The following is a 61019-nucleotide window of genomic DNA, read 5'->3' on the forward strand; positions in this document are numbered from 1 at the left end:
ACAACCTCACACTTACCTGGGTTGAACTCCATCTGCCACTTCTCAGCCCAGTTTTGCATCCTATCAATGTCCCATTGTAACCTCTGACAGCCCTCCACACTATCCACAACACCCCAAACCTTTGTGTCATCAGCAAATTTACTAACCCATCCCTCCACTTCCTCATCCAGGTCATTTATAAAAATCACGAAGAGTAGGGGTCCCAGAACAGATCCCTGAGGCACACCACTGGTCACCGGCCTCCATGCAGAATATGACCCGTCTACAACCACTCTTTGCCTTCTGTGGGCAAGCCAGTTCTGGATCCACAAAGCAATGTCCCCTTGGATCCCATGCTTCCTGTCCATGTTATCTGTACAAAAGTCTTTTACATTTTATTATTGTCACTGCCTCAACCACATCTTCTAGCAGTTCGCTCCATTCACATAACACCCGAATTTTACACACCTCTAAGGTCAACTCCTCAGTCTCCTATGCTCCCAGAAATAAAGTCCTAGCCTGCCCAATATTTCCCTGTAATTCAGGATCTTGAGCCTTGTTAACACTCTTGCACTCTTTCCAGTCTTCCTTGCACTCTTTCCAGTCTAAAATGATGCCTTTGTACCCGCCCCAACCACTTCAACTGGCAGCTCATTTCATATACTCATCATCCTCTGTGTGGAAAAAGTTGCTGTTAGGTACCCTTTTAAATTTTGCCCTCTCACCCTAAACCTATGCCCCCTAATTTTGGATGTTCCTACGCTGGGGAAAACACTTATCATCCATCTTATCTATGCCTCTGTCCTGTGAGGGACGTACCTTATTCTGCTTCTGTTGTGATTGGTTAGTTTAGAAACTGCAGCTGCTTTTCCCATTGGTTAACTGCCTGGTGTTCAGTTTCAAATATCCTGGGTATAGAGAGAGCACGTGTGGGTGGTTCTGTCTCTCTCCCTTTGTTTTAGCCAAGTGGTGGACATGACCATTGGGAAGTTATGCTCTGTGCGCACATTTAGCCAAGTAAATTTGTTGAATATTCAGCTTTGTAGTCTCTGTAACTTAGGGAACATGAAAGTTTGGTCACATTTTTACTGTTTGTAAATAAGTAATGAAAATACCTATTCGCAGAGACTGCTTTCTGTCTCACTAGATCTGTGAACCTGATTCAACATTATAGCCTCTCATAATTTCAAAGGAATAAAGACTTAGGCTGGCCAATCCCTCCTTGTAAGTCAGGCCTTCCAGCCCTGGCAACATTCTTGTAAATCTTTTCTGCACTCTTTCCAGTTTAACCACATCCTTCCCATAACAGACTATACTCAGTATGCCAAATGGTCTAATTCTGCATCTATGTCTTATGGTCTAATAGGGTGACCAAAACTGTGGATAGTACTCCAAGTGTGGCCTCCCCAAAGACTTACTCAACCACATGATCCCAGCATATGAATACAATCATAAGGAAAACAAACAGGAGGTTAAGGAGATTATCAGAGTATGCAGTGACAAACTACAGATGCACTGTTGAAAGTATCCTTACTGGTTGCATCATAGTCTGAAAAGCAACTCCATCTCAATACACAGTAAGGCTGCAAATACCTCCACTCAGATAATATGAACGTTCTTCAAAATATCTCCACTTGCTTTACCTTATCTCCTGAGCAAACATTATTTTCTCCTCAGTAAACACCTAAGAGAATTTAATAACATTCCCCTATCTCCTATGGCTCAAAACATGGGTACCCTGTTGATCCAAGGGTACTTATTCTCTCTCTAGGCACCGTTTTACTCTTAATATATCTAAAGATAGGGACTTTTCTTAATTTTACCTGCTAGAGCCATTTGATACACTCTCTTTGCCCTCCTGATTTCCCTCACAAGTGTATTCTTAACTTTTTATAGTCATCAAGGGATTCATTTATCATAGACCTCATAAACCCAATATATGCTTCTTTCTTTTTCTTGACTGGAGCCTCAATATCTGATTAATATTCTGTATTCAAAAGTATCTGACTACTCCCATGGAGCTTCAGATAGAATAAGAACGTTGCTTCTCCATAATACAGTGTTGTTGACTGCAAGTATGTTGTTTGGTGGAGGGTAGCTCTGAAAGGTCCAAATGAAAATGCTTCATATGATCTTTCACACATCTCAATAAACTTATTTGAGCTAAGAGATACAATTATGGATTCAAACATACATACTTTACTTCTGACAGAACAGATCGTTCACCATCGGAACACTGAGAGCGACGATACTGTCGAAAACTTCGAGGTGAGTGTGAATGCCTGATTCGTATCGGGTTACCTTGAGTCCTGGAGACAGAAAATTTTGAAATTATTTGAGAAATAGAAAACCAACACAAATGGAAAAAAATGTCTTAGGGTTTCTTTCTGGTAAATTATGATTGCATTGGGTGACATTTAACCTTGCATATTTGTCAGACTAAGTTAAAGTGTTACACTTCTCTTCCTAATTTTTTGTTTCCTTCTCGTAGTGCTTCACGCAGGAATAGTTCCAGAGGAGTTTCTTGGCTCTCCAGTGCATCCCCTTTGGGACAAATTTGCAAGTGCAAGTCTATTCTTAGCTAGTCACTCAATTGCAAAAGTTCCACGGCATGATCTATTGATCAACAAAGATATTACACCCATGTTCGTTGCAAAGATTGGATTAACAGTACAGGTAACATCTGATCCTGGAACATAGCTGAGGATTGCTGAATGTGTAATTCAAGATTCTGGAAAGAATACATCAGACATTGAATAAAGCACCAATTACCTACCAAATTCAAGACAACTTTAGATTATTATTGCAGTATCCCAGCTACTTCCAACGGATGGACTATAAACACATTTAATGTTTTTGATTACATCTTCCTATATAGACCAGTGCAAAAAACAGTTCAAAATTTTTATGAAGCATGTGGCTTGAAAATGAGCTTTAATTAACTCCATCTGGACAAACACAGCCACTAAAATGAGGACAGAATTTCCATAATTAGGACATCTTGGGAACAAGTAATTTTTGTTCGTTGGAATATCTACCAATTGCAAGTAAATGAAGCCAACGTTTGCTTTCAATAATTGAATGATTTATTTAGTTTTGCCCACCTCTATAGCAACCAGCACACTTCATTTTGCATCTTAATTTCCCAAAGCACAATGCTTTTTGATTTTTCTTTATAATTCATTTGATATCTAATTTCAGGTGTGTTTTATCAGAAAGATCAAATCTCAATTACTAATCAGAAAAGACCTTGAGGTTTAGTAAACATAATGACTTCAATGAAATAAAATGTTACAAATCCAATATTAAACACATTGTAAAATCATCTTCTGATCAAAATTGTTTGGACAACATAATTATGCCTGTTTGTAACGATCCATAACATAAAATAAAGCACAGAAAAAGAAAAGCAAGCACATCAGGGTATAATAGCTGAATGAACCTACTCTACTTTGGTGTATGGTATCTCTTTCAGCTCTTCCTCTGTTAAACCAATTGGATCCACCAATTCCCACCTAGGAAATGGAATTCAAAGAAAATGTGATGTATTATAATAACAATGCAAATGAAATTTCACTTCAGCATCAGGATTTGTGTAGGAAAAAATGGGTGACGCTATGTTCTACTTTTCCTGTATCTTTTTCCATCACATCCCCGAACAGCTTCTCCTGGACATTTCAGAGGCTAACACAAAATAATACAGACTTTGGAGTCTGGAGCAAAAAGCAAGCTGCTGGATAAACTCAAAAAGTCAGGCAGTGGAGGGGCAATCGACATTTTGAGAGAAGACCTTTGTATGGACTTTAGATTCTGCTCCTTTTTCCTAGTCTCAACTGAATCTGTTTGAATGTGGCGGTCCTGAGCTTTCTGTTGTCTGCCACTTTAATATCACATCTCACTCCCACTCTGATGCATTGCTTTGTGGCCTTCTGTATTGTCACAGTGAAGTTCATTGCAAGCGTGAGGATTTGTACCTGACCAGGCACATCACAGCCTCTGAACTCAATACTGATTTTTACAGTGGCAGGCAAGTTGATCTCTCAGTGTGTATTAGTCATCCATGTGCAACATTTTACATGCACAAATTCTCACAATGCCAGGTGTTACTCATTTTGAGATATTCTCACCCTGAGCACAGACGAGATGGGTCAAAGAGCCTGTTTCTGTGAAGTATTTTTGTATGACTCTGAGTTGGAAAATGGTATACCAGTTCAACTAATTGAGCTCAAAAATCCAGGTTGATAATCCAGCTTGATATTGAGGGATAGAGAAACATAGAAACTTAGAGAATAGGGATAGACCATTTATCCTCTGAGCTTGATCCACTGCACAATTCAATCATGTCTGATTGTCCAGCTAGCGTTTAGAAATGGAAGACAAAAGAGACAAATCATGGATGAAAGATGCAGCTTTATCTGTGGAAAGATGGGAGAAGAAAGCAGTTGGTCATCTGAAATTAACTTTAACATCGAATCCTAAGGGCTGTTACAGTCCCTCAGGTTTACATTGGGCACCATGAAATTTAAGAGGCTGAACAAAGGTCAAAGCAGGAGTAGGATGGAGAATTAAAGTGATAGGCAATTGAAAGCTCAGGGTAGCTTTTGTGGAAATGCTCTACAAAATGGTCATCCAACCTGTGTTGGGATTCTTCAACTTAGAGGAAATCATAGTGTGGGCACTGAATCCAATACGTAACTTGCAATGTAAATGCATTCACGTATACTGTACATTTAGAGTGTGTTGAGTCTGTATGGAGACTCAGTGAATTTCTCAGCAAAATAGAACACAAATGGACTATAATCAATTCCATTGCTGTCTGTAAAGAGTTTGTACATTATCCCTGCGGCTGTGTATGTTTCCTCCGGGTGCTCAGGTTTCTTCCTGCATTCCAAAGATGTACGGGTTAGTAGATTAATTGGTCACATGGGTGTAATTGTAATTGGCTTTAGGCTAGAAGGGCCTGTTAACATGCTGTATATCTTTAAAAAAACAAAATAAACAAACTGTGGATTATTAAGAAGATTTATGCAGTAATTTAACATCTCAAAGTTCCAAAAATGCCATAAGTGCTTGCACATATTCATAGCTGACGGACAATAATGTTTGTTGATTAACTTGATTGGTCTTAATGTTTGAATAATGGATGATGGAATTTGACCAAACTTCTTCTTCTGCACAATTTGCCTTAAGACAACAAAAAACATTTTCTAGCTGAAACCACTGAATGGAATGTCAATCCAGATAAGAAAATTTGTGATTTAATATATGAATATTATAGCTGTTGGCAATATACTCACAGTTACTAAACCTTTATTGCTTCAAAGGATTTATCTCGTATTAGTTTATGCATATAATTCGTCCTTATAATTTTCAAATCAATAGTGTCAATCTTCTGTCTTGTAACCTCAGATAGGCTTGAATTAAGATTTGTATCATTAATATCATCAGATTAACATGCATGGATTATACAATGGAGTTGACAAGCATTTTATTTCTTACAGTAAAACTCAGTAGTTATTCATTCACAATCTAAGGCTCCTTTGTAGCTGAGCATGGTGTACAAAGATACAAGTGTATGTTCTGTTGCTGTGGTATGAACATGAGTAGATGATTTCTGTGTGGCAAAGGCTATCCCCTATTCCCTAAAATGATGACCCCAGTAAAAGCAGCACAGAAATAATTCTAGGCTGATAACCTAAGAGCTGGCAGTTGATATTTTATATTTTTATAGGATTTGAAAACATTTGGAGGATCTTTGCTGTATGCTCCACACGCAAGACAAAGTAACTACAGCTTTTGCCACCATGCAGTAAAGACTGAAATTATTAGCAAAAAATATATTTGCTTATTTTCCTGTAAATGCTGGCAAGAAAATGGGTGACATAAACATACTTAGATAATAAATTTACTTTGACTTTGGCTTCATTGAGGTTGGAAGTAAATGACAGGTTTGTCATTAGTGATCTATAGACAATGAGTCTTCAGTGATTGCTGCTCATTGCCCAGTCTTATCAAATGACGAACCTTCTTACAATGTGGAATAGTCAATCCTATTTCTGAATTCTCAAGGCAGATTAACAAATTATTTTTAACTTACTTCATATTTGCAACATTGAGTTTTTTTCTTCTTTTGAGTTTCTATTTGTTCCTATTTCACATTCCACGTAAGAAAAAGAGGGAATAAAATTTGTTTCAACAAGAATTAGCCTAGAGTCAATCGGACTTTCTGCAAGGAATTCTCATGTTATCCAAAACAACTGAACTATAGAGGATCCATTTTGATAATCATTTCCCTGTTAAAATCTGTCACATTCAATATGAATTTCTTCGCAATTATTAAATATTGGCTTTCATTAGATAGTGATAGATTGTCAATTAATGCAAGTACTAGACTCGCTGTCATCTATTGCTTGTGTTTTAGTGTAACTTCAAAGTGGTTTGGAGTTTATAGACTTGGGTAACTCATCTGAATATTATCATTAGTATTAGTTATGTAACTGGCAACTAAGGAAATATATATTTTACAAAAAGGTATGTAGATCAGAATGAAGCTGTAGCTGAGAAAGGGGAGAATATGGCATATTCCATAATTCTGTTTGATTCTAAGAATTAAAGAATGGTGTCAGTTTCAACCTATATGATATTATCTTGATAGATTTTGAAATCAGCATGATGCCTTTCATATTTATTTCTTTTGCCCTGAGTTGGTCCCCAGCTTGGTGATTCTTCCCATCCTCAGAATTCTAGTTCCACTTGCACGTATCCCTTTGATCTCTATAACCTATTAAGACATTTGAACAGAACTGATTGGCAAGTTGCCATCCACCCTGATAGCCTTCAGTGTACTAGACCCACAGTCACCATTGCAGGTGCAAACTCAGTCTTTCAAAGAGTGAACTCATAGAAAGCATCTGTCCTGGATGGTGTCCCTGGCAGTGTCCTTAGATCCTGTGTACATAAACTGGCAGGGGTCTTTGCAAGCATTTTTAACTTCTTCCTACATAAATCTGAATGTTTCCACCTGCTTTAAGAAGACAGCTCTCATACCAATACCTAAGAAAAGCAAAGCAACATGCTTTAATGGCCCTAACATTCAACATCATGACATTCTTTGAGAGGCTGGTCATAGCACACATTACCTCCAGCTTCTCAGACAACACTACAGTTCACCTACTGCTGAAACAGATCTATAGTGGATGCATTTTCCACGTCTACCCTATCTCTGGAGCAGCTGGAGAATAAAGCCACCTACGTTCAACTATTGTTTACTGGCTGCAGCTCCACCTACAAAACTAAAATTCCAAGCAATCTCATCACCAGACTCCTAGAACCGGGAAATCAACACCTTCCTCTTCAACTGCCCCTTTGACTTCCTAACTGACAGACGTCAATCACTAAGGATAAGCAGTAATTATTCTCAAAACTGCTGCTCCGCAAGGTTGTCTACTCAGCACCCTGCTCTACTCCCTGTATACTCTGCATGACCAGATTCTGCTTCAACTCCATTTACAAGTTTGCAGATAATATCACCATTGTGGACCTACAGGTTGGAGTACTGGAAGGAGATAGAGAGCTCAGCCATATGGTACTGGTCAGCACAGTAACATAGTGATTAGCACATTGCCAGCTGAAAGATCCACGCTCAATTCCTGCCGCGTGAGTAAACTCATCGAAGGAGTTTGCGTGTTTTGCCTGGGACTGTGTGTAGAACCTGAAATCAGCTCTCTGACATCAGTTTCTAAGATGCCACCATTGAACATTAAATTTATTTTACCAAACTATAAATGACCTCATCTCCTCTGAATCTTTCCTCCATAGTCTCAACTTTGTAGACATCATCCAATTTCTTTGTCATTCTCAAGATTTACAAACAGAATTGCCCAGGGACATTCACTCTCAGCCTGTTCTGGCCCAATGGATCCAATTCTTAACATTTTCATTCTCCAGTACTTGTAAAATAAACATTTTTATTCATAACTCTTCAAATACTTTAACCACTTTTAACATTTTCTACTTTAAAATCAAGAGCTGTGAGGTAATGTTGCAATTCTATAAAAGTCTGGTTAGACCACACTTGGAATATTGTGTTCAGTTCCAGTCGTCTCATCATAGGAATGATGTAGACGCTTTCGAGAGGGTGCAGGGAAGATTTGCCAGGATTCTGCCTGGATTAGAAAACATGTCTTATGAAGATAGCTTAAGCGAGCTAGATCTTTTCTCTTTGGAGCGAGGGAGATTGAGAAGTGACTTGATAGAGGTGTACAAAATGATAAGAGGCATAAATCCAGTGGGTAGCCAGAGACTCTTCCCCAGGGTAGAAATGGCTATTGACAGGGGCATAATTTTAAAATGGGTGGAGGAAAGTATGGGGGGGGTGTCACAGGTAAGTTCCATACACAGAGAGTGGGTGGTGAGTGGACCGTCCTGCCAAGAGTGGTGGTAGAATCAGATATATTAGGGGCATTTAAGGAACTCTTAGACAGACACATGGTTGATAGAAAATGGAGGACTATGCAGGAGGGAAGGGTTAGAGTAGTAACTCAGAGTAGGTTAAACAACATTATGGGCTGAACATTCTGTACCACACTATAATCTCTGTTCTAAAATGTTGGTTTCACCATAGATATGCAATCCTCCTTCACTTGTTTCCAAATGAAAGCTGTTGGGAAGCATCCTAGCTACACCTACCTTTGTGTGCGTGTAGAGCTCTATCTTTCCCAGTAATTTATTAACTGCATCTGTGCTTCAAAGTTTGCTTTCAATCTTCACAATGTACCATTTTCTTCCAACAATCCATTGCAAGTACTAGTCAGCCATTGCCTAGTGGATAGTGTTGTCAGAGCTAGAAAGTTAAAAGGTTCTAGTCTTATTAATTGAGCCAAAACAATCAAACCTGCTGCTTTAATGGAATTCTGCATTGCTGCAGATGCAGACATTTAGATGAGATGTTAAGACCCCCTTTGCCCTACCAACTGGACATGAAAAGGCCCAAGACTCTAAAAATGAGAGTAGAAGGTTTAGCCTGGTGCCCTGTGCAATATTTGACCTTCACTTGACAAACACTGAAACTAGGCAGCCTCATCATTATCACCATTAGTATGAAACTGCTGAAGTTGGAAGCCTGAAATCTCACCCCTGCTTCTCCCTTGACAGACATTGTTTGACCTACTAGGTGCATTCAGGATTTTGTTTTTCATATATTTGTGTTTGCGATGTACAGACTGGTTATTTGTTTTCCTACAACTTCATTATCACTGAGGCATCTTGGTACGGTTTCCTTCCATCCAGCTTCCCATTCAGATTTTATCCCAATCTCTTCATTTTACCTGCTACTCATACAGTGCAAGTGGTGATGATGGTTTCCTATATCCTAAGGCAAGGAACTCATCATCTTGGTTTAACCAGTAGAGCAAATGTGCTTCCACTCTCCTAGCCTTCCAGAACCACAATAGGTTCCATTTTGTTGGCACCTTCCATTTCAAGACATCATCCTTCATCGATTTCTATTTACCTCTCTCAACTTTGACCAGGGACAATGAGAAGGTTGGGGTGGGGAGGGAGGGAAATTTAAGGGGCAGCTGAGAGGCATGTTTGTTTCTCCCCCCACACAGGCAGAGAGTAGTTGTGATGCTGCTAGAAGAAATGGTGGAGATGCTATAATTAACATGTTTAAATGACATTTAGCCAGTCCAAGGAAAGGAAGGGTTTAGAATATGGGCTCAATGCAGATAAGCGTCAGGTAGGCACCTTAATTGGCATGAACAAGTTGGGCTAAGTAGTTCATTTCTATCCTAATTCTGTCTCTAAAAATCAAAGATAGCACCCCTATCGGACATACTGGTTAGTTGGCAGTACTAACCAGAAAGAGCCTTAGGTGTTTAGCTGTATATCTAGTTGTATATTTCCTCCCCGCGTCTTCTTTGGCGCAGCAGGTGGCAACCTCGCCATTTCTTTGGCGCTTGCCTGTTTTACGAGGTCAAGTTGCTAGCTCGACGCTACACCCAGCACGGATGGAAAGTGTGCAAGGAACCAGTCGGATTTGAACCCAGAACCTCTTGTTCCAAAGTCTAGGTGTGGAAACCACTACAACACCTGCACAGACATCTGGATGCACAGCACATATAAGCCCCAAGGATTGTGGAACTAATTAGTGCAAGTCAGTTGATCTTACTTGGTCCACAAGGCACATTATTTGTAAATATAAAGAAATAATTATACTTTTCACTAAAATAAACACAATTGTGATGAATATTTATTGAATTCTACTAAAGTAAGCACAAAATAGTGATACACTGGGTATATGTGATATTACAGTAAAACATTTGAAGAGCACATTTTCAGCAAAACATGTACTTTTATCATAAAGCCTAACCTTTATACATATGCAAAATGCTAGTAAAGACCTACTTTGCTAGTTACACAACCTCTAATCAAATAATGTTTAAACACAGTAAATAATGATTACATGCATCAGCATTTAACAGTCAGAAACTGGAATAGTCTAGAACAAGCAGGAAGGCTTGAATGGAAGGAACAGCTAAAGAGACATCAAAATATTTCTTAAGGTGGGCTTTCAGACCATATCTAACACAGCAGCATCTCATATTTGGTGGTACTATATGGTTTAGTTTAAAAGGGAGCAAACACAAAATAGCAAACATCCTTTTCATTCTACTTTTTCCCCTGTTCATAATAAATATTTCACTTTTTTTTGTTCTTGATCAAAAATTAAGTCTAGCTTCTTTAATGGAAAATAAAATCAGAAGAACACTGTATCATTTGTTCCATGGTAAGATACTCAATTAATTAGATTCATGTTAAATTAAACTGACTGCTTAATCCTTTGAGTTTACAAATATTACAAGGTCAAAAGATTTCTATAAATTAATTTTTACATGTCCTTTGAAACTATAATTGTTTACCCGCAGAAGTGTAAGAGCATCAGAGATTAATGCGGCCTTGTTTACTCTTAGACAAGGTTGACTTGGTGCTTAGTGATAACTGTGAAAAATATTGTCTCCAATTTATTAAATTGTTCCAACAGGGAAACGACCTTCCAAAAATAAAGTGATTAGGTTCTCTGTCTCCTACTTTGGCAATCTTTTCCACCACCCATTTGATGTCAAAAGACCTTCCAAAAGCAAGTAGTCAGAGAAAATATTATATTCCATGGATGTGCGCTAGTTTTTGACTCAATCACTTTACTATTTTCAATTACCCAATTTTGATGTTACTGTGATACTACAACTTATTTTATCATGTTTAGCAGACTTCCTCTATTAATGGCATTGTTCAAAACATCAAAGTGCCTATCTCAACTCACAGTTGAGTATTTTAAAAAAAGATTTAAGATTTCTTAGAGCTATTAAAGAAGTGCTTAAAGGGAGAAAGCAATTTAAAAAAGGTAAGATTGCAATGCTGTAATTGTCCCCTTTTTCTCTCAGGCACTGTCATGCGTCAAGTATGCTGCAATTCAACTCTCCATTCAACAGGTACTGCTCCTATCCTAATAAATCCAAAATGAAAGCCACCAAACATTCAGAAGCAAGTCACTCGAGTCCAAAAATGAAAGCAATCAGAAAAGCATCAATATGCTCTCAGAACAGAAAATAAAAATTAAAAAAAAACAAAATCCATCAGAGCTACCTTGCCAAGGAGCATGTTTAAAATCCAAAATAGCACCATTCATCAGTGTCTCATATCCCGTGGCAGCACCTCTATCAGTTACCACAAGGAAACAATGCATTACGTACTATTACAGTATTTCTATACATAAAATTTACAGAGCTAAAATATGAGGTTACATAGGCAATTGAAGATTTCAGACATGTTATGAACTAACAAGCTTAATACATAGAAATAAAATGTAAGGGACTCTCAGCCTTTGTATGCTATTTATTAATGATGAGAAAGTGACATGTAGAAGTTGAAATTCTTTGGTTATGCACTTCCAATGTAATAATGGAAGACAATATGTTGCATGGTACGACAAGGCCTGAAGGCCCACCTGTATTGGTTGCTTTGTTGTTCACAGTTTGTACATATTAGTGTTCCAGTTTGGTAAAACTGCTGTTTGTTGTAATATTATCCATGATATATCAGTCAGGTTCAGAGTCCCCTCAATTTGTTTAATCTAAAAGTTAAAAAAATAAACAAAACCAAACTTATAAGCTGTGCCACCTCATCAAGACCCATACACCAAGTCAAAGCACATGGAAGGAAAATGATTGAAAGAAAAGAGGGACTCCATCTTCTTTCAGCAAAATATAAATCTGCATCCATTGGAGGAGTCACAAGCAAGACTTCAGTTTTATTGTTCCCCATCTTGAAACCATTTCTTTTCCTGGTGGATGGTAGGAAGTATCTCCTGTAATGAAAATATAACACTACATAATGAACAGCATAACTTCTTAAAAGATTTTTATACTAAAATATTAAAAACAGGACTCAAAAACACAGTATTTCTTGAAGATTAAATTTTACTTTCAGAGTCACCACAACATAGAAAATGCACAAATTATCCAATAGGGAAAGATAGAATAGGCTAGGACTTTTATTCCCCTGGTGCATAGGAGAATGAGAGATTTGATAACAGGAATTAGAAATCATGAGAGGAAACAAATAGGGTAGATGCAAGCAGACCCTAATAAGGCGTCTCAGCCTGATAGAATCTTTTATTCCTTTCCATTGATGCTGTCTGACCCAGGTTCCTCCAGTATTTTATGTGGGTTACTCTGGATTTCCAGCATCCACAGACTTTTTCTAATGAGGTTGGGTGAGGTGAGAATTAGAAGTCATAGGTTAAAGGTGAAATAATTCAGGGAAACTTCGGGGGACCTTTCTCCACGCAGAGGGTGACGTGAATATGGAATGAGCTGACAGTGGAAGTGATAGATGTGGGTTCAATTGCAATATTTAAATTAAGTCTGGACAAGTACATGGGTGGGAGGGGGAAGGGATGGCTAAGGTCCAAGTGCAGGTCAATGGGACTAGGCAGAACAACAGTTTGGCACAGACTAAATCGGCTGAAGGGCCTGTTCTGGTGCTACAGTCTAATTTGTCAGTGCCAGTAACTTCATTATTTCTTAAGATCTTTAATTCAGAACTAATTAAAAAATCTGCTTTCATAAGCCAAAGTAACCAAGAAATAAGAGATAAAATGAGCCGTTGAAACCCTTGTACCTGCTCCACTATTCAATGAAATCATTGCTGACTTTTGTTTTAACCTCCATGCCACTTTTCTACATCGACCTCGTGTCTGTTGACTTCCTTCATTTCTAACATTCTATCAGCCTCTCAGCCTTCATCTCAATCTCTGTGTAAATCAGTGATTCATATTTCTTTTTGTTTCCTCATACAGAACGTCGTACCCCTTTGAGTTTTATTGTTCATCCAGTAACCTGTCAATGGTACCAAACAAATTCTTGTTATTTCTGAGCACCAAGTGTTCCTCCATTTAGGAATTAGTTAGTGCTGTTATTTTTATCCTAAAATGTCTCACATCACATAACTACTTTATTAATTGCATGTCCCTTTTTTAAAAAAAAACTTGAGAGTTCGCCTTTCATTGGTTGAGCTAATTTATCTGTCATAATTTTGCTTATTCCCTCTGAACTGTTTTAGGAATCCTCTATATAAACATAAGAGATTCTGCAGATGCTGGAAATCCAGAGTAACACACACAAAATGCTGGAGGAATTCAGCAGGTCAGGCAGCATCTATCATCAGACCCTGATGAAGGGTCTTGGCTCGAAACATTGAACTTTTATTCCTCTCCATAGATGCTGCCTGACCTGAGGAGTTCCTCCAGCGTTTTGTGAGCGCTAGGAATCCTCTGTTCTCCTTTGTTCATATCTCAGCACTTAATGGCAGGAAGAGATTTGTAAATGGCAGCCCTTGCATTTACTGTCCATTTCTAATTGTCTTTAACAAGCCAGTCTTAAGGATATTCCATCTTGGTAGTGAGCAAGTTGAAGGTCCTGCCACTGCCCTGTTAGATACTGGTTTCCATCCTGACCCAGCCAGTCATCAGAAAGGAATGGTGTTCTGCCTTCCAGTCAGGAAGGTGTGTGACTTGTCAAGAAACTGGATTTCCAATATGCATGCTGCCCTTGTCCTTAGGCAACAAGCTGGAAGGTAAGGTGGTGATGAACAACACAGGTAGTGATTTTTTTGTTTGTTTTATTTAGAGATACAGCACAGCCACAGGCACTTCTGGCCCAATGAGCCCACCTTGACAAATTTTATCCATGAAATTCATTAACCTACTGACCCATACGTCTCTGAAATGTGGGAGGAAACTGGAGCACGCAAAGGAAACCCACATGATCACGGAGAGAACGTACAAACTCCTTATAGACAGGGACAGAGTTAAACCTGGGTTGCTGGTGTTTTAACACAAGAAAGTCTGTAGATGCTGGAAATCCAAATCAACACACAAAACTGCTAAAGGAACTCAGCAGGTCAAGCAACATCTATGGAAATGAACAGATACAGTAGTCAGTATTTTGGACCAAGATCCCTTTTCAGGACTGAGAAGGAAGTGGAAGAGGCCAGAATTTAAAAATTGGGTGGGGGCGGAGGGGAGAAGGAAAGAGACTATCTAGAATGTGATAGGTGAAGCTAGGTAGATGGGGAAGGTCAAGGGTTGGAGAAGGAATATTGTTACACTAACTGCTATGCTAAATGCTGCCTGAAATGAAATACTGTACAGGTAAGGAACGGTGTGCTAGACAGCTGACTGGTTCGTCCTGGCTGTGTATAATGGTTGGGCTCTGTCTGTTTCCGTGTTGGTCCAGTCAAAATACTCCAGAATGTTGATTACAGGGAAACTTTCCCAATGATTATAAAAATATCTTGTGTGAGAGCATGTTAGATTTCTTTTGGTGAAACAACATCCCTCAGGAAGACTCAGTGACTCATGCTAAAACACTAATGCTGAGGCACTATTTGACAACATTTCCCAAACTTCTTGTCAATGCTTTCCTAGTACCTGCTATTCCAGAATATTGACTATCTTTTAATAACAAGTTGAAAAGAAATCTTCAAGTTTAGAAAAGTAATCCATGCTAAAGTTAACACAGTATGCTACATTCTCTGTGGTTTAGCTCGGTGATCTTTTGTGATGAAATAACTTGGCCTGTTGCAAATCTTTACCTACAATAGGTAAAAAAAGCAGCTGTGCCAAGAAAAAAATTACAATTGTATCCCAATCAATCTCCCAGCTTGTATCCTGGCACAGCACCATAATTTTTTGCAATAGCTCCCATTAGCAAAACCCTGTGGAGCCGAGCCAGCTTCCTTCTGAAACTTTACAATCCTTTTTGTTAAAATAACAGCAGGAGCTGCACTTTGAATCACTGAGCTCTCTTGGACTGAAAGACTTCTGGATGTGTAGAATGATAGATGTCACGTTAAATCACTTCAAAGATTTAAGGACAGACCACACCAATTATAGTTGGCTGTGTACTGGATGGTTCGAATGTCAGAAAATAGAGAATTAAAGTTCAGTTGTCATTCAACCGTACATGAATACAGCCAAATAAAATGGCATTACTCTGGGGCCAAGGTGCAATACAGTCATACACAGCACGAGGCACATAAGGTATCAGTAAACTACACAGTCACAAAAATATATTTTAAGTTAATCTCATATATTCATTAATCTGAGAAATTTGTAATGCTTCCAAGCTGTAAATGGAGGCAGGATTCTCAAAATTTCCTGACAATTTTGCTTCCATTTTCCAACAAAGGAAAGCTTCATTCTTAATCTATGTAAATATATATGGTGATTAAAGTTGATCTTTCATATAAATTGGTAGACAGTGGTCAAAGTCAGAGGCTTCAGACCTCTGCTTTCCAACCTTCCCCATCCTCACCATACTCTTTAATCGAGCCACATTTCAGCTCTCAACCATCCTGAAATCGGACCCTGGCTTCATTTCCAGTGTGGACGGTTTTTATGTAGAGGCTCCTCAGCATTCAATACAAGGAACAAATATCCATTTCGTACTGGAGTTGCGAAGTAAGGGAGTGAGTCAGTGAAATAATGGTTCAAGAGTAAGGGAGGTACTTGCATGCATCTTGCACACAGTAGTTACAAGACACTGAAGTTCTCCTGGTGTGGCCTTCTGTCACAGCAAGAAGTATTTTTTTATTTTAATCATTAAAATCAGAACAAATTCTTCCCTTTCAAACGTTTAGGACAATGTACTGGATGCTAACTGTCCCTGCTCGCTATGCTGAATTCAGTGTAGGAAGCTGTGCACTGCCCGGCCTTTGGAAAACAGTAACAGTGTCTATCCCATCGTAGCAGAGTGTATCCACCTCCCTCAGCCAATGAAAAATAACTTCATGTATGGTGCTGCGCTGGGGGAGGGGACTAGAGAAAGGAAAACTCAAAAGAGTAACTTACTGAGTTTATGGGAAATTCAAAAACTGCTCGAATTTTCTTTAGTTTCAAGCTATCTTAATGGATTTATTGTCCTTTTCTCCCCCCCCCCCCAAAAAAAGGATTAGGGAAATGTACAAAAACACCATTGTTTGGTTATTTCTTTACTGAAGAGCTTTCAGGAGTGACTTTAAACCAGCCAAAATGGGTTTCACTATTTACACTGTTGAGTAAAGGCGGTGATACTGAGATACATCTTAGGATGTGTTGGGGCACGTCGTCAGTGATGTAACCTGGAGTCACTGGGTGTTTCGGGTCTTTCAACATCAGACACTGTCGCCCAGGCGACCCCAACCGGCATTGATCAGGCCCTGGATTGTGTCCCAGCAGTACTGATCCATGGGTCACACCTCTTGATCGGTAGCCATTTTGAGGCTCGCTCAGCAGCCTCTGTGACGGTCCTGATGCCTCTTTTCTTTGTAGCCCCTGTCATGCCAAGGGGAGAGGAGGTTCTGCAAAGCAAGCAGCCAGTAAAGTCTCTACACCCCACCTCTGTAGGTGCCACGTGAGGGTTAGCTTACTTGTCGGTCGAAAGCCGCTTCTATCATGCTGGTCATCGATTGGCCTGTTTGAAGCAAACTGCAGCTCTTTCGCCATTGGTTGCCCTGTGTGCCATGGCACCAGGGTCGTTTCAGACCCCTCGGGGTATAATAATAGTATGTGGAGTTCTCCTTTTTTGGGGATCCAGATTCCCTCTGCACACTCCGCTGGCCCCTTTCCCCTACGCCAGATTACCTTAACCAAAGCAGCTGGAGGAGCTTAGGGCAGTGTTTGTACCCCTTGTAGGGTACTCCACCGGGACCAGGGGCAGACCTAGCTCTGGCTGCTCTCACTACTTCCAGGATCTCCTTGCCATTGAACTCAACTGCAGGAGGGGGGAGAATTTACTAGGGGCACTGTGGTCTCTTAGCTCTCACTCCCTCCGAGTCACTGAGGGAGTTCTGAAGGTAGAGATCCATCTCTTGTTTGGAGCACGCACGGTACCCACTATGCTTCTGTCCTAGCAGCTACTTGGTGAATCGATGGGGGCTCGCGATAAAGGCAGCTTATTTTTTGTCTCCCACCACCCCTCCCCCCTCCCCCCTCCCCCAAGTCTTCTATGCCTTTCTGCCTTACTCAGTATCATAAGCATACTTCTAGGAATGTTACTGAACTCAATCAGTGGCAGTTTCTCTTCTTCACTTGTGACCCCCTCCCCAGTACTGCTTAGGCAGGGACTAGAGCACTTGACACAGACTGTGTATTTAGGCTGCCCTACAGTTCATCATGTAGGGGGCTTTCATGGCTTTCTTCTCCACTAAGCTAAATCTCTCAGTAATGCAATGATAGTTGACATGATCTAGAGTCATCTGTCAACATTCCCCTTGGCTATTGCCTTAGTGATATGCATTATGTCTTCCTCAAACTGCAGTCAGCCCCTCCCCCCTCCCCCGATGGCTTGCTGGAGGCCATTTAACCTGCTGGTGTTCTGCTACTCTGGGAGTTTTTGGCACTTGGAGGTGCTGGGCACTATGGGGTGACTCAGGGCTGGTATCCTCCTGCATCTCACCAGGAATGAATCCTCTACATTGTGTTGCCCTCTCCTGCTCCAGGTGCTTCATTTTGGTCTGATGCATTTTTAGACCACGCATGTTCTTACTGACCCTGCCACAAATGCATCTCACACTCTTAATCGGTTATTTGTTCACACAGGTCGACATTCTTGGGTCCATCCCGGTGGGGTGCTCTCCTCCTCACCCTTCTCCGGCTCCCCAGGGGGTATACATCGGTAAGCCTGTCTTCTCGGAAAATGCAGGTTGGGTTGCCGTCTTTCTGAGCTGTCAACCGTCTCTCCAGTGATCACCAACCCGTTCTTGGTTGTTACCCAGACTATTCCTGGATGTCACTAGCTGTGCTACAGCTTATAATGCTGAGATACATCCTAGGATGTTGTGGGACACAACATCATCGATATAACCTGGGGTCATCTTGAAGGGAATGAGTGTAAATTGGGAAACAATTTCATTGAATGATTTCCAAATGTTTGACGTTTTTCTGAATTAACAGAATTATTCTATTCTCTTATAATAACTGACCATCTAATGATAATCTCTGCAGGAAAAGTACAAACTGTAGTGAAAATGTGCCTACTTCAATAATCACGGGCGTCACAGTGGAGTGGTTAGTGAAATGCTGTGTTTAGCAGTATTTAGTGGTGCATCGCTAAATAAATAATAAAACAAAGTTTTGGGGTTGTAGCTAATATATAACAATCCAATCTGGGCTAACATCTAAAAGAAATTGTGCAGTCTCTTCCAGCTGCAAAAACATGTTCAGTTTAAAAGGATCCCCCTCTGGTTTGTATTTATCCTTATTCTTTTAAATCAATTAAAAAAAAATTGAAAAAAAAAGGATTTTAAATCCCATATGCTTCCATTTCATATTTGATTCCTCAAATGGAAAGTATAACTTTTTACACTGGTATAGTACTAGGTTTTAATACCAGAAAGATAAACATGAGCTTGTTTAGGGAATTGTAGCTGAGGAAATCTTGTCCTCAATAGCACCCATTGTAATAGTCAGATTTCAATGGATAACACACAGAATAAAAATCTGCACACGTGTACAGATTTCAATGATTTGTGGAAACAAAATGTTTTTGGGAAGTCAATTAAAGACGCACATAATAAAACTCTCTTCCCCGAAACAAATTGTGGTCATATAAAGTTAAAATAAATCATACAGATTTTTAAAAAATGGTTGTTTTTGATCACCCATCCTGAGACATTCTGGTCTGGTTTAGCAGTAACATTTTCCTTTGTACTGCTGCAAGTGCTGGGCAAGCCCCTGGCAATGAACTTCCAGGGTATATCACCAACTCAAATGTCACTCAGTGCACAGCAGAAAATGGAATAGGTTTATTTATTTTATTGGGACAATGAAATTGCGTCAATTACTGATCCACTTCGGTTTATGTCCAAATACCTTCATGAGTTAGGCATGTTAGTCTCGTGAGACCATGGATTTGTGCCTTGGAAGGTTTCCAGGGCACAGGCCTGGGCAAGGTTGTATGGAAGACCGGCAGTTGCCCATGCTGCAAGTCTCCCCTCTCCACGCCACCAATGTTGTCCAAGGGAAGGGCACTAGGGCTGATACAGCTTGGCACTGGTGTCATCACAGAGCAATGTGTGGTTAAGTGCCTTGCTCAAGGACACAACACACTGCCTCAGCTGAGGCTCGAACTAGCGACCTTCGGATCACTAGACCGACGCCTTAACCACTTGGCCACGCGCCAACACCTTCATGAATGATGTTATCAGAAAGCTCTCAAAATGACTTGTTAGTCTTTGAGAGATATATGGTATATTGAACTCCTCTTTTGATTAACAAAAATAATAAATGAAAAAAGATACCACTGGCAACTGATGTTTTTACACAATCACCCAAAATTAGTCTTGTAAATGAAGAGAACTGCTGAATTTCTGACCTACCACAAGAATACATGGAAGTATACAAGAAAGCATCTTACTACAATGTTCATTTGTGCAAATGAATTTAAGCACAACTAACTTAATTCAGTTAACTGATGTGTCAACTAAACTTATAAGTTTTGCCAAATGAAATTGATATCAATTATTTTAGCAAAAAAAACCTATGGAAGGAAACAGACCCAAAATGTCACTATCCATTTCCCTCCACAAATGCTGCCTGCCTCGTAGAATTCCTCCAGTAATTTGTCTTTTTGCTTCAGATTCCAGCATTAATTGTCTCTTGTCTCAGATTTTTTTTTAAAATTGCATTTATCTGCAGCCTGTAATTACTCAGATCTCTAGGTCATAGCTCTTTTACACTGGGGACTGCCTTGTTTGGCAATATCCGAACAAAACACAGCTAATTAAATGGCACATCCAAAAAAACGACAACTACAATTGTTTACACTTAGATTTCTTACCAAGAGAACACTTCCATCCTCGTGGCTGCTCTTCAGCAGTCTCCAGATGTGATGGGTGACACCAGGTCAAAACATTGCCAGTCCTGAGAAAAGGGCAAGTGTATTATTGAAGGAACAAAATAATAGCAAAAAGCAAAAAAACTGACATGTTCCACAACTGGAAAGAACAGCTAATACACATAATGATAAAATTTAATAATATACACATTTTAGCACAATATACAAATTTTGGAACACTGAGAAGTAATAAACATCTCATGTTCAGATTTTATCAGATTTAAACATTCATTTTTAGAGAGAGGATAACATGAAGCAACAATATTTTTAAAAATAATCCAGGAATACTGAAAACGTCAATATAGGCAAATTAAAACAATTCATGTTTGGAAGAGATAAGAATCCTTTCTTTCAAGTAAATAATTCCATTAAACATCGCACACTTCATTTTATACGGCGTCTGAGACACCATTATCGCAGCATCTCCAACCTCATCTTGTGCATCTACCAGTAGTTCTGATTTTCTATTTAGGTCTTTTCCATAAAACTGGCAAAAAAAAAAAAACAAATTCACAAGTGGAGAAGATACTAATCTAAACAATAATAATTTTCACCAAGTGGCACCCGACACCTTAAAACATTGTTATGCTTGAAGAAATAATAAAAGTCATAAAGTACATCTCCTCATTAATTTGGAAATATAGTACTTTGTATGCATTGTCTTTTCATGTGTAGTCAAAATTAACTCATGAAACAATCTTAATGGATCCAAAATATAGAAATGCTAAGAAAAATTCCATTAGGAAATGCCCCATTACCTCATTTAGCAAGAAAGGCATTCAGCAAGTGTTTTGATACAAGTGCAAACAGCGATAAAGACAATTGTTTAGCTCACTGGAGTGGTACAAACTTAGCATATGGAAAATATGCCGCACCTGCAAAGAGTATGCCTGATAGACTTGAACAAAGATGCAAATTTGAATCTCACCACAGCAGTTAGAGATTACAAATTCAAGTCCGAATAAAGTGCGTGGTGACCATTAAACTCTTAATCGGTGTAAAAATCCACCTGTTCATTAGCGTGCATCAGGGAAGGAACTCTGCTGTCTTCTCCCATCGGGCCTAAATACATATCCACGGGCTTACTTGTAACTGGCTTTTGAAATGCTTACGTATCAAGTTTCTTAGTTCAGGGTCAGCTAAGGATTGACAGAAAACTTTGGACCAACCAGGAACATTCACATCCCTGAGAATAAATTTAAACACAATATGGATAACTTCCTGTTTAAATTACATATCAAGCTGGTTTATCAGCATTTGCACAGAAAATTTAAACAAGCAAAACTCTATCAATACAAGTCATTCTTGAGAAAAATAAACTATTATTGTTATATTAGAAGTTCATTCCAGAAAATTGCTGCAGCCATTCCACCACTTATCTCCAAGCCTGAATAAGTAAAAATACGAAGGGCAGTATTTTGCTTGACGAAGCATAGGGACAGTGTAGTAAAGGTGAGGACTGCAGTTGCTAGTGAGTGCTATAGCAGTAAAACTTTGGTTGAAATAATATCACTAGTGTCGTGCATTGTTGCCTAATCTGAAATTGAGATACAAATGCACAAAGAATTGAAGTCAGAGAGGATCTGCTGTAGTAATAGTTCTCTACACAGTTACGTTGGCATATAAACAGGTAGCTTGAGGTCATGTTTCCAGGGATTTTTCCCTGGAGGGGCCGCTGCTTTGAGTCACTTCCCTCGGATGGGGCTACTGGGCCCCGATTCTCTCAGAGATGCTATTGAACTTCTGAGATTTATGGATCGGATTGTAGTTCATCTTGGCCTCTTTCAGTTCTGTGTTCTTTCTTCATGCTCTCGCCCACTCTTTCTTGTTAGCAACTGGCAGGCTGGGGCTTTGGGGTTTGATGTTCTTGTTGTTTCTCCACGTGGGTTGATCTGTTAGTTTTGTGTGAGGGAACGGTTGGGGTGCTTAAGGTTTGTGAGCTTTTGTTTTACTTTCCTGTTCGTGCGGTGGGAGACCGATGTCTTTCTTTCAACGACTTTATGGTTTTTCTGTACTTTTGGCTATCCTGGAGAAGACATCTCAGTTTTATTCTGCATACATACTTCGATAATAAAATGATCCATTGAAACTTTTGATTCTTTGAACCATCTTCTCCAAATCTCTCATTCATTATGGGGAACAGTGTCAACATTTAAGGTTGCAGAGTCAGACTCCTAACCTGGGGTTTATACTGTGCCAGGTTTGTGCATAATGCAATTCAGCCTGGGATGGTTGACAGGTCCATGAGAAAATGGAGTAACTAGAAATGTAGAGTTAACGATGAAACTTCAGCTTCAACTTTATCAGTGCTTACCGGGGGGAAATTAAATTTCAGCCTAGAACAGTGAGGGGTTCCCACCCCGAGACCCACAGACCGCTTGGTTAATGGTAGAGGTCCACGCATTTAAAAAAAAAGTTTGGGAACCCTGCCCTAGGATGACGATCAGACAAGGAGCCCAGCAGTGGAGGGTTTTAGAAGGAGGCTAAAGAGAATCAGGTTGGTCTAAGCAGTTTACATGCACAAGCTTATTTTGTGTGCAGTTAGGTCAGGAAGGTGGAGGTAAGAATGTAGGTGGCACTAGTTCAAAGTAAATTTATCTAAGTACGTAAATGTCACCATACACTATCTTGAGATTGTTTCTTGCAGGCATTCACAGTTTAACAAAGAAATGCAATAGAATCAATTAAAAACTACACACAAAGACTGAAACGGACAATGTGCAGATTAAAAAAAAGTAAAATAATACTGAGAACACAAGTTGTGGAGTCCTTGAAAGTGAGTCCGTAGGTTATGGAATCAGTTCAGTGTCGATGTGAGTGAGGTTATCCACGCTGGTTCAGGAGCCTAATGGTTGAAGTGTAATAACCATTCCTGAACCTGGTGACGTGGGATCCAAGCCTCCTGAACTAACTTCCCAATGGCAGCAGTGAGAAGAGAGCCTGGCCTGGATGGTGGGGGTCCTAGACAATGAATGCTGCTTTCTTGTGGCAGCACTCCTTGTAGTTGTGCTCAGTGATGGAGAAGGTTTTGCCATTGATGGAGTGGGCTGTGTCCACCAGTTATTGTAAGCTTTTTGGTTCATGGGCATTGGTGCTTCCATAATAAGCCATGATGCAACCAGTCAGGATATTCTCCACTGGGCAACTATACAACTTTGTCAGAGTTTTATATGACATACTGCATCAATGCAAACTTCTAAGACAGTAGAGGTGTTGTTGTGCTTTCTTTGTGATGGCACTGATGTGTGGTTCCAGCAAGTAATCAAAGGCAAACTATCACAAGTTGTACTGTGGGTCCAGTCTCATAAGGCGGAAAGTAATTCAAAAGTAGGTGGTTATGCTTCAGATACAAAGAGTATTTGTGAGACCACATACAGACTAACATAGAGTTTTGACAGTTGTAAGCCTTGAGGAGGTTACAGAGCCAGGTGCAAGGCAGATCTTAAAATTGTATTACCGGATGTTTCACAGGCACATTTTGCCTTGTGGGCTACTGAATTGTGAGCACCCCTCAAATTAACCTTCATGGGGATTGTGCACAGCAGGCCAACAAAGTGCTACTTTTCAGATGTAGCTAAGCTTCTGCACCATTTTAGTTTATCCAAAATATATTTGGCAGCTTGGCATTTAGGCAGATTTACAGAATTAAATATTTCAATGAGTGTCAACGGCATTGCTTTAAAAAAATCTGCCAAAACCTTGATAGGCAGTAAAAACAAGCTTCTCAAATATTAAAAAACCCAATACCTTCACATCTTCCTCAGATAATCTAAACCTATAAAAATATTGTTTTCAGTTCATATGTTATATAAAATATTGTGCAAGAAACCATGATGTATTACACTTGGCCTATCCTCATTTCTTTTAGAGGCAAAATATTTTTTCCTTGCAAAACACTCCTTTCAAATGACGGTATCAGTTTCAGAGGTCAAACAAGGACAAGTACAAGAACAGACGCGATTCCATCCAATATAACTAAGCATCCTGGGAAATGGTTTCAGGCTGTAGGTGGAAGGGAACGTTTATATGCAGGTCTTCAATCTGGTTTAGAGCCAAAAATGTAAATGCTCTGTTCGGTTTACCTAAATCTTGAGTTAGATTAGAAATGAGCTTCTCACATTCAGAAAAGAATTAGTGGAATATTCTCACATTTATTGTACTCCAAGTCTACACAATGATATTATTTTAAGTACCATTTGTTCTGGCGCCTTTCATATGAGGTGGTTTTAAAATTTACATCCATTATAGTTTAGTGAGTGAAGTAACATTAAAGTTAGTCACATTTTCAGTGCAGATCAGATCATAAAAAGGCATGTGTCCTTCAAGAGAACACATTCTCAGTGGAAAATCTGACCAAGTATTCAGTTTTGTGGCATTTATATTAGGCATTTATCTGAGGAAAACAGGATAGATTATAAATTTGGATGCTCAGCATCCATTTTTCAGAAGTTAACTGGCCTTCTGAATCCCAGCTTTGGCAGACAGTTAATTCACATCTCTGTTGAAACAGATGTTCTTGCAATGACCAATTTCCCTGAACTGATATTAGGCCACTTGCATCATATTTTAATATGGGAGGTTCCTACTGATAGGCCGATTTGCTTTCGAACAGCAATCTAACCCAAGGAAAACTATACAGTTAATCTGCAGGTTACCAACAACTTATTGAAATATTGCCCAAATACAAGTCACATTTCAAAAACGACATCTCTTCCCTAATCACTAGCATTCACTTGCACCCCTGCAGACAAAGCATCCCACTGTCTTTTCAGTGCCCTCTTATATCTGGTTCCCATCTTTCATCCATACTCACAGTGGTCAGGTGGATCTTTTGCTGGCTGTCTCACCACAATGGCCCCACCAAAGTAATCTCAAGACCCAATCTTGGGGACTGTTCACCTGTTCACCCAAATTTCCAGAACAAAAGGAGAATGTCCATAATTTTCCATGATAGATACCCAAATGGAAGCATCTTTTAGGATCACAAAAAAAAACTTTCCCCTATTAGTTTTGTCCTAAGATATGATCAGCAATGCCAAATGGCACAGAGCTGCAAAGCAGCTTAAGCCTTATTTTTCCCCATAGAATTAACAAACGCTAGTTGACATCAAAGCGAGAGGACTGTCCAACTACTGGACAACACAGGCAGAATGGATGAGATAGGCCAAAGGGCCTGATACCATGTATAATACAAATAGGTGAAAGGAAGCAATTTGACCTTCACAGTTATGGTGAATGCCCCAAGTTGTGCTTGCCAATGTAATAGAAAGCTTGATTAAATTAGCTCACATTTAATAAATTGAAATACTGAATTAAACTGTACAGCAAGCACACAGAAGAACAAATGATCACAATCTGGATTTTTCATTGGAACATTTAGTACAAGCCTTTATCATACAAAGACCTAACAATTGATCAAAGCCTAGCTCTTTCAAAGTGAACTTAAGAAATACATATTCTTCTAGCAAAGGAATATAAAAATCTGGAACAGTTTCTGTCAAAAAGCAGTAAATCCTCACTCAGTTAATCATTTTAAATTGAGAGAGAAATTTTAACTAGCCAAGAATACTGGGCAATATAGAACCAAAGCTGATGGACGTAGTCAATGTGGATCATTCATGATTTTGCTAAATAGTGGAATACACTTGACAGTCTGAACTGCTTCATCCTTCGCTTTCTGGTAATAAATGCTATTGGGATAGGGAATGTTGTTATGCACCTTGATGGTGAGCTAATTAATGTAGATGAGATTCTGTTGGATTGCTTTTGAGGACTGGAAAACAATATTTAAACTACAGGTTTAAAATGAACAAGTTCCTTTCATCTTGAGTAATTTTCCAAAATTTCATGTCTTTGAACCCAAAATATTTCAGCATGTTAAAAAATACTTAATGCATCAACCAACTCCATTTGCTACAGCATGCTTACGCTGGCTTCTGTAGATGCAACTAAGATGAAGACCTTGAGCACTGTTGAATATTCAAGGTGAGGTCTCAAAAACAAGCATTCGTGCTTTCAATTGTTCCAGATGTCACACAGCTTTTTCTGTTTTAATTTCCCTCAAGGTCAATGGCATATTTTCTATTAGAAATTCCTTAGAATCCCTAATAGAATGCAAGGAAAAAAAAAGTTAGATACAAAGGATTCTGTAGTCTTATGAGGAGAAGGAAATTAGCCCAGTGTCTTAGCGCCACTTACATTATTAAAAAAACACTTCATAATCTACTAGACAGGCAACTCGTTTCTACATTTCTACACATCAAAAATGGTTCATCAATGATAGAAAGCTATACAGCATCAAGGGATCTTCATTACCATTTTCATTTTTGCATGAGGAATGTTGGAACCATTATACTTAAGCTTTCAACCTGAAAGTTCAAGTTGGATCAGTCGCCGGGACCAGATGAGATGTACCCCAGGCTACTGTGGGAGGCGAGGGAGGAGAATGCTGAGGCTCTGGTGATGATCTTTGCATTATTAATGGGAACGGGAGAGGTTCCGGAGGATTGGAGGGTTGTGGATGTTGTCCCCTTATTCAAGGAAGGGTGTAGAGATAGCCCAGGAAATTATAGGCCAGTGAGTCTTACTTCAGTGGTTGGTAAGTTGATGGAGAAGATCCGGAGAGGCAGGATTTATGAACATTTGGAGAGGTATAATATGATTAGGAATAGTCAGCATGGCTTTGTCAAGGGCAGGTTGTGCCTTACAAGCCTGATTGAATTATTATTTTTTTAATTAATTTATTTATTTGAGGATGTGACTAAATACATTGATGAAGGTAGAGCAGTAGATGTAGTGTATATGGATTTCAGCAAGGCATTTGATAAGGTACCCCATGCAAGGCTTATTGAGAAAGTAAGGAGGGATGGGATCCAAGGGGACATTGCTTTGTGGATCCAGAACTGGCTTGCCCACAGAAGGCAAAGAGTGGTTGTAGACGGGTCATATTCTGCATGAAGGTCTGTGACCAGTGGTGTGCCTCAGAGATTTGTCTGGGATCCTTACTCTTCATGATTTTTATAAATGACCTGGATGAGGAAGTGGAGGGATGAGTTAGTAAGTTTGCTGATGACACAAAGGTTGGGGGTGTTGTGGATAGTGTGGAGGGCTGTCAGAGGTTACAGCGGGACATCGATAGGATGCAAAACTGGGCTGAGAAGCGGCAGATGGAGTTCAACCCAGGCAAGTGTGAAGTGGTTCATTTTGGTAGGTCAACTATGATGGCAGAATATAGTATTAATGGTAAGATTCTTGGCAGTGTGGAGGATCAGAGGGATCTTGGGGTCCGAATCCATAGGACGCTCAAAGCTGCTGCGCAGGTTGACTCTGTGGTTAAGAAGGCATACGGTACATTGGCCTTCATCAATCGTCGAATTGAGTTTAGGAGCCGAGAGGTAATGTTGCAGCTACATAGGACCCTGGTCAGACCCCACTTGGAGTACTGTGCTCAGTTCTGGTCGCCTCACTACAGGAAGGATGTGGAAACCATAGAAAGGGTGCAGAGGAGATTTACAAGGGTGTTGCCTGGATTGGGGAGCATGCCTTATGAAAACAGGTTGAGTGAACTCGTCCTTTTCTTCTTGGAGCGACGGAGGATGAGAGGTGACCTGATAGAGGTGTATAAGATGTTGAGATGATTGATCGTGTGGATAGTCAGAGGCTTTTTCCCTAGGGCTGTAATGGTTGCCACAAGAAGACACAGATTTAAGGTGCTGAGGAGTAGGTACAGAGATTCTAAGGTAGGGACATGTTTGGCACAACTTTGTGGGCCAAAGGGCCTGTATTGTGCTGTAGGTTTTTCTATGTTTCTATAATCATGAAAAATCATTAATCCTGAACAGAATACAAATTAATTTTACAAAACATCAAAACCATTTTTATTGCAACTTCATTGCACACTTGGAAGTATAATAACAATGGTAAAATAGAGTTTGGCAAACCTCGGTCTTGTTTGCTAATAACATCCATCTATGCCACCAGAATAAAATCCTGCTGACTTGTATTTCTCTCGTGGAGGCAGGAAGGAGGTACACCAGCCTAATTTATTCTATCCTCCAGATTTTCCAAAAGAACTTGCATGACTCATGAATACAAAGAGAAGTCAACTAATTGTATTACAGCAGCTATATTACTGGTCTTTTAATGTATAATCATGGACTAAAGCAATTCTAATTTTTATTTGCCATAAACATCCAATTGGTTTAATCTTGTTCAGAGAAGAAAACCACATGTCCTTCTAAACTAGCATGAAATGTATTTGCAGATATGTAGGTGTGTTTTACATAACGTAGAAGCATGGAAAAATAATTTGCTTGTTGATGGCTAGTTAATATTTTAACTTCATACAAGTGAGAAGAGTGGTAAAGGATAGTCTACCATGCAGGATTTATAGGCATCCGTTAGTCTCGTGAGACCATGAATTTGCGCCTTGGAAGGTTTCCAGGACGCTGGCCTGGGCAAGGTTGTATGGAAGATCGGCAGTTGCCCATGCTGCAAGTCTCCCCTCTCCATGCCACTGATGTTGTCCAAGGGAAGGGCATTAGGGCCCACACAGCTTGGCATGCGGGATTTAAGTACATTCAAATCATAATAGAGAAACAACATCCATTTCAAACTCTTAAACTTACATTTTACCAACTGTTGCTATACAATGCAACAAATACCGTGGATTCTGGTTAATTAGGCTATTGGTTAACCGGGACTCCCGTTTATTTGGGACACTATGCCACTTAATTAGGACAGGAAACTGTTGCTGAGCAGTTTCTAACATGCATCTGTCACGTGGACTTGCATGACCCTTACAGAATACACTGTTTAAGAGACATCAGTCTTTTTTTTTTAAAATAGCGTCTGTTGTGTATGGTTCTGTTCAAAAAGCAGTGATTTTTCCTCACTGATAGTTGGTGAGAAATAGGCAGCAAGACAAGTCGGAACTGTTTTGCTCGCTGCGGTTTCAAGCACTCAGGCTTGATGATGCCAGAAATGAAAATGAACCAGTCTTCACTACTCAACAAATTAGGAATTATGAAGGTATTGACAATCATCTTGAATGTTACAATGAAAATGAAGACTTGGAGGATGCAATCATCTAAAACATTGTATGAAGGCCGTCAATTATCTGCAATAAATGTCTGTGCTTGTTTTGTTCATTTACAATCAAAAGAAACAGCAGTGAGTTCCTCCACTCAATTATTAGGAACTAACACAGTTTTATAGTATTGTAGGGGTATTGGTGGCATTCTAACTTGCTCTGTATTTCATTTAAATACATAAACTGTTACTCAGTTAAATGGCAGTTTATCTTTTTTTTTAAATACCTTTTAACTATTTCCATGAAACTCCAGCTAATTGGGGCAGCTGCATAATTAGGCCAAAATGTGCTGGTCCTGATATGTCCCAATTAACTGGAAAACACTGCATAATTTTAAGCACAACAGTAAACAAACACCTAAAAGGAGATTTTAATCTGTTATCATTGTTTACTTTGCAAAAACAGCACAGTACAGGTCCTTTAGCTCATGATGTTGTGCTGACATTTTAACCTACTCTAAAATGAATCTAAATTTTCCTAAATAATTTACACAATGTGCCTTTTTCCAAAGATGTTACACGTTGAGGGGGGAAAAGGCTCTATATACCATCTAAAATTACTTACGATAAAGTTCAGGCCATAAGTATATCAGCTGCATAGCTAATTTATGATCCATGATTAGACAGGATTAATTTAAATACGATCAGGCCTCAGTTCTCCCAAAATTACTCATCACTCTAGAATCAACCTGGAGATGAAAGCCAAGTGCCAGTTTCTTTGTTCCACAGCCAAATGCATCTTTGTATCAATTTCCCCATTCCATCTTATTCCCATTCACATGTTTGAGGTGCTGCTGAACAGGCTTTTTTTTACTTAACATCTGTTCAGCAGCCTGTTGGTTTATCCTTACCATTCCCACTGTGCCAAATTACATTCCAGAGTTACCACATTCAAAAACTTTGCTTTTACTCTCCCAATTCCCCGCCTATGCGACGAGTCATGAGTCATTAGCCATGAGTCCTATCTGCTGCTCCCTCTACTGGCATGAATGTTGATCCTGTCCTCTCTCATCCTGGTCCACCCTGCCTCTTTCCCCTTCTTCACCCTTTCCACCTGCCCATCCTCCCACTGGCTCCCATCTGACCCTCCCACCTCCCTCCCGATTCCAAGCTCCACCTTACTCTCCCATCAGATTCCATCATCTTCAACCCTTTCTCGATTCTATCCATCACCTCCCAGCTTTTGAAACCATTTTCACTCCCCACCTGCCCAACACCCTATCTGACCTAGATCAAACTGTGGCCTACAACTCTTGCTCCACTTTTTTTTTTTAAATTCTGGATATCTCCCCTCTATCTTTCAGTTCAGATGAATGGCAGTGACCTGAAACTTTGGCTGTGCATTCCCTCCATAGATGCTGCTCGACTTGAGTTTCTCCTATACTCTGTATGTTGCTCTAGATATCAGTATCTGCAGTCTCCACAAAAGTACAACCTCTCTGCTTCTGAAAAAAAATTGCAAGCACATCTTCAACACCACCTCTCTCTTCAAGATACTTGGATGCAGTGCCACCTACCAAATCTGGGTTACTTTTACAACTGCCAAATAAATTTTCTTGACCAATTTAAGTCTAAAATAACCATTTTAAGTTTCAACCTCTAAAATCTTGCTCACCCACGGTGGTGGATACAAATATCACCAGATTGAACTTGACTTCTTGCAACCTTGGTGTTCAATTGACTCTAACGCCTCTGTAACAGACAACGCATGTCCTCTGTAACATTGTCCATCAGCAACCTATGTTGCAGAGTTATTCTGGGATACAGTGTCACTGTGAACCTCATTACAGTCTACACAAATGGTGTTGATATTGAGAGGGTTGAGAGCTTCAGGTTCCTAGGTGTGAACATCACTAATATCCTGCCTTGGTCTAATCATGTTGATGTCATGGCTAAGAAAGCTGAGAAAGCTTACCAATACCTCTACTTTCTCAGGAGGCTAAAGAAATCTGGCATGTCCCCATTGTATCTTACCTATTTTTTTAAAATCAATGATTTTTCATACAGTCTGGATGCACAACAGCTTGGTATGGCAACAGCTCTGTACATGAACACAACAACCCACAGGAAATTATGGATACAGCTCAAAACATTACAGGAACCAGTCTTCCCTTTATGGATTCTATCTACACTTTCACTGCCTCATTAAGGCAGCTGCATAAACAAAGACCCCTCCCACCATGGATATTCTCTCCTCTCCCCTTTCCCTTCAGGCAGAAGGTACAAACCCCTAAAAGTGCATATACCAGGCTCAAGGACAATTCTATCCCACTTATCAGACTCTTCAGCGGACTTCTTGTATAATCAGATAGATTCTTGGCCTCACAATCTACCTTGTTGAGATCTTGCACTTCGTCATTTACCTACACTACACATTTTTGGTAGCTTTTTACACTTTATTCTGCATTGTTATTATTTTACCTTATTTGAGCTCAAAGCACTGTGCAATGATTTAATCTGCAAGAACTGTATACACGACAAGTGTTTCACTGCATCTTGGTACATGTGGCAATAATAGACCAATACCAATCAGAAGAGATTTAATTATGTTCTGAGACTGTATCTTTGCAAATCCCACTCCCCAAAACAACTTAATCTTTCCACATTACTCTATATTCCAACTTCCTTTGCGAGAACAGATCTCCACCTCTAGGGAATTCCTCAATATTGTCAACAACAATCACTCACCTCATTCCCATCTTTATAAAATAGCAGCTCTTCTTCATGTTTGCAGTCCATGAATGTTTCCTATTCATTCAACAGCTTCTTACATCCTACATTCGAATGGATTAAAAAAACACACTGGCTAGCTGTAAGGATCCAAAGATGGTCATTCAGGCAGTTAACAACTAACACAGGGAGAAGGCGGTTCCAAACAGACATTGGCCACTCACAGAACTGTTCTCAACATTTGTCTTCACAAGGATCCAGTACCTCTTGCAACCTCAAATACAGATTTACTAATGTACCTAGACTACTATGCTTGGGCAGGTTCACATCACTGTCACTCAGCCTCATTCCTAGCTGCCACTACTAATCTCTACCCCAACACATGATCTCCTGCTCACTGCTATATTAAGAAGGTTGCCAAAGTTCCATATTTGAGCAGAGAAAACTTCATCTATTTTCCTTCAGCCCAAAGGAATAGGCCTGGGGATTTTTCCCCCCAGAGTGCAGATTTTATGGATTGCACTTCATACTTTAGAGAAGCATCCCAAATAAACTTGTCATGAAATGTTGGAGATTCTTCATAGTTCACTTACACACAATAAAACTTCCCTGGGGCCTTTTCTTCACTGGGCTAAGTAGTAATATTCCCAGCATTACAATATTGTCCTATAACAGAAAAGGCATTACCGCATTAGTCCTGTAAAGAGTTAGCTTCTGAGGTTGCAGCTACTAAGCTAAATGCTTCTGGCTGTAAGAATTATAATGGACAAGAGTGTAGCACCATTTACACTATGGTTACATGGAGAAAGCCTCAATGGAATTCTACAAGTCTCATAATTGAAGATGTAATCTCAACAGTAGATGTTTCCAACTTTTTTTCCAAGTAACATTAGGATGATACATAGTGCTGTTAATGCAATTAAAATCTGGTGATTGTGGTTTCTAGGCCAGGAGTTCCGAACAATCAGAGAAAGAATCTACTACAAGCTATCTATCAATCCCCGCAGCAAAACTACTGTTAGCATTCCTGAATGGAGTACAGTAAAAATCTGTAATCATACTGTAGTATTTGCAGAGATGGTTTATGCAATAAGTTAGTTTTACTTCTTTGGGCTTGCACAAAATACATGCAAACATTTTGATTTGGCAGAGATTGTAGAGTTTTTTTTAATTGAATGAAGAGGCAGTGAAAGGTATGCAAATTAGGCACAGCAGTTTGAGTAGGTGATAGTGGTGACAATCCGGACATCCCAGCATCAACAAGTTCTACCGTCTGGTTCAAAGGTTAAATTTAATATCAGTGAAATGTATACAATATACATCCTGAAATGCCTTTTCTTCGCGAACATTCACAAAAACAGAGAAGTGCCCCAAAGAATAAATGACAGCTAAACGCAAGAACCCCAAAGTCCCCCCACCAGCAAAACAAAAAGCGCACCCGCTACCGAGCACAAGCATGAGCCAAGTGATAGCAAAGACGCAGACCAAATTTACCCCAAAGGCTTTGCATTTCATCTGACATTCGACAAACCACAGGTTCTCTCTCCCCCTGGCAAGGGAGAGGGAGGTGACCCCCATTTTCACAGCAAGCGGGAGACATAACCACAACCCGCTGGGTTACGATGTTAAAAGTCCCTTTCGTCACTTTTTTTGAGCTCTGTGTCCAAAGATCATAAAGACCTCGGGTCTTCGGGCCCACAGCATAAGGTTTTCCAGCCTCCCCGACGACACACGAGTCTCCTGCCGTGACACCGACCCTCGATCTGCCCGCCTCTTAGGCTTCCGAACACGATCGAGACACTCAGACCAAACTCTTGGCATGTCGAATAATGGCCAGTCATGGAACCCCGAGAATGGGTCCCATTCCATTTGACCCTGGGCCAGGCTAAGATGACCACTTCTCTGGAGACCATTTCAGCACATATTGAAAGGTGGCTCCAGAGCTGCTGAGTCACTTAAAGTACATCTGGCTTTTACTGAATCACTTCAGAACTCAATCGTTTGGGCTCCTCACAGGTATAATCAACTTTATTTTAAAATTCAGATGAAAAGGGAATACCTCTGCCCTCTGCACTGCTAGATAGCAAACCTATTTAGAAGTATGGAAGGATGGATGCTAGGGAACAAAGATTGCTTGGAAATCATCCATTTTTTTGTGATTGCAGACTGGGGTACATTGATAGAATGAGATGCCCTGATTTCCATAAGCATCTGTGAATGATTCAGGGGCACTTTGCCCGACACATGCAGGCAACCAAAGACAGCTACATCTAGGAGGCAGTGAGAGCCACAAAAATGAGTTCAGGTTCACTCAGGTAGAAAACTTTGCCACTTGTCAAACAAAGCATCATAACTATCGTCTAACATTTTTGAGCAGCCAACTGCAAGACACTACGTATTTTCTCCAGCAAAGTCTTAGAAGGTTCTAAGACAGAGGTTGAGGGTTGCAGTTACCATGATAGCCAGTGGTGGCCACATGTGAAAGTCAGGTCCTGCAAAGAGCAGATACTGTTTCAGATATCTACAGCCACCTGATCTAATGGTGCCTGACTGAGTTCCTGTGACACAGTTGTTTACATATAGGGCCTTTGTGGCCAGCTTGGCCTTCACCAGTCTGGTAGATTCAAGTCCATGAGCAGCATGCTACCGCTGTCCCTGAGGTTTCAGCATTGTGTACTCATCATAGCAGTGGCAGCACCACAGTGGTGTGGTCATAGACAGCTATAATGTGCAGTGCATGTGGGCACCACTACACTTTGCAAGCTCTACAAAATTCAAATTCTGTCATCTTCTTTGAAGCTCCCCCCCCCCCCACAAATTAGCACCCATTAAAAGTTTTCAATGTGACTCAGAAAGACAGCTGTGAGGTTGGAATATTTATAATTCTTCATCCCTTTTTGTAGTCTCATTTTAATTGTCCCTGCCAAGTTTCAAGAATACATGTGTATCGAGTTAGATGTCCCACACACTTGGCAAAGTAGCTCTTAATGGCCAGTCAGCCCACCTATCCCAAAGAGTTTCCCCCACAGGAAAGCTGACCCAATTGCAATATAGTAGTCAGAAAACTGTCATTAAATTTCCAACACACTAATGCTTTTAGCACAAATAATCTTTATGTCCAAAACTCTTACAAAATTCAAAAATCATCCACATCTTTCTCCCTGCGTCCCCAAGCAAAATCATTAGCCAACATCTTCATTACCTTCAACTGATAGATGAATACAAGTTGCTGTTGTGGTTGTCACTGTTCATTCTTAACAGTGACCCTATTTGCAACTGGATTTGAAAGTTGTAAACTTGAATAACTTGATTTCGTAGAGACACACCTTTAGTTTTTGACAATAGTGAAGTAAATATGAACAAAAATAGGCATGATGAATTCAGAGTTTGTGCAAGGACACAGAAAAAAATCAGTGAGCTACAGCAAATATTTTAATTTCATATTTAGTCAGTCATAAGACCTCATTTACCCTAAGTTGGTGAGCCAAAAGTTTAAAAATAATTTAATACTGATTAATCACAGATGGTTAAAGAACTATATTGCAATGATAACACTTATTGGATGAAGTAATAAGAAAGAAAATTAATCATGGTAGCATGATTAAAAGGCTAATATAGCAAGTCAAGAAAATTTCAGAAGAGAATCTGCATGCCCCACAGTTGAGATAAAATAGACACAATGGAAGGGATCCGTGTGAAATATAAACACTAACACAGATTAGTGGGGACAAATAGCTCTTTTCTTGACATACATGTTGAGCAATTAAGCTCTCAAGATTCGATTGTGGCTCCTTCCATGTTGCGAATTTTAACTGTTCACCACTAAGCTCCAGATTTTCTTTGTTAAATGTCCCTCTCATACACGTTACACTTCTTACAATTTACCTCTGACCAAGCTTTTGGCTATACGCCCTAATCTCCCGTTCTGACTCAGTGGCAATTTTTTCAAAAACATCGCCTCGGCGTAGTACAATGGGATGTGTCACCACTTAAAAAAAAGGAATATATAACACAAGTGATTAGCACCACTGAAACCAAATACTGCATAAGGAATTCATATTCAAGTCAAAGATCTATGCTGTTTCTCTAATCATATGGAGACGTTGGATGAATTATTACAAAATGACCCAATGGGAAAGCACTTTACCCATTAGGTCATTTTGGAATATCGTTTGGAAAACTGCAATATATTCGCTATAATGAAAAAAATGCATATTTTCTAAAGGAATAGAAGGACATCTGGAAAGTGAAATTGATTGCAGGTTTTGCTTCATCTCTTTATATGAATTTACTTTCCTCGTTGCCGAAGGAGCCCGGACAATTAAAATCAAAAATCTGCATGAATGATGCATTAAATTGTAGTTAGTGAACGCGACTAACCGCATGTATTTTCCACGAAGGCGAACAAGCGGGAAGCACTGGTTTACAGCAGTGTGCAAATAAGCATTTTACTCCTTTTGGTGATTTATTAACCAGCTATCTACCAAATGATTGCTGCACATTTTTGTCAGAAACGGTCAAACCTTACCCTTATCTGCATGCTTTTCTGGCAGAGGCGGGACGTCGGGCAGCTCACCTCAGTTCCTAAGGTGGAACAAGCTATAAAAAGGGAAAGAACAGTCAATTTAAAAAATATATAATTGTTTGCAATGTACGGAACACTGTTTTCAAGCACATCGTTAACCTCATGACTTTAAACATCTATATCCTAAGAAAATTAGCTCTCATTTTCAGACAAGATCTGTGTATAATTCAACCGTCTTAAAACACGTCTGCAAAGGCTAAATGGGGGAAAAAATTGTAATATTAGATTCAAAGACTGTTTGCAAGACTAAAAGAACAAAAGAATACTTGTATGCATTGCACAGCACTTATCACGCTAGTCATTTACGCTGGTCAAACAGAAACTAAATCGATTTTCTTAAATATAATTTTTAAAGACTGAACTGCAGAACAGATCGCTTTGTGGTACAATACTTACAGACAAAGCCCTCTGCCCCACTCCAGCTTCGGTCTACATACAGATCTGCATGCAGCTCCCAAATAGGGAGCATTTTTTTCCAAATGTGCAGTAATTACTCAAGTCCAAAAATGAAGTACACTCAGCTTTTGAAAAGCTCCCAAAAATTCTGGTTTACTGTCTACCCCAGTGCCCGTAGTTGGACTGTATTGAACAATGAGCTAATTCTGAATCTTGCTGGCTTTAATCCAGAGCTTCAGTGGTGGTAGTGATACTGCTGCAAAGCGAGACTGCTTACTCTGCATTAATAATCAACTCGAACTCCTCCAGTCTGGGGAAAACACCCAATCAGGCCGCAGAAAACGAAACATGCCGCCGTTCAACCTAACTTAACTCCCCAGCCCAGCCTATCTCCGCCTTCAATTGGCCCGATGACGTCACTTGGATTCTATTTTGGAATGTTGCTAGCCTTGAAGGGCGAGGTACGAAGTGGCGTTCGCTGTCAATCAGGCGGCGCGAGGCTCCAGCAGGGTAGGTTGCGAGGCTGCTGTCTGGATTCTGCTGTGTTGACTCATTGGCGGAGACAGACTGCGTTTCGTGTAGCCTATGTTATGTAAAGTGGCGGAGCCACATTTCAGACACGAACCCAAAAAGCAGTTTAAAAAAAAACACACACGTTATTAATGTTCCTTTATGCAGGGAGATCCTAACAATTGCTTTTGCGGTTGGACGGATTATTCAGGAATTTGTGCAGGTTAAGATATGTTATTAAATGATCAACTCCAACACCGAAACAAAAGTCCCAATGCAGCACCTCATTAAAGCGTCTTTATTTGCCTCCAAAACCACTTAGAACTGAAAACATTGACACACTCCTGCTTTTTAAAAGAAGTCCGGAAAACGGCATATTTTCGATCCACGGTATGTGTGACAGCGAACTTTTAAATTTAATCTGATCATTATTTTATAGGCACAGCCGAAAACCCCTAATTCCACGTAGGCTCTTGGTGGGGGGAGGACATAGAAATTCCTTTAATCCAACGGAATAGTTATTACTTACGTAACCAGTTAAAGGCTAGGGCTGTAATGATGTAATCTCCGCACACCGCACTTCCCTAACTTTGCTCTTTTTATACAGACATAGAGCCATAAAGTAGATTATTCTAGGCCGACCAAGGTGTCTTCCTGGTGCAATTTGCCTGCATTTTGCCCATAAGCCTCTAAATCCTTCCCATCTGTGAGCCTGTCTAAATGTCTTTTAATCTATCCAACTGTACCCACATCTAGCACGTTCTCTGGTAGTTTGTATAGCCTTCCATAAAACTTGCTTCTCAGATCCCTTTGCTCCAGGGGAAAACCTTTAAGCCTATCCAATCTCTCCTCTAAACTCAAGCCTGCAGTTCCCACGACAGCTTTGTGAATCTTTTCTGCACCCACTCTAGTTTAATCACTCTCTTCCTGTAGTCTGGCAACCACAAGTGCACTCAATATTGCAGGTACAGTCTCACCAATGTCCTACACAGCTGTTACATGATGTCCCAGTTCCTGTACGCAATGCCCCAACTGATGAAGGCAGCATGACTTACATTGTATTAACCAATTCGTCTGTTTGTGTTGCCATTTTCAGGGAGCTATATACCATATCCTTGGGTCTCTCTGTTCAACAACACTCCTGGCCTGTTTTAGCTTTCCAAAATGCTCCACTTAGCACTTTCTCAGTTAAATTCCACCTGCCTTTCCTCTTCCTGGTTGACTTTGTTGTAACCTTGAACATTGGCAGATGGAGTTTAATACAGACAAGTGTGAGGTATTGCACTTTGGAAGGACAAACCAAGGTAGAACATACAGGGTTAATGGTAAGGCACTGAGGAGTGCAGTAGAACAGAGGGATCTGGGAATACAGATACAAAATTCCCTACAAGTGGCGTCACAAGTAGATAGGGTCGTAAAGAGAGCTTTTGGTACATTGGCCTTTATTAATCAAAGTATTGAGTATAAGAGCTGGAATGTTATGCTGAGGTTGTATAAGGCATTGGTGAGGCCGAATCTGGAGTATTGTGTTCAGTTTTGGTCACCAAATTACAGGAAGGATATTAATAAGGTTGAAAGAGTGCAGAGAAGGTTTACAAGGACGTTGCCGGGACTTGAGAAACTCAGTTACAGAGAAAGGTTAAATAGTTAGGACTTTATTCCTTGGAGCGTAGAAGAATGAGGGGAGATTCGATAGAGGTATATAAAATTACCATGGGTATAGATAGAGTGAATGCAAGCAGGCTTTTTCCACTGAGGCAAGGGGAGAAAAAAACCAGAGGGCATAGGTTAAGGGTGAGGGGGGACAAGTTTAAAGGGAACATTTGGGGGGGGCTTCTTCACACAGAGAGTGGCGGGAGTATGGAATGAGCTGCCAGACGAGGTGGTAAATGCGGGTTCTTTTTTAACATTTAAGAATAAATTGGACAGATACATGGATGGGAGGTGTATGGAGGGATATGGTCCGTGTGCAAGTCAGTGGGACTAGGCAGAAAATGGTTTGGCACAGCCAAGAAGAGCCAAAAGGCCTGTTTTTGTGCTGTAGTTTTTCTATTGTTTCTTCTAATCTTCTTCACTGTACAGTACACCACCAATTTTGGTGTCATCTGCAAACTAACTATTCACCCCCATTCTCAGCCCGATCACATAGATATAGGAGCAGAATTAGGCCATTTGGCCCACTGAGTCTCCACCATTTTATCATGGCTGATCAATTTTCCCTCACAGCCCCCACCCCACATTTCAATTCAATTCACTTTATTTTCGGTGAGGAACCTTGTTTGTGCAGTGGTAAGGAGAACCTCGCAGAACTTAAGCTACACAACACCGCACTACATATAGTTAACAATATAGAATACTCACAATAGAGGATAACTATAAAAATTAATGCACGTAATTTAAAATACAAGTACACATAATAAAACGGACTCTTTTTACAGTCAAAGTTGCTAAGCATACTATATATTCAAAATTGGGTGTTGAGGAGGCAAATGGAGAAAGGCACAAAACTGGACAAAAGGCTCTTCTGGTGCTGGTGTGCAGGGACCTGTAGCGGCGTCCAGACGGCATGAGAGTGCAGTGTGTGTGAAGTGTATGTGTGATGTCCTCTGCTATTTGTTGAGCCTTATTTATTGTCCGTCTCTTGTGGATGCTGTGGAGTGATTCTTGTTCCTGGCCAATGACTTTGCTGCTTATTCTGACAATTCTGTTAAGTGGGCTGAGGTCGATAAAGCTCACTTCTCCAAACCATGCTGTGATGTTGTGGGTTACTACTGATTCAATGAAGCATTTATAAAATGTCTGGAGAATTGATGGCTGGACCTGAAGTTTCCACATCTTCCTAAGAAAAAATAACCATAGTTGGCACTTGGAGAGTATCATTGGTCTCAAAGGTGATTTTGTTACCTACAGTTGTGTCAGGGTACTTGTATTCTCCAATACGCTTTATCAACTGGCCACTTATTTCCAGGTTTGGGACAGTGTACTGTTCTAATGTCCACTACCATTTCCTTGGTTTTATTGGGGTTCAGGTCCAGATAGTTGTTTCAGCACCATCTGACAGATCTATTGATTTCCTCACTGATACAGTCATCAGAGTTGGTAGTGTCGATGATGGATGTGTCATCTGAGTACTTGATGTACTGCATGCCTGGCTGTGAGCTTCTGCAGACGTCTGTGTACAGCGTGAACAGGACTGGTGAGATAACCGAGCCCCGTGGTGCTCCAGTTGATATTTGCCTGTTGGTGCTAACCATTATATCTCACTGTTTGATGTCTGTCTGTGAGGAAGGAGAGGTTGAGGAGTATGAGGTGGGAGTTTACTTTCATTTTCTGCAGTCTGTGTCCCACGAGATGGGGCTGCACGGTGTTAAATGCACTGGAAAGTCCACAAACAACATCCTAACAATGATCCGGGCCTCTCCGGGTGTGTGTAGGTATGGTGCAGGGACGTTAGTTCTGCATCATCCACACCTCTTTTCATATCCCTTCATGTCATGCCCTGACCAATCAACAATTCGTCAACCTCGGCCTCAAATATACCCAATGACTTGGCCCCCACAGACACATGTAGCAACAAATTCTACTGACTCATCACTCTCTGACTAAAGAAATACCTCCTCATCGTTGTCCTAAAAGGACGCTCCTCTATTCTCAGGCGGAATCCTTTGGTTTTAGATTCTCTCACCATTGGAAGCATCCTCTCCACATCCACTCTGAGGCCTTCCAACATCCGATAGGTCTCAATGAGGTCACCCCTCATTCTTCTGAATTCCAGTGAGAAGACGTCTTTCAATCCCAGAGTCATTTTCGTGAACCTCCTTTGAACACTCTCCAATGTCAGCACGTCCTTTCTTAGATAAGTGGCCTGAAACTGCTCACAATACTCCAAGTGAGGCCTCGCCAGTGTTTATAAAGTCTCAACATTACATCCTTGCTTTTATATTCTAGTCCTCTTGAAATGAAAGCTAACATTGCATTTGCCTTCCTCCCCACTGACTCAACCTGCAAATTAACCTTTAGGGAGGACTTGCATGAGGACTCCCAAGTTTCTTTGCACCCCAAAATTTTGAATTTTCTCTCCATTTAGAAAATAGTCTGCACTTTTATTTCTTCTACCAATGTGCATGATCATACACTTCCCAGCACTGTATTCCATCTGCCATCTCTTTGACTATTGGCCTAAGGTATCAAGTCCTTCTGTAGCCTCTCTGCTCCCTTAGAACTACCTGCCCTTCCACCTATCTTTGTATCATTCACAAACTTGGCCACAAAGCCATCAACTCCGTTATCCATGTCATTGACATATAATGTAAAGAAATAGTGGTCCCAACAAATTTTATTGTACATTTTGATGTACATGTGACAAATAAAGCTAATCTTTGAATCTTTTCCCTACCTTTTAATTATCCTACCACTGCACCCTGTAGTTCTCTGGCTTGTCCCCTTGCAGTCCTTCTTAAATACAGGCACAACAGTTTGTCAAAACTGCATACTTGGTAATGCCATGGGAAAGTAAAACTGTGCAGATGGTCAATATCTGTGCCCAGTGTTCTGTGTTCAGTGTCAGATGTGGGAAGTCCTGGAGACTCCCAGCCTCCTAGATGGCCACATCTGTGCCAGATTTGTCGAACTGCAGCTCCTTAGGGACCATGTTAGGGAACTGGAGATGCAGCTCGATGACCTTCGTCTGGTCAGGGAAAGTGAGGAGGCGATAGAAAGGAGCTATAGGCAGGTAGTAACACCGAGGCCTCGGGAGTCAGATAAGTGGGTAACAGTCAGGAGAGGGAAGGGAAGGAGTCAGAAACTAGAAAGTGCCCCTGTGGCTGTCCCCCTTAATAATAAGTATTCCTGCTTGAGCACTGTTGCGGGGGACAGCCTACATGGGGGAAGCAACAGTGGCCGCGCCTCTGGCACAGAGTCTGGCCCTGTGGCTCAGAAGGGTAGGGAAAGGAAGAGGATGGCAGCAGTGATAGGGGACTCTATAGTTAGAGGGTCAGACAGGTGATTCTGTGGACGCAGGAAAGAAACACAGATGGTGGTTTGCCTCCCAGGTGCCAGGGTACGGGATGTTTCTGATCACGTCCACGATGTCCTGAAGTGGAAAGGTGAACAGCCAGAGGTCATGGTACGTATTGGTACCAACAACATAGGTAGGAAAAGGGAGGAGGTCCTGAAAACAGACTACGGGAAGTTAGGAAGGAAGTTGAGAAGCAGGACCACAAAGGTAGTAATCCCTGGATTACTGCCTGTGCCACGTGACGGAGAGTATAGGAATAGATTGAGGTGGAGGATAAATGTGTGGCTGAGGGATTGGAGCAGGAGGCAGGGATTCAGATTTCCAGATGATTGGGACCTCTTTTGGGGCAGGTGTGACCTGTACAAAAAGGACGGGTTGCACTTGAATCCAAGGGGGACCAATATCCTGGCGGGGAGGTTTGCAAAGGCTTTTGGGGAGAGTTTAAACTAGAATTGCTGGAGGGTGGGAACTGAACTGAAGAGACGGAAGAAGAGTCAATTGGCTCACAAATAGAGAAAGCTTGGAGACAGTGCGCGAGGGAGAATAGGCAGGTGATAGAGAAGGGACGCACTCAGACCGATGGTTTGAGGTGTGTCGATTCTAATGCAAGGAGTATTATGAACAAAGCGGATGAGCTTAGAGCATGGATCAGTGCTATGATGTTATGCCCATTACAGAGACTTTGATGGTTCAGGGGCAGGAATGGTTACTTCAAGTGCCAGGCTTTAGACGTTTCAGAAAGGACAAGGTAGACGTTTCAGAAAGGACGGGAAAGGAGGCAAAAGAGGTGGGGGCGTGGCACTGTTGATCAGAGATAGTGTCATGGATGCAGAAAAGGAGGAAGACATGGAGGGATTGTCTACGGAGTCTCTGTGGGTGGAAGTTAGGAACAGAATGGCGTCAATAACTCTACTGGGTGTTTTTTATAGACTGCCCAATAGTAACTGGGACATCCAGGAGCAGACAAGGAGACAGGTTCTGGAAACGTTTAATAATAACAGGGTTGTTGTGGTGGGAGATTTGAATTTCCCAAATATCAATTGGCATGATCCTAGACCGAGGGGTTTAGATGGGGTGGAGTTTGTTAGGTGTGTTCAGGAAGGTTTCTTGACACAATATGTAGATACGCCTACAAGAGGAGAGGCTGTACTTGATCTGGTATTGGGAAATGAACCTGGTCAGGTAACATAGAAACATAGAAAACCTACAGCACAATACAGGCCTTTCGGCCCACAAAGCTGCGTTGAACATATTCTTACCTTAGAACTACCTAGGCTTACCCATAGCCTTCTATTTTTCTAAGCTCCATGCACCTATCTAGGAGCCTCTTAAAAGACCCTGTCGTATCTGCCTCCACCACCACTGCCAGTAGCCCATTGCACGCACTCACCACTCTTCGTGTAAAAAACTTATCCCTGACATTTCCTCTGTACCTACTTTCAAGCACCTTAAAACTATGCCCTCTTGTGCTAGTCATTTCAGCCCTGGGGAAAAGTCTCTGACTATCCACATGATCAATGCCTCTCATTATCTTGTACACCTCTATCAGGTCACCTCTCAGCCTCCGTCGCTCCAAGGAGAAGAGGCAGAGTTCACTCAACCTATTCTCATAAGGCATGCTCCCCAATCCAGGCAGCATCCTTGTAAATCTCCTCTGTACCCATTCTATGGTTTCTCCATCCTTCCTGTAGTGAGGTGACCAAAATCAAGCACAGTATGCCAAGTGGGGTCCGACCAGGGTTCTATATAACTGCAACATCACCTCTCGGCTTTTAAACTCAATCTCACGGTTGATGAAGGCCAATGCACCGTATACCTTCTTAAACACAGGGTCAACCTGCATAGCAGCTTTGAGTGTCATATAGACTGGGACCCCAAGATTCCTCTGATCCTCCACACGCCAATAATCTTACCATTAATACTATATTCTGCCATCATATTTGACCTACCAAAATGAACCACCTCAACCTATCTGGGTTGAACTCCATCTGCCACTTCTTAGCCCAGTCTCACATCCTATCAATGCATGGGGTACCTTATCAAATGCCTTGCTGAAATCCATATACACTACATCTACGGCTGTACCTTCATCACTGTGTTTGGTCACATCTTCAAAAAATTCAATCAGGCTTATAAGGCACAACCTGCCTTTGACAAAGCAATGCTGACTATTCCTAATCATATTATGTCTCTCCAAACATTCATAAATCCTGCCTCTCAGGATCTTCTCCATCAACTTAAGTAAGACTCACTGGTCTATAACTTCCTGGGCTATCTCTACTCCCTTTCTTGAATAAGGGAACAATATCCACAACCCTCCAAACCTCCCAGAACTCTCTCGTCCTCATTGATGATGCAAAGATCATTGCCAGAGGCTCAGCAATCCCCTCCCTCACTTCCCACAGTAGCCTGGGGTACATCCTGCCCAGTCCCGGTGACTTACCCAACTTGATGCTTTCCAAAAGCTCCAGCACATCCTCTTCCTTAATATCTACATGCTCAAGCTTTTTAGTCCACTGCAAGTCATCCCTACAATCAAGATCCTTTTCGGTTGTGAATACTGAAGCAAAGTACTCATTAAGTACCTCTTCTATCTCCTCCGGTTCCATACACACTTTCCTGCTGTCACACTTGATTGGTCCTATTCTCTCACGTCTTATCCTCTTGCTCTCCACATACTTGTAGAATGCCTTGGGGTTTTCCTTAACCCTGTCTGCCAAAGCCTTCTCAAAGCCCCCTCTGTCTCTCCTTATTTCTTTCTTAAGCTCCTTTTTGCTAGCCTTATATCTATCGTTATCTAGTTTTTTGAACCTTACATAAGCTCTCCTTTTCTTCTTGACTAGATTTACAACAGCCTTTGTACACCACAGTTCCTGTACCCTACCATCCTTTCCCTGTCTCATTGGAACGTACCTATGCAGAACCCCACGCAAATATCCCCTGAACATTTGCCACATTTCTTCTATATGTTTCCCTGAGAACATCTGTTCCCAATTTATGCTTCCAGATTCCTGCCTGACACCTGACACCTGACACCTGACACTTGACACCTGACCAGGTTAATTTCCCAATACCAGATCAAGTACAGCCTCTCCTCTTGTAGGCTTATCTACATATTGTGTCCAGAAACCTTCATGAACACAACTAACAAACACTACCCCATCTAAACCCCTCACTCTAGGGAGATGCCAATCAATATTTGGGAAATTAAAAACTCCCACCACAACAACCCTGTTATTATTATAGTGTCAGATCTCTCAGTGGGAAAACATTTTGGAGATAGTAATCACAATTCTATCTCCTTTACCATACCTTTGGAGAGGGACAGGAACAGACAAGTTAGGAAGCATTTAATTGGAATAAGGGGAAATATGAGGCTATCGGTCAGGAACTTAGAAGCCTAAATTGGAAACAGATGTTCTCAGGGAAACATATGGAAGAAATGTGGCAAATGTTCAGGGGATATTTGCGTGGAATTCTGTATAGGTACGTTCCAATGAGGCAGGGAAAGGATGTCTCAGGAACCATGGTGTACAAAGGCTGTTGTAAATCTAGTCAAGAAGAAAAGAAAAGCTTACGAAAGGTTCAAGAAACTAGGTAACGTTAGAGATGCAGAAAATTATAAGGCTAGCAGGAAGGAACTTAAGAATGAAATTAGGAGAGCCAGAAGGGGCCATGAGAAGACCTTGGCATACAGGATTAAGAAAAACCCCAAGGCATTCTAAATGTATGTGAAGAGCAAGAGGATAAGACATGAGAGAACAGGACCAATCAAGTGTGACAGCGGAAAAGTGTGTATGGAACCGGAGGAGATAGCAGAGGTACTTAATGAATACTTTGCTTCAATATTCACTATGGAAAAGGGTCTTGGCGATTGTAGGGATGACTTGCAGTGGACTGAAAAGCTTGAGCCTATAGATATTAAGGAAGTAGTTGTGCTAGAGTATTTGGAAAGCATCAAGATGGATAAGTCACCAGGACTGAACAAGGTGTACCCCAGGCTACTATGAGAGGCGAAGGAGGAGATTGCTGAGCCTCTGGCGATGATCTTTGCATCATTAATGGGGATATGAGAGGTTCTGGAGGATTGGAGGGCTGCAGATGTTGTTCCCTTATTCAAGAAAGGGAGTAGAGCTAGCCCAGGAAATTATAGACCAGTGAGTCTTTCTTCAGTGGTTGGTAAGATGATGGAGAAGATCCTGAGAGGCAGGATTTATGAACATTTGGAGAGGCATAATATGATTAGGAATAGTCAGCATGGCTTTGTCAAAGGCAGGTCGTGCCTTACGAGCCTAACTGAATTTTTTGAGGATGTGACTAAACACATTGATGAAGGTAGAGCAGTAGATGTAGTGTATATGGATTTCAGAAAGGCAATTGATAAGGTACCCCATGCAAAGCTTATTGAGAAAGTAAGGAGGCATGGGATCCAAGGGGACATTGCTTTGTAGATCCAGAACTGGCTTGCTCACAGAAGGCAAAGGATGGTTGTAGACGGGTCATATTCTGCTTGAAGGTCCGTGACCAGTGGTGTGCCTCAGGGATCTGTTTTGAGACCCCTACTCTTCATGGTTTTTATAGATGATCTGGATGAGGAAGTGGAGGGATGGGTTAGTAAATTTGCTGATGACACAAAGGTTGGGGGTGTTGTAGATAGTGTGGAGGGCTGTCAGAGGTTACAGCGGGACATCGATAGGATGCAAAACTGGGCTGAGAAGTGGCAGATGGAGTTCAACCTAGATAAGTGTGAGGTGGTTTATTTTGGTAGGTCAAATATGATGGCAGAATATAGTATTAATGGTAAGACTCTTGGCAGTGTGGAGGATCAGAGGGATCTTAGGTTCCGAGTTCACAGGACATTCAAAGCTGCTGTGCAGGTTAACTGTGGTTAAGAAGGCATACGATGCATTGGCCTTCATCAACCGTGGGATTGAGTTCAAGAGCTGAGAGGTAATGTTGCAGCCATATAGGACCCTGGTCAGACCCCAGTTCTGGTCACCTCACTACAGGAAGGATGTGGAAACCATGGAAAGGGTGCAGAGGAGATTTACAAGGATGTTGCCTGGATTGGGGAGCATGCCTTATGAGAATAGGTTGAGTGAACTCTGCCTCTTCTCCTTGGAGCGGCGGTGGATGAGAGGTGACTTGATAGAGGTGTATAAGATGATGAGAGGCATTGATCGTGTGGATAGTCAGAGGCTTTTACCCAGGGCTGAAATAGTTAGCACGAGAGGGCACAGTCTTAAGGTGCTTGGAAGTAGCTATAGAAACACAGGGATATGTTTTTTACGCAGAGAGTGGTGAGTGCGTGGAATGGGCTGCTGGCGATGGTAGTGGAGGCAGATATGATAGGGTCTTTTAAGAGACTCCTGGACAGGTACATGGAGCTTAGAAAAATAGAGGGTTATGGGTAACCCTAGGTAATTTCTAAGGGGTGAGGACATGTTCGGCACAGCATTGTGGGTCGAAGGGCCTGTATTGTGCTGTAGGTTTTCTATGTTTCTGTGTTTCTATCTGAAAGAGAGAACAGGAATGGTTTGAAACGCCCAGGAGATCAGGCAACACCTGTGGGGTGGGGTGGGTGGTGGGGGGTGATGGGTGGGGTGTGGTTGTGCAAAAGTAGGGAAACAAACTAAGTTAACATTTAGATCAATAATTTTTAACTGGAACAAAATCTCTTGATAGGGTTTTGAGCAAATAATGTACAATATTAATTGCGCTATACACAGCCTAATTAATTAGTGATGAACGGAAGCGAGTATTATTTGTTATATCGAAGCAGGTATAATTGCTGCTACTGGACAAAGACTACGTCTTAAAAAACTAAAATGAACTTTTGGAGAAACACACAATCAGAGAGAGTGTCACAAGGGTGTCTTCCCTTAGTTTCATTACTGAAGATTTTGTCCTCCTTGTCCCATTTCCTTGCACCTGGATATTCTTTCCAAAAATGCAAATGAACTGGTTTTGAAAATTTGTGTGAGGAAGAGACCATTGTGCCATCAGTAATAGAGTGGAATATTTGAGTCTTTGAAAGGAGACATATTCTCAAGTTTATGCAGGTACCAAGTGATGTCACTGTTAGGTGCAGATATTCTTCAGCATGTATATCTGTCCTCAGATTAATGATGTGTTAAAGTCAAAGAGCATGCCAAGGCAAGTCCTGTACTTTCCAGCGAAAGAGGTAATATAATTTTTCTCAAACATATGAAAGAAACGTGTGAGAGACAAGCCTGTAGCGTAGCCTGCAGAAAGGGAGGAATGAGAAATAGCACCCGCTGAAACATACCCAGGCAGACTTGAGCGGCAAGAACTGTGTTTTTTAAATTGAGAGACTAGTAAATGTCGATAATCAGGAGGTTTGAGGAGACATATAGACACACTCCAGAAAGTTATCATGCAGGGCCAGTAGCAATTAAATTAATTAGTGTCACGGAGGGTACTACGTTTGATGTAGTCTACATGAATGTTCACAAGGGGTTTGCCTCAATGGAGTCTCATTGCACATCACACCAAGGATCTGGGCTCAATCATCATTTCCTGACTTTGTGAATCACAATCAGGTTTATTACCACTGAGATGTGTCACAAAATGTGTTATTTTGCAGCAGCAGTACTGTATAATACATAAAAATTCCTGTAATTTACAGTAAGAATAGTGCAACAAGAGAGAAAAATAGCGGGGTAGAGTTCATGGGTTCATGGACCGTTCAGAAGTTTGATAATGGAGCAGAAGGAGTTGATCCCAAAACGTCAAGTGTGCATCTTGAAGCTCGATTACTTATCGATTACATGTTTTCCTCATGTCTGTGGCTTTCTGCTAGATGCTCTGGTTTCTTCCGACATCACAACACATCACACAGTGATTGATATGTTCAATGACACCTGTAAATTTCCCTTAAGTGCCAAACTTTTTCTGTGCCATGGACCCCTACCATTAACGGAGCAGTCTGTGGACCCCAGGCTGGGAACAAAACCAATCAGAGGAGTGTGAGAGGGAATAAGCTGCCGAGTTACAGAAGGGAAGGGGAATGCCATGAACCAATTGCCCTGCTGCAGCTCTTGGTGTTGTATAGGAGGCTGGTCAGAAAAACAAGGATTCAGGCAAAAGTGGATCCGAAATTAGTTCAGTTGGAGAAAGCTGGATAATATTTAAAAATTAAGATAAGGAAGAGTTTCCCTTCTTAGGGGCACGTGAGTACTTGGAATCCTCTTCATCCAGAGTTCATTCTTCACAACTCTAGGTGTAGAGAACTCCAGTGTTTTTGAGTAGTTTGCACTACTGCACTTGTGGAATAAGGTGTCATAGAGACAAGTCAGCGTGGTGGCCGCAGAGCCACTCAGAAACCAAACCTGGAATTGTGAAGAGCCTTTGCTCATTTTATCTCACCACATGCACATGTGCAGGACAGACCAGGGGGAAGAATCTCTACGAGGATCAAACAACATTGAATTTTATACCTTCTAGAAGGATGATGCATGACGGGTAATTGACAGGCCACCTACCAAAAAAAATCAAATAATAACAGTAATAATAATAAATAACTAATACTGAGAACACAAGTTGTAGGCCAACTCATTATACACTCTCTTAACTACTCTGTCAACTTATTTGTGGTGTCAGTTATGTGTTGGTCCCAGGACAGATCTTCTGAGATGATAACGTCAGAGATTTTAAAGTTACCTCTCCACCTCCAATCCTCTAATGACGACTGGCTTATGGACCTCTGGCAGCTTCCTCCTGTAGACGACAATCAGAGTTTAGGTTTTACCGATGATCAGTGAGGGGTTGTTGTTGTAGCACCATTTAATAAAATTTTCAACCCCCCTCCTTAAACTCAAACTTATACTGGACTCAGCTTAGTTTTAGCCTGTTCAGCCATAAAAATCTACTTTTTAATTGTTCTACTTGGTGTTTGTCACTTTTGAAAATTCCCAGCTCTTGATTCATTAAACCATTTGTTAACCTGTAAGACACAACACCCAGACAAAGCGGTGGAGTACATCAAGTCACTGGAGGATGCTCTCCTTGCAGACCCACCAGAAGGAGATGCTCAGCAGAGATGGGACTCTCTCAGGGACACTATCCACAGCACTGCACTCAAGGCCTTCGGGAAGAAACGGGGCAAAACACAAGACTGGTTTGAAGCGAGCTCAAGTAAGCTCACCGCTGTCATCGGGGTAAAGCGTGTTGCACTACTAGAGCACAAATTCCACCCCACCCAGGCAACACTGCAAGTGCTAAGGACAGCAAGAAGCAAGGCCCAGGAAACAGCCAGACGCTGTGCAAATGACTACTGGCTACAACTATGCAAAAGCATTCTGTCATCATTTGACACAGGCAACATCCGTGGAGTATACGAGGGGATCAAGAAAGCCAGCGGGCCAACCCAGAGTAAGACAGCATCATTGAAAACCATAACAGGCGAGACCATCAATGACAAAGGCAAGCAGATGGAGAGATGGGCGGAGCATTACTCTGAACTCTTCTCCAGAGAAAACAGCATCTCAGACAGCGCGCTAGACGCCGTGAAATGCCTGCCTGTCATGGAGGAACTGGATGCATTGCTGACTGCCGAAGAGCTGAGTAAAGCCATCGACAGCCTGTCCACTGGGAAGGCACCAGGATTGGATGGCATTCCACCAGAGGCCATCAAATGCGCAAAGGACGTCCTGCTAAACTGTCTGCATGAACTACTGTGGACATAAAGTGGACTGACCAAGTCACCAACAATGAGGTCCTGGCCTGTGTCCAGATACCCAGCCTCTTCACCCTGCTCCAACAACGCCGTCTCCGCTGGCTGGGCCACGTACACCGCATGTCAGATGGGAGGATCCCGAAAGACCTGCTGTACCGGGAACTGGCCTCTGGCAAGAGAGCACAAGGGCGGCCCCATCTTCGTTTCAAAGATGTCTGCAAGAGAGACATGAAGTCACTGAACATGAACGTCGTGAGGTGCGAGGACATCACAAGTGATCACTCTCGCTGGAGGCTGGAACTACGCAGAGGTCTAAAAAGAGAAGAGAAGCTGAGGCTTGCTGCTGAAGAAAAGTGCACTCGTCGGAAAAACAGCACCAAGACAACACTGGAGGACAGCGCCTTCAAGTGCAGTCGATGCAGCCGAGACTGTCACTCCCGTGTGGGCCTCTACAGCCAGAACAGACACTGCCCTAACACAGACTGAAGCAAGACTTTCCAGGCACAGATCCATGGTCTCACGAGACTAACGGAGCCACCACCACCAACCTGTTCAGTTAAATCAGGCCAAACCTCACAATAGTATGTTGAACATATGACAATAATGTTAGAATTAGGATTATAAACTAAGGGAAAACTCATGTAAATATAGTTAATGAAATAATTTTTGCTTCTAAATTATTTGCATGACAATTTGCAAAATTTACATCAGTATCTCAGTTCAAGGGATTTAAATAGCCTAAACAAATTTATAATGTTTCACCTTTATCAATTATAGAACAAAGTAAATTCCAAACATATGCATATAGAAAAATATACTTTTGAAAATAAAGGACATCTTTGTAAGTATGTTTATTTAATATTTGGAAGTGTTTACTTCAGCACTGAAATTAGAATCAGAAAAACATAGGCCGGCCTGTATTTGTGTCATGGGTACTGGAGAAATCTTCTTATTTGGAGTCAGCAGGTCCGATTGGTCAAAGAAATTTCACACTTTTGTCTGAGCAGTTTTGAACACACAAACATGAGAAATCGTGCAATGCTGGAAATCCAAAGCAACACACACAAGATGCTGGAGGAACTCAGCAGGGTCAGATAGCATGGCATCTAAGGAAATGAATAAACAGTCGATGTTTCAGGCCGAGATCCTTCTTTGGGACTGGAAAGAAAGGGGGTCACAAACCTGGGGTTTACTGAGTGACTGCAGTAAGTTGTGTCACTAAAGCTCTACATGTTTCTATAATGGAACTTTGGTGTTCTGTTGAGGAATTTTTACTCATATTCTATGGCAAGTGATACTTGACATAGGATCTGATTGTCCAGTAGGGACTCCAAGCCCTGTGGATTCAGAAGCAGGGGAAAAAGCAAATGATGTTTATTAATGATTTCATTCCAGCTTAACATTATTGTTTACCTTAAGTGTTTTATGTGTCTCTATCAGTTTTTTTTTGAAAATTCTGATCTTTATAAATGTCCCTGAATTTCAGAAACTCCTTCGGGATGTCGATGTTTTGTGTGAGGAGCAAGCCTCCTCTCTACCAGCTGAGATTTAATGCCTCCGTATCTTGCCCAGCTGACTGTGGGCAAGTGGGGTTTACAGCAGCAACTTTCAGTAGTGGCTGTATGCACTATCATCCAACCCATTTTTCTGGTGCTCACTGTCCTGCGAACGTGAGTTTACAATTGGTAATGCCTTACATTACAAGCTATACTTAAGCCTTTCCCTATATTTTTTTACGAAGTTGGACTCTGATTCAGAATCAGGTTTAATAACACTAGCTTACCATATGTTGTGAAATGTGTTGTGTTGCGGCAGCTGTACATTGAAATATGTAATTTTGAAAAAAAAACTAAAGTACAATAAGAAATATATTTAAAAAAAAGAGTGAAAACGGAGAGCAAAAAAAACCTGGAAAAGAACAATATTGGGGTAGTGTCCATGGGTTCATTGTCCATTCAGAAATCTGATGGCAGAGGGGAAGAAGCTGTTTCTGAAACATTGAGTGTGTGTCTTTAGGCTTCTGTACCTCTTCCTTGATGGTGCCAATGAGAAGAGAGCATGTCCTGGGTGATATGGGTCCCCAGTGATGGGTGCTACCATTTGAAGGTGTCTTCGATGCTGGGAGGCTAGTGCCTCTGAGGGAGCTGGCTGAGTCCGCAACTTTCTGCAGCCTTTTTTCCGATCCTGTGCAGTGGCCCCCTCTATACCAGATGGTGAGTTAGAGGTTAGAATGCTCTCCATGGTACATCTGTAGCAATTTGAAAATGTATTTGGTGTCATACGAAGTCTCCTCAAGCTCCTAATGAATTATAGCTGCTCTCAGAGCTTCTTAGTAGTTGTATCAATATGTTGGGTCCAGGATAGATCTTCAGACACATTGACACCCAGGAACTTAAAACTGCTCACCCTCTCCACTGCTGATCCCTCAATGAGATTTGGTGTGTGTTCCCTCAACTTCCCCTTCCTGAAGTCCACAATCAATTCCTTGGTCTTATTGACATTGAGTGCAAGGTGTTGTTGCAACACCTCTCTACCAGTTGATCTATCTCACTCTTGTACACCTCCTTGTCACCATCTGAGATTCTGCCAACAACAATTGTGTCCATCGGCACATTTATAGATGGTGTTTGAGCTGTGCCTAGGCACACAATCATGTATGTGGAGAGAGAGAACATCTCTGAGTTGTACCAGTGTTGATTATTGGTGAGGAGTAGATGTTATTTCTGATCTGCACTAACTGTGGTTTCCTGACGAGGAAGTCAAAGATCCAGTTGCAGAGGAAGGTACAGAGGCCCAGGTTTTGGAGCTTGTTGATTAGTACTGAGTGTATGATGATGTTGAAAGCTAAGCTGCAATCAACAAACAGCGGCCTGACATAGGACTTGCTCTCATCCAGGTGATTCAAGGCCGAGTCAAGGGCCAGTGAGATTGTATCCATTGTAGACTTATTGTGGTGACAGGCAAATTGCAGTGGGTGCAGGTCCTTATTTAGGCAGGATTTGATTCTGTTCATGTCCTCTCAAAACACTTCATCACCGTAGATGTGAGTGCCACTTGGTGATAGTCATGGAGGCAGCTCACTCTTCTCTTCTTGGGCACTGTTACGATTGTCGGTCTTTTGAAGCAGGTGGGGACCTCCAGCCCACAGCAGTGAGAGGTTGAAGACGTCCTTGAACAGTCCCACCAGTCGGTTAGCGCAGAGTTTCAGTGCCCTACCAGGTGCACCATCAGGGCCTGGCTCTTTGCGATGGTTGACCTCTGAGACAGGCCAGACCTCATCTAAAAAAGGCATCTAGAATCTCATATGAGGCAGCCTTATTCTCTTATTAGAATGCATTTATGTTATGTTCAATTCATCCTATCTTTGAAATTCTCAGCGTTATTTCCATTAGGTAGTGTGTTGAGTTATTTTGGGGGAAGGTCTCAGTAGACAATAGACAATAGATAATAGGTGCAGGAGTAGGCCATTCGGCCCTTCGAGCCAGCACTGCTTTTCACTGTGATCATGGCCGATCATCCACAATCAATATTCAGTTCCTGCCCTATCCCCATATCCTTTGATTCTGCTATCTTTAAAAGTGGAATCTCACCTAAGTGCATTGAATGGTGGTGGAAGGCGATGAAAGCAGGTTGAGGTAAAGATACAGTTTAGGCTTATTTGTCATACGTACATTGAAGCACACAGTGAAAAGTGTTGCCTATGTCAATGACCGACACAGTCCGAATATGTGCTGGGACAGCCCGTTAAGTGTCTTCATGCTTCCCTTGCCAGCATAGCATTTTCACAACTTACTAATTCAGAGGTCTTTGGAAGTGGAAGAAATGCAAAGTACCCGGAGGGAGTCCACGCGGTCACGGCAGGAACACGCAGACTCCGTAGGGAGACTGGTGGGAATTGAACCCTGATTGCAGGCGCCATGAAGCGTTATGCCAGCTGCTACACTACCATGCTGTCTGCAGTAGGAGAGGTCACTAATGGAAACTTACACAATAATGTCTGGTTTCATTAATGTAGGGAGAAGCTGTTTGCAATAAGATGTGGTTTGAAGGACTGACAAACATAAGGCCAAATTGTTGGGCTGAAAGCACATGGTGGATCTGAGGAAAACTTGTTTTTTAAAAACTGGACCATAGTTGTCTGAAATTCGTGTCTTGTGAGGATTGTGTAAACATTTAGTCAAAGCAGAATGAGCAAGGTACTTGAGGGACATTACATTGCCAGGTGTGCAGAAAGAGCCGTGTTGCGCGGGGAGATATCATGGCCAATGACGCTAATGACCTGCTTCAGTGCAATAGGAAATCTAGACTTCCAGGTTTCTTTGATTAGATGTGACTAGACAGCAAATTCTTTGGTAATACAAAAAATAAATCTTGGTCAGACATCTTAGTCAATGTCGAAGAATTTCTTTTATGTTAAAGTACTCATGCTAGAAAGGAATTAAACTTACTGCTTACAAAGATTTTTTCAATGACTCATGTCTGACAACCTTATACAAAGCACCAGTTAACATCAAAAAATCAATTTTCCTTACATATGGAAATTGCTCAATCAACCTAAAGTCAAATTCTGTTGTTACTTCTTTTTTGCTGATTCCAGCACTTAATCTTGATTCTTCCACTATTGGAATTCATCCAACTGAGTTCATTCTGTGTACTTTACCCAATTTGACCTGATGCTTACTTGTGCGTTTATCTCATTATAATGATCAGCACAATTTCCTGTTGCATCAACAGTCCAAAACTTCTCAGGCTTCAGAGGAATGGCGATAACTGCTGGCTTCAAGCCTCCTGACTGCAGTCCAGAAGAGAAACTTGACTCTAGCAAAGAGCTGTCACGGTGGCTTTTAAAAATTTCTTCTCCTCGGCCACGTTCTCTCAGCCACACAAACACAAAATGCTGCAGGTTCAGGAAATCTGAAATCCCAGAGTCTTGAAAGGATTGCCAGTGGAGACGGTGGATGTATTGGTTGTCATTTTTCAAAATTCTTTACACTCTAGAATGGCTTACTTTAGGTTAGAGGGTTGTAAATGTGATCCTGCTAATTAAAAAAGAAAGAAGAGAAAAAGCAGGGAACTACTGACCTTTTAGACTAACCAACGCAGAATGCAGTGATTTGCAATGAACAACGTAGTGTGCAATGTATGGACATCTAGAAAAGTCTGAGCAGAATTAACATGGACTGATGAAAGGGATAACATTCTGTCTCATCTACTGAAGTTCTTATGAATGCCTTCTGAAGGTAGGTTGAGCGAGCTCTTTGGAGTAAAGGGGAATGAGAGTCGACTTGATAGAGGTGTACAACGTGATAAAAGGCATAGATCAAGTGGATAGCCAGACACTTGTGGAAATTGATCACATGAGGGGGCATATTTTTTAAGGTTAGATTGACCTTAGAGTAGGTTAAGAGATTGGCACAACATTGTGGGCTGAGGGGCCTGTACTGTGCTGTAATGTTCTATGTTCTTTGAAGATGTGATCAGTAGAGTAGATAAGGGAATGTTGTGGGAAATCATGATCGTGTGTTCACTGAGTGGGTACAGAAGACGCTAACAGTAAATAGGTTAGCTATTTATTTACAAGACAAAACAGACACTAAACATTCAGTAAACCCTTCAACCTAAACTAGATTACAGATTCTTATCTAAACTGAGCGCCCAAAATAGCAGGACGAAACTAACACTAAGCATACACACAGTAGCAAGTATTTATTTAAAGTTTGTACCTGGGTCCTCTGCACTGCAGCAACCTCCCCTCCCCCATTCCCTTCCTCCACCATCAACTCTGCTCTCAAACGCACTCCTCCCATTTCACGCACATCTGCTCTCACCCCAACTTCCCGCCACCCCACTAGGAATAGGGTTTCCCTGGTCCTCACCTACCACCCCACCAGCCTCCGGGTCCAACATATAATTCTCCGTAACTTCCGCCACCTCCAACGGGATCCCATCACCAAGCACATCTTTCCCTCTCCCCCCCACCCCGTGCTTTCCGCAGGGATCGCTCCTTACGCGACTCCCTTGTCCATTCATCCCCCCCATCCCTCCCCACTGATCTCCCTCCTGGCACTTATCCTTGTAAGCGGAACAAATGCTACACCTGCCCTTACACTTCCTCCCTCACGACCATTCAGGGCCCCAGACAGTCCTTCCAGGTGAGGCAACACTTCACCTGTCAGTCGGCTGGGGTGATATACTGCGTCCGGTGCTCCCGATGCGGCCTTCTATATATTGACGAGACCCAATGCAGGCTGGGAGACCATTTCGCTGAACACCTACGTTCTGTCCGCCAGAGAAAGCATGATCTCTCAGTGGCCACACATTTTAATTCCACGTCCCATTCCCATTCTGATATGTCTATACATGGCCTCCCCTGCTGTCAAGATGAAGTCACACTCAGGTTGGAGGAACAACACCTTATATTCCGTCTGGGTAGCCTCCAACCTGATGGCATGAACATCGACTTCTCTAACTTCCATTAATGCCCCACCTCCCCTTCATACCCCATCCGTTATTTATTTATTATTATTATATACTTTTTTCTCTCTCTTTTTCTCCCTCTGTCCCTCTCACTATACCCCTTGCTTCCCCCTCCCCCTTTTCCTTCTCCCTGGGACTCCTGTCCCACGATCCTCTCATATCCCTTTTGCCAATCACCTGTCCAGCTCTTGGCTCCATCCCTCCCCCTCCTGTCTTCTCCTATCATTTCAGATCTCCTCCTCCCCCTCCCACTTTCAAATCTCTTGCTGTTTCCCTTTCAGTTAGTCCTGATGAAGGGTCTCAGCCCGAAACGTCGACTGTACCTCTTCCTAGAGATGCTGCCTGGCCTGCTGCGTTCACCAGCAACTTTGATGTGTGTTGCTCCCCCCATTGTCTACTGTTTCTGGTCCACGACGACCCATGAGGAAAAGATACCACAAGGTTAACACAGGCCAGATTTGAACCCTGCCGGCACCATGGCGTCATCAGCTAAACAGAAGCCAGTGGAAAAGGCTGCAATGCTCCTTACACGGGTCAGTCCCCACCCTTTGAAAGCCACAACACCACGATGCTCGGCCCGCAGGCTAATATAACCCCCACGGACATCGCACTACACTACACACAAACCATAACACAATTATCAACCCACTAGTTATTACAGTAGTCCACCAGCCTCCCAATGCCCCAAAAGACCACCAGCTTCCCCCCAGAGTGTAGTAGCTATGGAACTGGTCCCACTTACTTAATCTTATCCACTGACGGTCGTATGTGATCAAACAGGTGACTGATGTTCCCCGACTCATCAAGAATATAAGTGCATCATTCTTGGCCAATAACAGCACAATTGCCACCTTTCCCTGTGACAGAAGGCAACCATTCAAATAGCCATCATTTCAGCAGACATTCCTGTCGTTGCATCCGCTGCATAGCGCTAAAGGGCCACTCCTTTGCTTGCATCTTCGGAGACAGCTCTATTTCCATCCTTGATATCTCTTTTTTTCCTTTTCAAGGTTCTTTTGAAGACCTTGACCTGGAGTTACACTCTGACTTCAGTTCTTTGCAGGAATGGGACCCGCTCTCAGGGCCTCACGACCGGCCGCTTTTTGATATCCCAAAGACATGGCTTGGAAAACTAGTGCATCTTCAGGCTGCCAGATTTTCGTGGCTCTGGAGACGGGCTGATTCAAGGCCGGTGCCCCTGACTGAGGCATCGCGGGAGAACACAGAACATCGGGAGCAGCGGGTTAGCTTCCGTAGGCTGTGCGTCCAGAGACCTGAGCCTTTCTGGTGCTGACTGTCTGGGTGCAGAGCTCGGGAAAAGACTTTTAACATCATAAACTAGTGAGTTGTTTGTTACGTCTCCCCTCTTGCTGTGAAACGGGGACACCTCTTTTTCTCTTATTAGGGTGGGATGGAGCCTGTGGTATGTCGAATTACCGGGTGAACGAGTAGGCTTTGGGGTGCTGTAAGTCTGTGTATTTGTTGATGCTTTGCTGTACGTTTCAGTGCTCGGTGGCAGTGGCTGCTGCTTGTGCGTGGGAGGGGGGAGCTGGGGGGGGGGAGGATTTTGGGGTTCTAACTGTCATCAATTCTTTGGGGCACTCCTCTGTTTTTGTGGATGTTTGCGAAGAAAAAGAATTTCAGTATGTATATTGTATACATTTCTCTGATATTAAATGTACCTATTATTGCTTGAGTGCTGTGGTCGTCTCGCTGGCCAGTTCCTCCGTCACGGAGGCCATATTTATCAGTTCCCGGGACAGTCTGGCCGTACCATAGTGGGGAACGGATATTGTCCAAAATCTTCCTGGCTCTGTGATAGCCCTGTTACTACACTGGCCATCACGGGCAGGTGCTCATCCTGGACACGGAGTGGACGTAGTGGATATACGGGTCATGCAGGACTCTCCACCCTGTGGTCACTAATCTAATTTGCACACCCAACTACAGGGGACTCCCCCCACGTACTCTAATCCCCCCAACAGTTCGAGGCAGCGGCTATGGTGCCTCCCATCACTGGTCACAATAAGGGCAACACCACTCCTTTTAGGTCGTGAGCTGCTCCTTTAAGCTTATACCCCACCATGATCGAGGTTAACCTGTGCTCCTCCGGTGGAATATCACTGTCATGACAGATCTCTGTTACCGGAGCCCACCGACGAAGGGCTCTGGTCTCTTCCTCTGCTGTGCTCCACTCTTCTCAGGGCTGAAAATCCCCCTCGAAGAGGATACCTAACCTTCACTGCCACTATCGCCCTGCCCCAAAGCAATTCACCACCCCCATGGGAAGCAGGTTACACTCCCGGGGCATTGCTGATCGTGTGGTGGGACGACACCCTCCCCTCTCCCCAGGCCACCTGTGTTGGGTAAATTTACTTCAGCTCTCTCCGCATCCCAAATCCACAGCAGCCTGGTTTCTACCTAAACACGTTTCCCAGCTGGGAGAACTCCCTGATGGTCGTCGTCTCAGTGAGACTCGCTGCGTTATTGTCCCCAGGTGCCCTCCCCCCAGCCTGTTTCTCTTCCTCACCCTGTTCTGTGGAGGCTGGAGGAGCTGCAGGCTGCAGCCCCCTGCCGGATCAGGGAGCACGTGGCCACCAGTCTGGCCTGTTCTGGTGAGGCTGTGTAGGTGGAAGGGCACTCACTTCGAGTGGGTTTCCAGAGGCTCTCTACTAACCTCTCTTCTCCACCCTCACCATCTAACCAGATGTCCCCATCCCACATCCTCGTGTCAGGGTTGCCTCCCCGCAACTTTAGGGCTCGGACCGTAATGGGGCTGGGTTTCCTTTTAGCCCTACGGGCAGCCCCTGACTAACCGCTACACCTTCACGAGCTGACACGCCATCTCTGTGCTCTTATCCTCTAATTCCCTGGTCCAGGTCTGTGCTGTACAGTTAGCCTCTCCCCTCGTAACACATCGCTGGCTGAGCAATTCCATCTCATTCCTCTAACTATTGACCCCTTTCTCCTTTTGTGAGATTACCTCATGCTGCTGCCTTACTATAGATGCTGGCTCCACTTTCCCTTGGGGAACCCTGCATTATTAAGTACGGTCATGATGTGATGTTCCACTTTCACCCCGCTGGAGTCCAAGTTGTCCGGGCATCCCATAGTCCACCGGTACGTTGCCGAGACTCCTAGATCCCGCACTGTGGTTCC

The 61019-nt window shown here is 41.9% G+C and overlaps 1 long non-coding RNA gene across 1 annotated transcript; it reads right to left on the reverse strand.

The window, feature by feature from the left end:
* Positions 1–10226: 10226 nt before the first annotated feature.
* LOC140211379 (uncharacterized) lies at positions 10227–37472 on the reverse strand. The gene is made up of 4 exons (XR_011889440.1): positions 37159–37472; positions 36706–36776; positions 20361–20443; positions 10227–12346 (listed from the first exon to the last, which is right to left on the reverse strand). It is a non-coding gene; the product is annotated as an uncharacterized lncRNA (long non-coding RNA).
* Positions 37473–61019: the final 23547 nt, after the last annotated feature.

This window comes from Mobula birostris, chromosome 17 (assembly GCF_030028105.1).
Source record: "Mobula birostris isolate sMobBir1 chromosome 17, sMobBir1.hap1, whole genome shotgun sequence".
NCBI classification, from domain to species: Eukaryota; Metazoa; Chordata; class Chondrichthyes; order Myliobatiformes; family Myliobatidae; genus Mobula; species Mobula birostris.